At 35.3% G+C, this 72,089-nt stretch overlaps 1 protein-coding gene across 1 annotated transcript; it reads left to right on the top strand.

The window, feature by feature from the left end:
- Positions 1 to 43,825: 43,825 nt before the first annotated feature.
- LOC149575493 (U-box domain-containing protein 4-like) lies at positions 43,826 to 69,320 on the top strand. The gene is made up of 9 exons (XM_089816048.1): positions 43,826 to 44,129; positions 50,732 to 50,786; positions 50,840 to 50,907; positions 63,938 to 64,209; positions 65,273 to 65,389; positions 65,518 to 67,587; positions 67,912 to 68,191; positions 68,330 to 68,731; positions 68,918 to 69,320. Exons 1-7 carry the CDS (start codon positions 43,826 to 43,828, stop codon positions 67,990 to 67,992), a joined length of 2,967 nt encoding a protein of 988 aa, XP_089672174.1. The 3' UTR covers positions 67,993 to 68,191; positions 68,330 to 68,731; positions 68,918 to 69,320.
- Positions 69,321 to 72,089: the final 2,769 nt, after the last annotated feature.

The raw sequence follows: 72,089 nt of genomic DNA, 5'->3' as shown, positions 1-72,089 counted from the left end.
CTTCATAGTCCTCTTTGAAGTCATCTCAAAATGGTTTATCTTGAATTCTATGCCACCAGCTCATCAAGCTTATCTTCCACATAGTTCACACAATCCAAGAATTCAACTTTATTGGCTCAAATTCAATGAATCTTCAATTTTCCTCTTATTGTTGTCACTCGGCAATAACTAACCTCTGATCCTCAAAATGTACTAGGTTACTCAACATCCACTAAACTTTCACTCAACACATATAGTATTTGTATTTCCACTCGGCCCTATCTAGAAATTACTCAACACATACTACAATTTACTTCGCATACATTGTATTTCCACTTTGCTCAGCACCAATTGATTTTTTGCTCGGCTTGTACTAACATTGCTTGGCACCAACTGTTCACTCAATCAAGCTTAGCAAACACAATTCTCCTTCCTTGTTCTTCTAAACTTAGTGTATCCATCCTTTGTTTTGTCATCATTGTCTTAACTGATCATAGTACTCCTTTTATGTATCATATAACTCAACCTTTCCTCTAGGTGCTCTTGTTATCCTATTTGATCAAATCCTCTTCATCAATCAAATAAATGATAGTACTTAAATCAACTTAAGCAATTGTCTCTCCAACAAGTAGTAGGTTTGACATCAGTGACAAAATAATGATTGTAACACATTTTGATACTTGTAACAATATTTTCTCAACACATACCACAAACCAAAATGAGGTGTACCCTTCAAATATTTGAAAATCAAGTCAATCATTGTTACTTTCTAACAATTGTAGTAGTGAAGAAATCTCTTAATAGAGTTGACATCATAGTCATATTGCAAATCCTCTAACAAGGTGGCATTTCTAGATTGAAGTGTCTTAAGACCTCTAACAAGGCCACTCCTAATAGGGTGATTCAAATCCTTTAACAAGGTCACACCTAATAGTGTGTTTTTGTAACCTTTAATGTGGTTGTCTCCTAACATGGCTCACTTCATAAGAGTGAAAAGTTGTAAATAGTTGCATTGGTGATTTTTCCAAATTGGGTTTCCATGTTACATTTTGGTTTCTCTTGTGTTCATGTTATTTTCTTACTACTTTATCTTTTTGCAAATAAGTTACTAAAGGTTAAGTACACATTAATATCTTAAGATTGTTTGTTAACCAAGTTACACTAAATATCTAGTTCTAACTAAGTTGTGCAAGGATTTGAGTTAATAAGAAGTTTGTATTGACATCTAAAGGATCTTGAATTATTTTAGTGGCAACTAATTCGTCCCTCCCCTCTTAGTCACTCCTCTTATATTTCCAACAAGAATCTATGTGATTGTGGATAGGTTTGGTAAGATGGCTTACTTTGTACCTTGCAAAACTATCCATGATACATGTCAAATTTCTAAAAAAAAATTTTAAGTGGTCAAGATGCATGGACTACCTATGAGTATTATTTCAAAAATGGGCAGCAAATTTATGAGTCACTTTTGGAAGACACTATGGAGAGGGCTTGGGACTAACTTTTCTTTTTACTCTTCCTATCACCCATAGACTAATAGCCAAATGAAGGTGACAAACAGGAGTATTGGAAACCTACTAAGGTTTCTCATGAAAGAGCATGGTCAAACATAAGACCAACTCATTGGATATGCTGAGTATGCTTACAATGATATAGTTAACTGATCAATAAGTAATAGTCCTTTTGAAATAGTTTATGGTTTGCATCCTAGAGGGATTTTTGAACTCAAAGAATTTAAGGAAGGAGTACAAGGTAGTGGATATGCTGAGGAATTTTCCCAATCCATGAGGGAAGTCCATGAAAGTGTAAGAAATACATTACTTGAAAATGCTGACAAGTTGAAGCAAAAGGTGGATACCTCAAGGAGAGAAGTATAGTTTCAAATAGGATATCTTGTGATGGTGCATCTAAACAAACAAATATTGAAAAATGAGATGCCACACAAACTCCAAATGAGAAGGTTAGGGCATTGCAAATTACTTGCCAAGTATCACCATAATGTTTACAAGGTGGCACTTCCTAAAGACATTGTACTATCCCCCATTTTCAATGTTGTAGATCTAGTTTCCTACAAAGGAAATGTCCAAGATGTTGATCAAAGTCTTCAAGAGGTCACCCAAGATGTGGAAAACCTCCACCTAATCCCTCCTCCACCTCTGCAAGATGATAGGATACTAGACTCCAGGGTCTATATGAAGACTAGGAACAGTGACTACTTGGAACATCTTGTCAAATGGATGGGCCAGAATGATGTTTATGCTACTTGGATTAGGGAGACAAACTTTAAAATATTGGGCATTCCTCCCAGCCTCCTAAATCTAAGGGTGGGTTAACTCTTTTTTTTTTGGGGGAGTATGGCGCAAGGGAACCTAGAAAAGCCCTCATTTTGGTTTCTAGTTGGTGTGGATTTTTGGCATGTACTGACTCTAGCCAAGTTAGAGTTGTGAGGGAGTTTGGACCTTTTCAAGGTCATCTTTTTGGGTTGCAATTGTTCCAAGGTAGATGGTTTTGTTGTGTGTGAGAGTAGAGCTTGTGTTAGGAAGGCATAGGTATAGGACCTTGAAAGTATGAGGAAAGTGTTTTTTTAACCCATCTTTTCCTCAATTATGTGTTTTCATCCTCTTGCATAGATTTGATCTCCTAGCATGTCATTTGGGAGCTAGAAAAGGGAAAAGATGTCAAAAGATGTCAATTGTGCAAAAATTGGCAAAAGTTGTCAAGAAGGCAAAAGTGGCTTAAACCATGCAAAGTGATGCCCTAGAGTCTAAACCATGTCTAGTCATCATTTATGGGTCAACATATATAGGTTTGGAAGTTCCTAAGTGAAGGATAGAAAATTTTCTCAAAGATGCAAAAAGTTGTCTAGGTTGTGCAACTTTTTGAAAAGTTGCTTGACAACTTTTTGGCAAAAAGTTGCAAAACACAAAGAAGAGGTTGGTGGTTATGCCAACTACTTACCTCTAAGGGAAGGTATAAAATCATCAAATAAACACATCCCAAGGGTTGGGAATTGTACTTAGCAAATTTTGTGCAATTTGATTTACACTTTCCAGTTCAGTCCTAACATTTTTTGGTGTTTTTGATTGCCTATATGGAAAGATGGATTGAAAAATTCAATCTAGTATTGGATCTTTGTTGTTCACATTATTTTAGTACTTTTTTATTTAGGTTGTAAGTTTGCAGTGTTAGAAATGCTTTGGAATAATTTAGGGGGGGTGGGGGGGGGCATGAATCAGTTATTCAAAGTCCAAATGTCCTAATAAAACTTTTTCATCAAGTAAAGTGAGCCTATTAAACTGTTCATACATCCAAGCTTAAACTTTCCTACTTAGCAAGTTACTGTAAACCAACATGCAAGCATAACACATGAAGAATCAACACATAACATAATGATTTATGTGGAAACCCAATTTGGGAAAAACCACCAATAACATGCTACTCAATTCTCACTCTTTTGAAGTGATGCCCTGTGAAAGGCCTACCCTGTTAAAGGCTACAACACGCTGTTAAATGTAACCTAGTTAGAGGATTTAATCACCCTATTAGAAGTGGGCCCAGTTAGAGGACTTTAGAACATTCATTTGGAATGTCACCCTATTAAATAATTTACAAATGGTTGTTAAACCAACCTAAGTCCATAGGATTTTACCCTAGCTAACACAATTGTTAAAGAGTAACAATAAGGGGTTTTGACTTGATATAACTCACAACTTAACTTGCAGCTTTTAGATCTCTTTTTAGCTCATAACATTGCCTGGCTTTTAGTCTCTATAGCTCTAACAGCTTGTCCTCCTTTTAAGCTTTGTCTCCTTGAGTCTCCATGCTTGATATACTAGTGCAATCCTCTCTTTCTGACCACTTATCAAAATAGAGTCTCTATGCTATGTTCTTCCTTCACCTTAATGCCTTCTCCTTGACACCCTTCAACCACTTCATAATTTGGCACATCAACAACTCTTGCTTCTTGGCCTGTGACTTCTTAAATAGAACTATCAAATTTCTTTTCCCACTTGATTCTTCCCTCCTTTAATTTTAGTTTGAATGGATTAGGTAGGATTCATTGAACCTAACCCATATCTTGTTCCTTCTAGAAACATCATGAAGAATCCTCCTAAATTCACCTAAAAATAGTTTATCTAGAATTATGTGCCTCCATCTCATCATCCTTATCCTCCATTTTTTCACAAAATTCAAGGTAACAACCTTGTCGGCTCGGATCTGAAAAATCTTTGACTTTTCCAATAATGCAGTAACTTGGCACTATTGAAATTTTGGTGCTCAACACATACTGTGTTACTCAGCACCAGCTACATTTTATTGATGCTCAACACCTATTGTGGATTCACTCGGCATCTACTAAGTTTTTTGTTTGCTCGACACCTACTACTTTACTCGGCATCTAAACTTACTCAACTCCTTCTATATCACTCGGCATACACTAGATTTTGTATATGCTCTGCACAAACTAAAAATATACTCGACATGAACTAGCTTGCTCGAAACTCACTAATGAACTTAGTTAAGCTTTGTAGACAGCCTTGCTACAACTTATTCTTCCAGTGTTTCTAAGTGTGGCCAACATTTTTATCTTCAAGTATACTATCAATGCGTCATTTTACCATTGTCTTAACTAATCCTTGTACTTCATTACAAAACCATAACTCAACCTTTCCCTTAGGTACTTTTGTTACATCTTGTTGATTAAATCCTCTTCATCAATCAACTAAGTGATAGTACTTGGATCTTATAAGAAATTGTCATTCCAACAAATAGTAGTTTGACATCAGTGACAAAATAATGATTGAAAAAATTCTTTATCAACAATCTCCCTTCATTGCAACAATCTCCCTCTTTGATAGTACTCTTTTTCAATAATGATCTTTTCAATCAGATTTCCAACAATCTCCCTCTTTGGCATTGATGGCAAACCAAACTGATCAACCAAGTTATCAAAATGCTAACTGGGTTAAAACAGTAAATCAAATGCCAAAAAGAAAACTTTATTCAAAATTATTCATTTTATTAGCAATACAAACTAGCTTAAGACTCCTTATAAATTCTTTGCTAATAAACTATCTTCTCCCATTCTGTTTTGCTATTCCTCTAATTGGTTCTTGTATCTACATTGTTTTCTCTCTCTGAGCTGCTTTTTTTTTTTTCTTTCCTTTCTACTATATCTTCTTGAACATCCTTTTTCTCCTTCTTTTCTATGGCTTACCACTATTCACTTTGATCTTGTACTGTTCCTGAATTCCTCTTACATTAATTCTCCTTTTGTCCATTTGATTAGTTTCTACTCTTTGCTCTTTCTCCTCAAATTCTTAGTTTTTGCTCTTTGATCTTTCTCCTCAAATTCTATTGCTTAGTTTCTGCTCTTTCTCCCTCTTTGACAACAATGTCAAAGACATACTATTTTAGCATCTTAACATGCAAGTATAGCATCTACAGGTACTCCAATTTCTCCCTCTGTCACGTTGCTTTGTGACTGATTTAAAACTTTAGCACTTTGATTACTTTAGGCAAAATCCTAAAGTAAATATCCTCTGCATCAATTTTTAATATGCCAACAATCAACTCATTTGATGCAAGGAAATGTTTGTTGTTGCTCAAATAGCCTTGGATAGGGGTATCACCCCTAACTTACCTCTAAGATACTCAAAAGCATCTTTAGGTAGTGCTTTTGTTAAAATGTCAACAATCTATTCCTTTGAACTGACATATTCCATTTTCACTTACTTGTCTTCCACCAATTCTCTTACATAGTGATACTTAATTGCAATATGCTTTGTTTTGGCATGCATCATAGGATTCTTTGATATGTTGATGGCACTTGTGTTATCACAATAGAGTATCACAGGTTCAGTCACCTTTTCCTTCATACTTTGCAATAGATGTTTGATCCATACAATATTAGTGCAGTTGATAGCAGCTGCAACATACTCAACTTCTACTATGGATAGTGAGGTGCAACTTTTCTTTTTGCTAGTCCAAGTAACCAATGTTTTACCTAAGAAAATTGCTCCACCACTAGTGCTTTTTTTGTCATCAATATTACCTCCCCAATCTACATCAGTATAGGCTTTCAACTCAAACTTTTCACTCCTCTTTTAATACAAGCCAAAGTTATATGTTCCTTTTAAGTACCTCAGTATTCTTTTTACTACCATCAGATGATTTTCTCTTCGATTAGTAAAAAATCTTGCCACTATTCCAATAGCTAATGCAATGTCTAGTCTATTGTGCACAACATACTACAACTTTCCAATCATTGATCTATACATTGTCTAATTTACTTCAGCTGACTCATCATTCTTGGATAACTTATTTCTTGTTACCATTGGTGTACTAACTAGTTTTGAGTCTTCTAATCCAAATGTCTTGAATACCTCCTTGATGTATTTTGATTGGGTCACAAATATGCCACGCTTTAGTTGATGTACTTGCAATCCAACAAAGAATTTGATTTCTCCAAACATTGACATCTCAAACTCATGTTTCATTTGATCAAAAAAATCTTTGCATAGGGCATCTTTACCTCCAAATATTATATCATCAACAAAGATCTCAGATATCAAAATCTCTTTACCTTTTTCTGCCTTGATATACAGGTTGATGTTGTCATCTATTCTCTCAAATCCTATCTTCACAAGATATTTGTGTAGTCTCTCATACCATGCTCTATGTGCTTGCTTCAAACCATAGAGTGCTTTATGCAATTTGCAAACCATATCCTTGTTGTTGTCATCAAAAAATCCCTCTAGTTGTTCTATGTAGACTTCCTCTTCCAGTATACCTTTCAGAAAAGTAGACTTTACATCCATTTGGTAGACTTTAAAACCTTTGTAGGCAACATATGCAAGTAGTGTTCTTACTCCATCCATTCTTGAAACAAGGGCAAATTTTTCCCCATAATCCAGTCCTTCTTCTTGTGCATAACCTTTGGAGACTAGTCTAGCCTTATTTCTTGTGATATCACCATTCTCATCAAGCTTGTTCCTAAATAACCATTTTGTACCAATCACATTCTTGTCAACTAGTCTTAGAACTAAATTCTAGGTTTTGTTCTTCTTTATCTGATCTATCTCTTCTTCCATAGCTTTATACCAGTCATCATCTTGTAGTGCATCTTTCACTATTTTGGGTTTGTTCTTGCTCATCAGACATGATTCATTTCTTAGTTTGTCTCTTGTCATTGGTCTAGCTTCCTTGTCTCCAATAATTTTTTCTACAGGGTGATGTCTTCTCACATATCTAGATAGTCTTGGTTATGTCCTTCTTTCCATGGTTGGTTCTTCAACTTTAGAGTCACTTTGCACATCTCTTTCTAGTATTTCATCATCTCTCTCATGTGTACTAATTTTAGAATCAGAATGTGTATTACCTTCATTCTATAACTCAACTTCTGAATGCAACTCGACATTCATTAGCTGTGACTTGGCTGATACTGAAATTTGTTGTTGATTTCCAACTTGATTAATAGTTTCATCTTCACTAGGCATTCCTTCATAGAAGTATACAAAGGATCTATACTATTCTAGTTTCTTGATTTCATCAACCTGAGCTTCTGCTTGCTCATCAAAATTTACATTTGCACTCTCCACAATCTTGTTAGTGTTAGTATTCAAAAACTTATATGTCTTACTTCCAGTGGAGCAACCAAGGAATATGCCTTCATCACTCTTTGCATCAAACTTGCCATTTCTAGTATCTTTAAGAATATAGCATTTGCAACCAAATACTTTGAAATTTTTTACATTAGGTGAGTGACCATACCATAATTCAAAAGGTGTTGCATTTGTACCTTTCTTGACTTGAACTCGATTCAAGGTGTAAACAATAGTACTTATAGCTTCTCTCTAGTACTTCAAAGCAACATTTTTCTCCATCATTAATGTTCTAGCATAGTCTATCACTGATCTATTCCTCCTTTCTACAATGCCATTCTGTGGGGGAGTTCTTGGTGCTGATGTTTATCTCTTGATTCCTTTGTCATTGCAAAATATCTCAAATTCTTTTGATGTAAACTCTTCTCCTCTGTCTGTTCTCAAACACATCAGACTCTTTCCTATTTCTTTCTCAACCCTAGCCAAGTACCACTTAAACATTTGAAATGCATCAGATTTTTGCTTTAAGAACATGGCAGTCATCATCCTAGAGTAGTCATCCACAAATAGCATTATGTATATGTCTCCTTGGTAGCTTTGTACTTTTATTGGGCCACATAAGTCTATATGGACTAGCTTTAATACTTCTTTGGAAGTGTAGGTTTTTCTTTTGAAACTTGACTTAGTCATCTTTCCTAGTTGACATTGTTTGCACATTGTATTTTCAAGCTTCTTCAATTTTAGCAACCCTCTGACTTTCTTCATTTTGCTGATACTAATCAGATTATCAAAATTTACATGACACATCCTCTTATGCCATAACCATACATCATCAAGTTTTACAATGAGACAGGTTGCATTTTCCATATCTAGGTAAAATAGATTACTCCTAGTTTGTTCACCTTTTCCTATCAAATTTTCATCATTGTCATAAATTTTGGCAGTTTTGTTTCCAAATTTTACTTTGCAACATACATTGCATAACTATGATACACTCAAAAAATTGCAGTTTAGTCCTTCAACATAGTATACATTATCACATGAAATTTTCTCTGTAATTTTAATAGAACCTTTTCCTTTGATTTGATTTGGAGCATCATTTCCAAATCTAACACTATTTCCATCATATCGAGTAAAGGTAATAAACTTACTTTTATCTCCTGTCATGTGATGTGAGCATCTACTATTTATGATCCATTTGTCATTTTTGTTCACACAGGTTACCAGTGTTGTTACCTCTTCTTCATCTTGTTCATCTTTCATGGCTACATAGACTACCTCATCATCATTCTCATTAGAATCCTCTTCAACAATGTAGCATCTTTTGCCTTTGTCCTTGTAATCTTTGCTATCATCTTCTCTTTTATTCTTGTACTTGTTTCCTTCTTTGTAGTTCTTCTTATGTGTACACCTTGCAGCAATATGACCTACTTCATTGTAGTTAAAACATATGATAGGTAGCTTACCCTTGAATTTACCTTTGCCTCTGTGAAATCTTATGGCCAGTAATGCTTCCAATTGTTCCACATCTTCCTCATCTGTGCTATTGTCACTAGATGCATATTTTCTCTTCTTCTTCTTCTTTGATTTCACCTCCTCAGTGTCTTTCAATGTCAGCTTGGCATTGAAAGCAGATTCAAGATTCTTAGGGTTGTAGTTATCAAAGTTGGACAACTCAAATGCAATGAGTCTTCTCACTATACCTTCAAAAGTTAGTGCATTTCCTAGTACACATCTTAATTCTTGGATGGCTGAAACTCTAATAGCATAGATAGGGAGCAAGGTGGTTAAGAATTTGTTATTAATAGTGTTATCCTCTAAATGACCACCCAAACTTCTTATTGCACTTACCACTTCTTTCATTCTAGTAGCATATTGAGCAGCATTTTCACCTTCCTCTATTTTCATGTCATCAAAATTTCCTCTGAGGCTTTCTCTTTTTGCTCTTTGAACATTCTAGTCTCCTCCATAGATACCTAACAAGGCTTTCCACATCTTGAATGCAGAGTCACATCTTTTGATATCATCAAATTCAACATAGTTAAGGGTAGTGACAATCTCTAGCATTGCCTGATTATGCTCCTTCATTTTGTTCAAATCATCTACAGTAAGGGCTCTAGCTGGATCTACATGTTCCACTGTAATTGAGGTTTTTGCATAGTCACCTATTGATCCAAGGTGTAGCTTCATTAAACTTTTCCATGTAGCAAAGTTATCTCTATTGAGCTTGGGAACTTCTCTCTTGGACATCTTGATCTTCCTGCTTATAGTACCTTTAAACTAAATTAGTAGAATGCTCTGATACCAATTGTTATAAATTCTTTATAATAACTAAGAGAGGGGGGGGGAGGTGTGAATCAGTTATTCAAGGTCCAAATGTCCTAATAAAACTTTTTCATCAAGTAAAGTGAGCCTATTAAACTTTTCATATATCCAAGCTTAAACTTTCCTACTTAGCAAGTTACTGTAAATCAACATGCAAGCATAACACATGAAGAATCAACACATAACATAGTGACTTATGTGGAAACCCACTTTGGGAAAAGCTACCAGTAACATGCTACTCAATTCTCACTCTTCTGAAGTGATACCCTATTAAAGGCTACAACACACTATTAAATGTGACCTGGTCAGAGGATTTAACCACCCTCTTAGAAGTGGGCCTGGTTAGAGGACTTTAGAACATTCACTTGGAATGCCACCCTATTAAAGAATTTACAAATGGTTGTTAAACCAACCTAATTCCATAGGATTTTACCCTAGCTAACACAATTGTTAGAGTAACAACAAGGGATTTTGACCTGATACAACTCACAACTTAACTTGCAAATTTTAGATCTCTTTTCAACTCATAGCATTGCCTATCTTTTAGTCTTTGCAACTCTAATAACTTGTCCTCCTTTCAAGCTTTGTCTCCTTGAGTCTCCATGCTCAATATACTTGTGCAATCCTCTCTTTTTGACCACTTATCGAAGCAAAGTCTCTGTGCTTTTTTCTTCCTTCACCTTGATGCCTTCTCCTTGACACCCTTCAACCACTTCACAATTTGGCACACCAACAACTCTTGCTTCTTGGCCTATAACTTCTTAAATAGAAGTCTAGAATTTCTTTTCTGGCTCGATTCTTCCCTCCTTTAATTTCAATTTGAAAGGATTAGGTAGGACTCATTGAACCTAACCCATATCTTGTTCCTTCTAGAAATATCATGAAGAATCCTCTTGAATTTTCTCAAAAATGGTTTATCTAGAATTCTATGCCTCCAGCTCATCATCCTTATCCTCCATCTAGTTCACAAAATTCAAGGTAACAACCTTGTCAGCTCAGATCTGGTGAATCTTTGACTTTTCCAATAATGCAGTAGCTCAGCACTATTGAAATTTTGGTGCTTGGCACATACTATGTTACTCATCACCAACTACATTTTACTAATGATTGACACCTACTATGGATTCACTCAGAATCCTCTAAGTTTTCTGTTTGCTCAGCACCTACTACTTTACTTGACATCTGAACTTGCTCGGTTCCTTCTATATCAGTTGGCATACACTAGATTTTGCATTTGCTCGGCACAAACTGAAAATCTACTCGTCATGAACTAGCTTGCTCGACACTCACTAATGAACTTAGTTAAGCTTTGCAGACAACCTTGCTACAACTTATTCTTCTAGTGTTTCTAAGTGTGGCCAACATCTGTAGGTATACTATCAATACATCATTTTACCATTGTCTTAACTAATCCTTGCACTTCATTACAAAACCATAACTCAACCTTTCCCTTAGGTACTTTTGTTACATCTTGTTGATTAAATCCTCTTCATCAATCAACTAAGTGATAGTACTTGGATCTTATAAGCAATTGTCATTCCAACAAATAGCAAGTTTGACATCAGTGACAAAATAATGATTGAAAACATTATTTATCAACAATCTTCCTTCATTGCAACAATCTCCCTCTTTGATAGTACTCTTTTTCAATAATGATCTTTTCAATCTGATTTCCAACAGCAGGTGGTCATTTGATTAACTTTTAAAATTCTTTTGTAGATACCATGTGTTTTGGTCTAGTTTTGGTTCTTTAAGCAATAATGGCTCCCCCATGAGTTCCTACTATGAGTTCTTCATGGCTTTAGGGTACATGGGAGTAGAGCCAATGTATATATTGCATATAATTTTTGGGCCCTAGAAATCATGGCAAGCTTTTTAAATGTAATGCCCTCGGCAAGTTTGTTATACTTGGTTAGGAGATCACATTATGGGGAAAGAGTTTTTGGGGTTTGAATGTATGGGAGACTTCAAACCAAATATTTCAGAATGAGAAGGGGTGATTAATAAAAATATCTACTAGAGGAAAAGTTTTCATGAAAAGTTTTCCAAAAGGAAAGATCATACCCTAGGCATACATGTCATTCTTATTGTGAAACCCTTAAATATAGGCTTAAAAATTGCTTCCCAATGTACGAACATCTTAGAGACATAGAACCCACAAAATATTGAAGATTTTCTAAAAGGGTACTCAAATCTATATTTTTTTTCAACCTCCTTTGGAGAAAACTAAGACTAAACCCTAAAACTCAAGTTGGAGGGCTAATTCTGGTAGCACTGTTTGTGGCAATTTTGGCTTAGGAGTAAAGAACTTGATGATAGCTTTGAGATTGATGTTTAGAAGTCCAAGGAAAGTCTCACATAACTTTTAATAACCCCTCACTCTATAATGTTGAGGAAAATGGTGAAGAAAGACTAGGGAAGTACGTCAGCAAATGGGCTTGAAGAGCAATTTGGAGCAAGAAGGAACTAAAATCATTGGTGTAACTAGGTGGTGAATGGTTAGAGGATAAGAAAGATATCCTCTAAGAATTAGGGTATAGAAGGCACCCTAATAGGATGAGATTAGGCCTAAGAAATTCCTCAAGAAGACAAGGACTAAAAGAGCACATTAACCTAGCGTTACATCACTATATCTGTTCCTTCTAATCCCTTTCTAGCTAATTCAAAAACTTCACACTTCAAATTAGCACTTCCTCTATTTGATCTTCACACTATTATTCTTCTTGGTTCACCTTCTATCAATAACTTTATCAATACCTTCACCTTCAACAACAATTAGCACCAAAAAACATCTTGTTGATCCCTTTAAACAGATAATTTTTGTCATTCTAGAATCCTCCAAATTTTGTCACTTAATCATGATCATATATATTCATCAAGTTTGAATTGAATGAATCTAGGCACTCAAGAAATAGAATTCCTCCTTGAACTTTGTGCTCCATTTCAAATTGATAAATCTTCTCCACTAGATCTTCTTTGAATTACTCTAGTTGTTGATCTCATAACTAACTTTTTCCTTATCTTTTAAACTTCTCAAACATTCTTAAATTTTACCAAATTTTGGCCTCATATTAATCTTTTACAAACTTTTTCTTTATGTTCATTCTTGGTGAACATTACAACTCACTTGGTCAATACTTGACTTGGTTAATACTGAAATTGCTCGATTAATAATATACTTCAACAGTTCTTTCTTAGGTGTACAGTGACAACTGTAATAGCTTGGTTAATAGTGTATTCCTTCATTCATCAACCAAACTATATTGTACATACATCTTGCTTAAGATCATGTAAAGTAATCAAAACGACATTATACTATCAAATTCTAACTCATTCAAGTGCCCATTGAATACCATACACTTATCAACTCTCTAACTCATCATACTTTCTTCAAATCCTCTTCATCAATCAAATACTCTTTATTAATCAAATGATATGGTACTCTAGTGAATTAACATAATGTATAACTAACTAAGGCTTGACACCAATGACAACATAGCAACTGATATGATTCTTACACATACATTAATCAACATTATCAGTTGGGGCTAATAGTCTTACCGACCTTTATCCTCTAGACATTATCTGTGTGTCCAATTTTTCCATAGTGGTAACATGTAGGCTTATTTGGCTTAGATTTAAATAGACATTCCTTCATTTTTCTTTCTTTAGTGACTCTCCTTTCTTGGTTGTAGATTTCTCAATAAAGCCTAGTTGAGTAGTGTCTCTCAATCTTCTCTATTGTCTCAATTGTTCATCCAATTTTCTCATGCTTTCTTCTAATAATTTTAGCCTTTCATTTGTGTCCTTAATAATATTTAGTTCATTCCTTAAATTTTTATTTTCAGATCTCAACTCAAAAATTTCTTCCATCATTCTGCCAATCTCATGATTTGCGCAAAGAAGTTGATTTACCAAATCATAGTGGTTTTGGGTCATTCTCATGATTTCATCATTCTTTGCATCTAGTCTTGTAGTGATCTATCTCTCATCATATTCAATCATTATTTTCTCATCCTCTTCTTGTCTCTTATGTTCTAAGGTTTCCCAAATTATTGTAGATTGTGCTTCTTGTTCTCTCTTCAATTATTCCATCTACTTGGTTAGGGTTTGGTTCCATTCCATCAGAAATGATATAGGAGATTTAGATTCATCGAACATATTACCATCAGATAGTTCCTCAATTATTTCTTCCTTATATGTTATGTCATTCATTTTATGTACTATTTCTTTCCTTCTATTCAATGACTACTTTATCTTTTCTCTCATTTCATTGATCTGACGTAGGGCCATCTTTAGTTCCATTTTTTTATTCTCAATAGTCAAGTCAAGCCAATACCTTTCCATGTCTTGCATCTTTCCTCTAGAGTGGTAAAACTCCTTAATAAGAGAACTACTCCTAATACCAACTATTGGAATGTTTAGGAAAGGCAGGATGCTAAGAGGAGGGGGGTGAATTAGTATGTTGAAAAAAATTAGAATCTTTCAAATAGATGAGCCCTTATGATTTCTGAACTTGATTGATATGATTGATATGCATAATCTTAACTTCAGAACCTAAAATAAAACTAAACTAAACTAATCTACTTCATCATAAGTACATAAACATGATCCATTCAATCATCACACATTACAAAAAGATTTTGGTCATGCACAAACCCTTGGTTAGAGGGAAAAAAGTGGCGATGATGACACCCACAAATCCTTTACTGTTGCAACTAGAGGTTGCTTATCAGGGCTACAAAAAATTTCACTTTTGATGACTTACTCTGTTATGAGTAATACAATTTGATTTATCAAAATACACCTTTCTCAGGGATTTACAACACTTATACAATGTATACATTTGGTTAAGATGTTTACAAAAAGACTATTAGGTCTACCATGTTAAAGGATTTATCTGCTGCAATGGTATGAAAGAAACAATGAACTTGATTTGATTAAGTGTAACTTACTTTCCTATCTAGATCTCTCTTTTGCTCAATACTTTATCACCGCTAATGACTGGTATATCCAATCCTCTCCACTGCTTTGCATGGTACTCTTCTTTGCAATAGATTCAACTTTTCATTTCATCAACTTATCCCCTTCTCATCATAATAACAATAACAATAGCCTTAAACTGCTTCTCCATAGGTCCTTGTAAAAAAAAAAATTGCCTCTTTGATCCATGACCTAATTAGGCTTTAATAAACTTCTAGAATACGTCATTTATCAAAATCTATGATCTAGATCTATCCTTATCATCTTATTTTTCTTCCTTTATTCCTTTGGTTTATATTTTCCTTGTGATCATCATTAGTCAATTCTCTCTTCCCAACAAATATTACCAAATATTCTTCTCAATCCTTGTAAACAACTTTTCCTGATCGGTAGGATTGAAATACATTAAATTATGTGATATTTCAAACTTTTATATTCTTCTTGTATAACACAATAAACACTATGTTCATGCTCAATAGATGTGCTAATATTTAGTGATCATAATGCTTAGTTATGCTTATCTTTCTCAGTTAAGCCTTCACTCAGTAAACATATGTATGCTCAGTATATATATAGTACTCAATTATAATTATTCCATACCTATTGTTCTTATCTCCCTTGACTCGACCATAATACTATTGCTTGTTAACAATTTTCACCTTCAATATCCCCAATACTCACCAACTATCACTTTGCATTAATGAAAACATTTAATGAATATATGAGTAACAATTTTCCATGCTTCTTTTCGTGCTTCCAAATGCTAGGTGTTGTGAATGTCTCTATATTGAAAGTTCTATCACTTGTTCATTGATAAATTTTTTATGAGTTGTAATAAGTTCTTTGGCCTTCTTCACATTGTTCTATATGAGTTCCAAATGAGGTATCAAAAGTGCTTAAAATTCAATAATTCCTTTTCTCATCTTGTCCTCTTCTTTCCTCAAACCTACCTGTAAACTCATAAAGTGCTTAATCTTCTAATAATGAACCTGGAATTACCAAGGTTCCTCAATTAACTTAGAAACACTATTCTTTAAATTATCATTAATATTTTTCAATTTTTCTAGAATATCTTGTGTAAAATGTGGTACATCACATAACTATTGGAATAGTTGGATTATCTCCTTAATAATATTTTCCTCCTCAAAAGTAATAACACCAAGTTCAACTTGTTGAACTGCAATAGACTCATTTAGATTTTCTATAATCTTATGATTCACTCTATTATTTGCTAATTACATCATCTTTTCAGACGCATCAACATTAGGTGCATTTACTTTCTCTACAAGTGGCCTAATGGATCAATCATTAGAGATTTGTCATTTACTAGTGCATTAGGAATAATTTATAGTAGGATGTCCTTTACATCTGATAATACTTTTTTGTGTCTCACTTCTTGTCTGAACTTTTCCTGTGCATCTTTTCTCTTCACCAATTCTCCATACTTCATCATAGCATCTGGATCCAGTTTGGTAGGATCACATATTGGAACTATGATCTCTTCATTTAATGTTAACTAATCTCAACCGCTCTTTTTCTTCTTCTTCTTTTCTTGTGATGTAATAGAGATTGTACTCATGGATATCATTGGTTGCATTGGAGCCTTATGCCAATCATATTCTTTTGTTTCTCCTCAGTTGAAGGTTTTCCTTTCTTCCTTTAACTATCCTTTTTTTCTTAGGGGACTCAGTGGTAGCATCTTGTGCAATGTTTTCTTCTTGTTGAGGTTGTTCCTTAGAGTGTTGTGTTGGAATATCTTTTTCTTTCTCCTTTTCCTTCTATTTTTATTTCTCTTTCTCCTTTTTAGTGTCATGAGTATATGATCTTGTACTTTCAGTGGATGTGCTTGCTACACTTTTAATAGTTTCATCCTTATTATGCTCAGGGGCTACATTTTCTTTTGTCATCTTCATGGTTGCCTTTGGCTCTTCATTCTTATCTGTATCTATGGGTTTTGTGTTTGGTTGTTCAGTATTATCTGCATAAATTATAAAATTAGTGGCTAAAGAATCAATGGAATTATTTACGTTAACAGTTGTACTAGAAGGGAGTGTATATGCATGGGCTTTTTGCACTATAGATGGTTCCTTCATTAGTTGCACAATGCTTGACTTAACAAGTGGTATTTCTTCAGGAAGTTTTTCAACACTATCCATAACATATTGATCCTTATTTATAGATTCATCTAGGTCATTCTTGGTGATATCTACAATTTCAATCCTTTCTTTTGTTCCCTTCACCATTTGAGGTATGTTATAAATTACTTCATTCATTGTGTCCATAATGTCTTCACTATCCAATTGAATGAGCTGCTTTTTCTCGGTATCATCCTTTTCTTTCTCTTTATCTAATGACAAATCATCTTCCATATTTTTTGACATTTTTCTTCAACTTCTTGAGTGTTTCCCATTATCACTCTCAATGATCTAGTTTTTGTCATCAATCTTCTTTTATGTTTCTTCAATGCTTCATCAATTTTAGGTACTGTTAGATTAGGCATAGTCAATGCTAATGAACTTTCTCATAGTTTTCTTTCTGTATCTACAAAATATATCCATCTTCCAATGATTTTATTATATAACTCATTAGGAATTCTATTTGAAATTTCAATGGAGACACACCTTTTAGTATACATAATCAATCACAACTTCCTTAATCTTCATTTTGTCTCATCATTTATCTTATGAAATTTTAAAATATTCATTGACCCAAAACTTGCATAGTTTCATATTGCCTTAGCATGTTTGTCAATGGTTTGTGGCACAAAATTCTTCACAACTCTAAATTTATCTTCATATGATTTTGTTCTTTCATTATCATCACCTTTTAGAGTCTTTTGCTTCTCTAGTAGCTTAGTCATTTACTGATGAATAATTTTCCTCTTTTGATATGTCCAAGATTTCTTTTTCTCAGTTTGAGTGGCCTTTGCTTTTCCTCTCTTGACAGGGGGTGTAGATGATGTAGCAACTCTATTCCTAGTACAAGTAACCTTAGGACACTATGGTTTTTATATTTGTGCTCTCTTACCCTTCTTTTGTTTTGGTCCTCTACCTCTATTTCTTCCTCAACTTATTCTTCATTATCCTCGATTGTCTCTTCAACCAACTCATCTTTCTCTTCACTAATTTTATCCTCAAGAGTGCTTATCATTTTCTTTGACTTTTTCTACATCTTTGGAACTAGGATATCAAGTTTTATCCTTTTATTTGCTTCCTCAAAAGTTCTAAACCTTTTTTCTTTCCCATTTAATGGTGTTCAAGCAAAGCTTCTATGTTTAGTGTATCTCTAACCATGCAATCCTTGGTTCTACTTCTTTAATCAAACATGTGTTTATGTCCACTAAGAAACAATTTGTGTCCTTATAATCCTTAACTAGTTGTGGGGGAATTCTTAATCTTTGATACATCCTAGCTTTAAACTATGTAATGTACTCATTCACGACTCTTTCAAAATTTTCACCTAGAAAACTAATATAGTCATTAATCTTATAAATGACAGGTCTGTTTGTGTCTCAATCAACATAATTGATAGTAGGAAAGTAGCTCTACAAATAGAAGAAAATACATACAAACAATGAGCCATATTTTAACATGTTGGTCTTTTCTACTCAGATGGTCTTCATGTTATCTTCAAATAATTTCAGCAACAAATTAGTAAGATCAATCTTGAACCCTTCCTTCACAATCTTGTATGCCAAATCCACGGCTCCATATGGCACACTATTAGGTTTTCTTGATTGGAATATTCGGCAGGCTCTAACACAGGTGAAATTTTTTGTCTCAAGATCACTAGTAGTTGATACTCAAAGACCTCTACCATCATAGGTGGCACTTATGTGTTTCTTTTTCTCCTCTCTTGGTGTAACTCCCATAGTGTTGGCTTTCTCGATGATGGGGTAACCAATAACGATGTGCATTATTTCTTTAGTGATCTTTTTTGGACCTTCTAGCCAGTGTGATTGTTCATGAACTATTCTTAGTACAATAAAGATCCACTTATCATTGAATACCTTTAGAAATAAAAGGGCATGATTCAATCCCTTGGTTTCCACATATTTGTGCTCATACTTCAATCGCTCATTTACACATAGTGCTCCTATTAGTTTATGGTGATTGATCAGGGAAGTATACACATGCTCCATAATTTTTTGGGGCTATTTTATCAACATTTTTGGACCAATATATTGTAACTAATTTTAACCCTAAAGTGGTAAAAATACTTGTATAAAATGGCTTAGGGTTAGGGATGTCATAAGGTGTGATGAAATAATTGCTTCTTGCGGCGGTATTGAACTATAAGGGATTACAAATTGTAATTAGGTTGTAATTAGGTTGTAATCATTCGATAATAATAATATTAAACTTGTTGTTTGGTGGCTGTAGCCCAGGGATTGGGTGAACCATGTTTAATCTTTGTGTCTTGTGTTCTCTTTTGTGTGATTTATTATTTTCTGATATTGGTTATATTTGCATGTAATTGTTATTTTTTTCTGTAGTTAATCCTAATAGCTCCATGAACTTATTACAACTCATATTCACATATTTCTCTAATCTTATAGTGGATATATGACATAATTTCATGAACCAATAAAACACTTGGAGGAAAAGACAAAAATGCTTGAGTCTCATTCATTTTGGCCGTAATTTTTGGATACAACTTATAAGTTGGCTCTTTATTGTCATCATCCTTCACCACATTAGGTTTCACAACCTTGAATGCCTTCTTTTATGCAAAAGTGGATGCCATTTTCATAGATGTAGGGTTAGGGATTTTTTAAACATTTCTTACACTTCTCAGGTATGTCAAAACCTTACACCAAATTGCTTGGCTAGCTCAAATCTTTTAACAAATTCACTAGTTTTAGCTTGAGTATTTTTTTCACACAAATCACTCACAATTTCTTAGTAATACTCTCATATGCAAGGTGAATAATGAAGTGCTGAATGCAATATTTATAGGTAAAAATACTTTTAGTTATTAGGTAGGGTGCAATAAATACCACTTTTTGATCTCAGCTGCATACTGACCAACTTCATTTTCAACCTTGAGACTTATGCTCAGTTTACAATGCATTCCTACTGACTCACTAACTTTACTTGGTTGAGTTTAATGACCATAATAACTTTCAATGATAAGTGAGCTATCCCATTTCATCTTTATATATGCTAATTTGAATATCATCCCATGATTATAAGGACCTGATAAATGATCTACCAATTCAAATACAATTCACATACACACTTGTATGGTTTAGTTTGTAGTTGTAGAATCACCCAATCCTGAGGATGATGTGCCACTCACTTACCTAGTTGTTGTTCCACTATCTTCTATCTTCTTTCTCCATTTTTTCATCTAATTACAAATATCATCAACATTTTTTGTACCCTTTCCTTTGGTGTCTTCATTACTAGGTGTTGATGTTGGGTACCTTCAGCTCTTGCTCAAGTGACCAACCTAATAATAGTGAAAACATGTCAAGCTAGAATTCTTGTAAGTACGAGATCTTCCTCTCACGTGTATTCTCATGAATTTTTTTGCAATGTGACCAAATCTTCCACAAGATGTACATATAATCCTTGTGTTGTAATCCCAATTGACTGTATTTCCCTATTTGCTTGTTTTTTTTATTTTCTTTTTCTGTAATCTACAATCTTGCGAATTGTGTCCATACTTATTGCATGTGTATAAGTAACCATAAAACTTATTTTTTGTTGTGGTACTATTGACTTTTGATCTACATTCAAATGCTTAATGAGCATACATATTGCAACTATAGTAATAACCATTAAATTTAGGAATAACATAGGAATTATTGGCCTTGCTCTTGCATTCATTTTCAATGTGACCAGATTTTCCACAATGATAGCATGTTGGCTTCTTAGGTTTTGGAGTGAAATACACATTCTTATGTTCTACTTTCTTTGATGATTCTCCTTTCTCAGTTATAGAGTTCTTGGTATAGCCTAGTCCACTAGTATCTTTTGCTCTTCTCTGATTTCTTAGTCGTTCATCTAGTTTCCTTATGCTTTCCTCAAATCTCTTAATCCTTTTATTTATTTCCTTAGTTTTCAATTCATTCTTTAGTTATTCATTTTCTAATCTCAATCCAATAATCTCTTCAATTTTTCTTGCAATCTCATGATTAACACCGAGTAACTAATTTATCATTTCATAGTGGTTTTCTGTCAACCTCTAAATTTCCACATCTTTTTCATCCAATATTACACTTATTTTTCTTCTCTCATCTCTTCCCATTCTCTTATCCTCATAAAATTTTCTATTTTTTTTTCAAATGCTTCGCACATTCTCACAGATTGAGCTTCTTGATCCTTTTTAAGTAAATCTACTTGCTCAATTAGGATTTTTTTCTTTTCCATTAGATTTGATATAGTAGCTTCAAATTCATCATACAAGCTTATCTCTGATTGTTCTTAAAGTTCTTCAACCTAATCTTGAGTATCTTTTAGTTGATGAGGTAAATCCTTCCTCTTTCTTAGTGAACATTGCAGCTTCTCTATTAGTTTACTAATCTCTTCTTTTGCAATTTTTAGTTCTATGTTCAAGTTCTCAATCACCTTTTCATACCTATATCTTTCCATTTCTTTGGATCATTTCTATTTAGTGGTTAAACTTCTAAATAAGATAATGTGCTCTAATACCAATTGGTAGAATGTTGGGGGGGGGGGTGTGGGGGTGAATCAATGCCTTCTAAAAATTTAACCCTCAAAATTATTTTACCCTTTCAACATAGGCACTTTTTTTACATGCATGAACATAATATCTTATTGCTGAATGAAAGAAAATTACCAATCTACTTTAACCATAAACACATCACATGCATAAACCCTTAGTTAGAGGGAAAACTATGGTGGTGAAGGTATCCACAATCCCTCACTAGTGAAGCATGAAAGTTACTCAGTTAAAGCATACAATAATGTCACTTCTAGTGACTTACCCTATAAGGAGTAATGCTATAAGACTTGTTGAATTCTACCTCATGAAAAGACTTTACAACACTTTTTAAGGTTGTACTCGGTTAAGGGATTTTCAATGCAAGGCTTATCAAGACCTACCCTACACTTAAGGATTTAAGAATACAAAACAATACTAGAAATGTATTCAGTAATTGATTTGTAATTGCATCAACCTCAATGCTATGCCATATCCTTTATGCTCTTTGAAGTCTCATTATCCTTCTTAATTTGATATCACCAATATACATTCCTTTCATTGCTTGGTAGTACTATCTTCCTTATCTCTTCTCTTCACACATTCCTTCCATCGCTCGTGTGTCATCAATATCTTCCTTGATCCTTCCTTTTATATGTGTGTGTGTGTGTGTGTGTGTGTGTGTGTGTGTGTGTGTGTGTGTGTGTGTGTGTGTGTGTGTGTACTGCACTTGATCTAGTTTGTGTTTTAGATCCTCCTAGAATGCTCAACTAACCAGATCAATGATCTACATTCATTCTTATCTCAAAAACATTAATATTTTATTTCATTAGTTTACACTTGGCCTTAGGATCCATAGAATCAAGTACAATCCCAATACGTATCACCTAATCATCTTCTTGATCTTCGTAAATTGTTTCCTTGTTTGGTAGGATTCAATCACATAGTATTTTGCACATTTACAAACTCTAATGTTCATCCTGTGTCACTCTATAACATTTTTAATATACTCAGTTAATATGTTGTACATCGGTAATATACTTGCTCAATACTATGATATGCTTGGTTGTTATTGTCCTTGGTTATCATTTTGCTTGGTAACTATACTTTGTTCAATGTCTTCGTCTATTCAGTAATAAGGTTCACCGATCGATTTTCTTTACTCCAACATGACTTATATATTCACTAATGACAATAATTAATGCATTTAGGAGTAGTAAGGAGGGTTTCGACTCAAGATAATACTTATGTCAATTCTTTGTGTATGATGTGTGCTTATTGTTTTAATATTGCTCAAAGTTATTAAAGGTTTTTAAAAGAGGTTAAAAGTTTTAGTTTGTATATCATTAGTGATGTACCCTCCCTCTCAATAATCATTATACTCCAACACTCAAAGATACTTGGAGAAAGTTACAATGCACCACATCTTATTAATCAAGACTTTAATCCCAATTAGATATTAATGTAATTATTTTGAAGCACTTGGTCTTATCTTGTTACTACTTAGGTTGTCCCTCTCACTCGACCTTATGGGTTTCTTGGTAGGTTGGACCACTAAAAATATAGAATGAATTTGTCTTACACCTAAGATCTATGAATGAAAGGGAAGATGATACATTCATTATATCCTTTGGGATAAATAAAATGTGCCTATATTACGCCATACATATCAACAATAGATTATCCATTTTAGGAAACCAAATGAATATGTTCTAAACTACTAAAAATAAGCAAAATAGTTATGAAAAATTAAAAGAGTCTTCATCATACATTTTACATAAAACTCATTAGTAGTTTGCATATGATCTTCATCCCATGATCACCAAATGTGTATTTTAACAGCAAAGAATAGACATGGAAGACATAATAAGAGAATTAAAATATCTAAACATATCAAACCTTCTCGAATGCACAAATAACATCTCAACTATGAAGGGATAACATCCAAGTGAACATATTAGGTAGCTAATTCTGCATAATGGAGTCTAACTACACAATGAAAAGGTCCAACTACAAAAAATAGGTCCCAAGTGTGTGAAACCTAGGATAAACAAAAAAAAATTCCCCAGATATTAATTTTTTAAAAACATTTATGCTCATAATTGTGCATAATTAAAAATATTATGGCTCATTAATCCAATTTGGTTAATTTAACTAAAAAATTAATGTCAATTGAACCTTCTAATTGGGTTACGTGATGATTTGATTTGATTTGATTTTCCTAACTCAATTAGAATGTATGTAACTCTAAATTAGATTAATGCTCTTCTTATGAACCCAAATGAAAAGTAAAGTTCATTTTGACACTAGTTTGTAAAATTTGGGGTTCATTTTTAATAGATTAAAAAGTTTGATTGATATTCAAGTGTATGCATTAAGAAAACTAAGCCCTATTCCTAAATATTAAACAAGCCTTCCCACTTATGTAGATATGTACCTAAGTGTGTAGAACTAGCTCTCATTAGTTTATGTCATAACTATGCATTAGGACTTCTTGACTATATAGAATAGAAGTCCAAGTGCACGATTTCTCTCCTATCTGCACTCATATGTTCCCATTCCTAATAAACACATCAAAATAATAATAAAATCAATCAAATTTTGCATGATTCATGTTGTGTTCACCACATGTAGGATTGGAAATCAAAATCATTACATGCTAAAGAAACCAAAAATCCCTAAATTCATACCAAATAACACCCTAACCTAACATCAAATCAATTGAGACAAAATATGCAAAACATAATTAGAACTCCCTCAATTGGACTTCAATGTCCTTTCCTACTTCTCAAAATGAGTTGATGTAGCTCTCATTACAACTTGCACTCATCCATGAAATTGAAATGGAGATAATAATGAGAAGATTTGAAAGATGTTATAAAGGATTGGAGAGAAATTAAAGGCAATTTATAGACTTTTGAATCTAAATCATCAAATTGGCAAATGTGAGCATAGTAGGGAAATATGTCTTAATAGGCCAAATTATGACAATATTGATAAACAAAATAGAATGCATAAACTAAGGTAGATTAGAATGGAAAGGGATATGATAAATTAATGGGAACATGGGAAGGGGAAGGTGGGAGCTAGAAAATAAGAATTGGAAGCACAATTAGGGATGAAGGCTAATTAGTAAGAAATAAATCCCATATGGAAAACTTGGAGAATGGTTTGAATTTTGTAGATGCTTAAAATCGTCCCTAAACACTATATTAATTAATTTTAATATTGCTCGTGACATTGTAATTAATTTTAAATTAATTAATTATATTTCTCACATTCTTCTACTCATTTAATTAAACTAATTAATTAAATGAGATCGTTCTCCTAGGTATTTAAATTTAATTTAAATACTCCTAGCCTTAATGTGTTAAATTAATTTAACATATGGTCCTCCATATTCCTTTTTTTAAATAATTTTTTTTAATTTAAATTCTCCACATCCAATTAATTCCTCTAAACCCATGATTAAATTAAATTTCATTTCATTTAATCTTAAGCCTAGCCTATAACCATCATTTTCATCTTCTTAAGCCTACTTCTTCTCTAATCTCACTTAATCATTCCTAATCATCTCCCTAATCCCCCTCATTAGCCCAAGAGTGTGCTCACACATGTGTGAGATGGCATGCCTACACACTCTTGTCTCTCACTCTTCTTCTCAAGTTTGCTCACACATGTGTGAGCAAACTTTGAATTCTTGACCATTTGCATGGCTTGCATGTCACCTTATGTGGCATCTACATGGATGCCACCTCACCAAGCCCTTCCTCAAGCCTATAAATAGAGGGCTTATCTCAAGCATTTGCATCTCTCATTTTATTGCATTGTTATCATGTTGGTTTGAGATTTGAGTTTGCATTCATAGTTTGAGCTTTCATGGTAGTTTGAGCTTGCATTAGTAGAGTTCTCATAGTGATTTTGTAGGTTCATACTAATCATTTGGTAGCTGATTTAGTTTGCATCTTGCATTTTTCATTTAGTTTTTTTCATGCATTTGCATTTCCATTCCATAGCTTGCATTCTTAGTTAGTTTCCTTTATTTCATATCATCTTCATTATTGAATGCTTTCAAGAATGGCTTTCTCTATAGCCATTTCTTGAAGTGTTCTTCATCCCACATAGCTTAGGATTTAAGTGCATTCTCATTCACATTTTCATTCACACTTGCACTCACATACTCAAGAGATTCACTCCATTGTTGTGTTTGGGAGAGCACACCAAACATACCCCCCCATCTTAACACACCAACAAAGCCTCTTATGGGTGCCTTTGTTGAGCTATAGAGGTGGTTGAAAGATTGGGTTTGTTAGCTGCTTAGGGTTGCAAAATCCAAGCAAGCATTAGTTAGTGTTTGTTCCTTGCATTTTGATGAATCTTTGATATACTTTCAAGGTTTTTAACTAATGTTTGTTTGTTAACCCATGCTCCTAATAGGTCACATTTTCTAGCACACATTTTGGCACACCTGATGGGACCCACGTCCCTGGTTTCATTTCAAAAATTTGCAAACAACCTTGGTTCAGTCGTAAAACATCACATTGTCGTCTTCGCAGGAAGCAGCGTCGTCTGTGCAGACCAGCGTCTCTGTAGTAGTTTGAAACAATACTTGCATTTCCCCTTAAGTCATTTGGTCATCTACATTTTTGTTCTTTCATCTCCGAAGTGTCCTCTGTCATCTCTGAATTTTAATCTATCAAATGTGACTTTAGTTCTGTCATCTGCGAGAATAGTTCTGCTGTCTTTGAGGTTAGTTCTATCGTCTGCGAAGTTAGTTTGTCATCCACGAAGATAGGTCTGTCATCTGCGTTGTGTGCGGGACTTTGTTTTTCATCTTCGAGTTTTGGCATCTCCGCTTTTCAAATTGTTGTCTGCGTCTAAAATTATTTAGTTTGCTTCTAAGGGTCTTATACAGTCTTCAAGTTTCAGCATCTGCATAGTTTGGCATCTGTGTCTTTTGTCATCTATGCATTTTAGCATCTGCGCCTGTATTTTGGTGTCTTCACATTTTACCAGAATTGTTCAATTTTTAACAATAATTTTTGCTAACTGATTAACTTGCAGGTTTTAACTAACGGTTTTCATGCAGAGAAGTAACCTTAAAAATCTAAAAAATAAAATCAATAGTGATTTTCATCACTAAAGGAGATTTGTAGTGATTTTTATCACTTAAACCTTAAGGGCTAATGAACTTGTATGGATTAAACACTTTTATTTGAATGCATGAATGTTTAGATTAACCCACATTTGGACTTGGTGCTTAAAATGGACATGAACGTGTAGAGTAGCACACATTTGGACTTGGTGCTTAAAATAGACATGAATGTGTAGAGTAGCAAACATTTGAACTTTGGTGCTTAAAGATGGACATGAATGTTTAGGGTAGAAAACACATTTGGACTTGGTGCTTAAAAAGAATTCACACCATCTTGAATGCTTTAAAGGATAATAGACATGTATGCTTAGGCTAAACAATATTTGGAATTGGTGCTTAAAATGGACATGTATGCCTAGGCTAGATCACATTTGGGTTTGGTGCTTAAAATGAAGTCATACACTCTTGAATGCCCTAAGGTAAATTGACTTTATTTCTTGCATTTTTATTTTCAGCATTTTACTTTCATGCACTCGCTTTACTTTCTTGTTGACGAATCCACATTTTTATTTACGTTGGCACTATTTCAAATTGGAAAGAACCTTGCATGTTTTAATCACGAGTGTCTTCAAGTAGATAGAAAACTTAAAACTTTATTGGGAAAGAACAACTATCTTTTAAACCCCAAGACCACTTACGTATTCTCTCCCCTCGTGCCTTTAGGCGATCTTGGGTGGACAAGAAATAAGTGATTTTTTTTTTCTTTTTTTAAGAGGCCTGCTTGGGGATTTCATCACCCCTTGGGATGACCTCAACTCCAGTGTTCTGGCGGAGTATAAAAATTGGGAGGTGAATCGAAAGACACCTCTCTTGAAAGTGGAATATTGTCACTCTTGGCTAAGCCCCAAAGAACTGTATACCTTTGGGAAGTGAAAGAGGAGATTTGGGTTACTGTCTCCCCCTAGCTTTTTGATAGTATTTCCTTTCATCTACGAAGTTGGGCCTCACGTACCTTGTGTATATCAAAGACACCCTTTAGATAAGCCTTGTTCATCCTAGAGATAGCCTTATTAGGGTTGTTGGCATGTTCAGCATGCTTGTTCAAACATTCAAAACCAAAGCCAAAAACATAAAACAAGTTCTAAGATGAGTGAAATTGTGAGGTAACCTTTCATTGAGTGAGATAGGTTAAGTGAGGTCTTCTTGACTCAAGGTCACTTTTGGTAGTTTGCATTTTGAAATTGGTTGAGTCTAGTCACATCTTATTGCAAAGTTTTTGGGTACTTGAAATTTGGGTCTTGTTTTATTCCTGCCATGACTAATAAAGTCAACCAAGTCAAACATAAGAAAGTGAAGTTGTCCAAACCACCTGTCTACAAGGAAAGGAAGAACCTAGCATACGGTGACAAATAATTCTGATACGCTATCAAAGACATTCAAAAAGAAGAAACTACACAAGACCGTTATGGTAGAACTAAATATAATGGAAAACTTCAAAACTAGTGTGCTTTCCCAGGAGTGAACCCCAAGTTTTTATTTCCAGTGAACGAGGATTGAGTTAACTGCATTAGTTACCACAACACTCTCATCTTTTCATATCTACCTCCATCTTTCCAAACTCCTAGTCTTCCATTTTCAAATTTTCTTCTAGAGAGCTTAAACCTTAAAACATATTTTGACATTACAACACTAGACCTTTCATCTATAAGCAAACATTTATCCTAATCACACTTACTTATTTTGGATCACAAGTCTATCTCCAAATAGTAAGCAATCGACTCGGTGTCCTATATTGCCTACAAGATCACTTGGCTATCTTTGGTAGAAGAAAGATACTACTATCCCCTAATCACACTTTGTTTACTAAACCAAGGTCTTTTATTCAAACTTGGGTAGTTGACCCTTTAATCTATAAGCAAACATTTATCCTAATCACACTTACTTATTTTGGATCACAAGTCTATCTCCAAATAGTAAGCAATCGACTCGGTGCCCTATCTTGCCTACAAGATCACTTGGCTATCTTTGGTAGGAGAAAGATACTACTATCCCCTAATCACACTTTGTTTACTAAACCAAGGTCTTTTATTCAAACTTGGGTAGTTGACCCTTTAATCACATAAGGTTAATAGCTCTTATCCTCATTTTCTTTTTCTTCCACAATCTTCCATCCATTAGCTTGGTCACTCTTCTATGGTACACTCACGATCAGGAAGGTTCACGTTTAATCCCATGTCATGTTTTTGGGAATCATTGAGGCAATCAGAGATGGAGAATCCTTTTCCTCCACTCACAACTTCATTAGGGAACATAATTCCCTCTAGTTCAAACCTTGGTATGCCTAACTCAACATCCACATGAGAACCAGAAGATCCCTTCCATAACACAACTTTGGGGGATAATGACGAAAAAGTATACCAAGATGAAGATCCTATTGACCCTAACAATGTACCTGGTGATGTCAGAACATTCCTTGCAGACCCCTACAATGTTGAAATGATGGAAAAATCCATTAAGGGAAACAAAACTGAGATATTCCTAAATTTGGTCAAGGATGGTGTTAATGTCCCCCCAAGCTTTGATGAGAATGCTTTGTTTAGACAAATTACAAAAGGTGGTGCACTCGTGTTGCCCACTTCAAATGTGGCTTCGACTTCTAGCAAAGGAAAAGAAACCATGGTAATAACTAGTGCTATGCCTACATCTAGCACTTCAACGCAACCCACATTTCAATTGAGTGCAGAACATATTCAACAAATCATTAGTGTCATGCCTAATGTTACCACACATGCTAGTATTCCACAATCTACCTTGACAACTTCAACTGTGGGATGCTTAGGCATTGGACAAGTGCCTACTCAACCAATGACAATTGTGACACAACCAATGCACTCCTCTTATTTACAAGTGCCAACAACTATGGTAAAGACATCCGTGCCAATTCCAACAACTGTGTATCAATACATTGGCCAAAGTGGAGTACCTCCACCACCTCACACTACATTTGGGACTCCCTACAATTTAAGAGGTGGATTTATGAACACCCAACAATCACAAGTGCAACCTAATCAAGATTTGGCTCAACAATTCCAAGAATTGCAAAATTTGGTCCTTAACATGAACAACAAAGGGGTGGAGGATGTCTCTTTTGAGGAAATTTGTCCTTTTCCATTTGATAAATCCATTAATATGGTGCCATTTCCAACTAGTTTTGAAATACCTAAATTTGACAAGTATACGGGAGAGACATGCCCCGTCACCCATCTCAAGGAATTTTCCATTTTGTGCCAAGAAGTAGCCTATAGTGATGACTATCTTAAGAGGCTCTTTGCACGAAGTCTTGGAGGTCCCGCACTTGAGTGGTTAATGAATTTACCTAAGAGCTCCTTTAATTCTTTCAATGATTTGACAAGCAAGTTTATAACACGATACTCTTACAACATTGAACATCATGCCTCATTGACTGACTTGTGCAACACAAAACAACGAAATGGAGAAACTTTTGCCAACTTCCTACAAAGGTGGAGACATATTGTTAATTGTATGCCATATAAAATTGAAGATTCCCATCTTGTGGATATATTTATCAAGAACTTGATACCCGAAATGTCCTTCCACATGAAAATGGCTAGCCCCGAAGACTTTTCCACTTTAGTCAAAAAGGGAAAGAATATTGAAAATGGACTTTTGGAAAAAGGCACCATCAAACATTATAATTCATCATCCTCCAACAATGAGTCAAACAACAATAGCAAACCCAAATTCTGGTCCAAGAATAAGGGTGTTACACATGATGGTGTTACTGATGTCAAAAGCCTTCAAGGAGGGAACAACAACAATTACCGCAATCGAAACAACAACCATTCGAATCATGACAATCAAGGCAATCAACAATCTAGAAATCAAACACAATTATTTCCATGCAACAACAACTACAATCGTGACTATGATCAAAATAGAAAGTTCACTAACTTTTGTGAACCTTTGGAGGCCATGTTTAAAAAATTAGTGGATCACAACTTGATGGTATTTCCTAACACACGTCCTTTTGATGAAAATCAACCAAAGTCAAAGTGGTATAGGGAAAACAAATATTGTAAATACCACCGTATCAAAGGACATGACACCAACAAATGTATCAAACTCAAAGTTTTATCCAAAATCTTGTTGATGATGGGGAAATTGAAGTAGAAGGAGGTCCAACCTCTAAAAATGCTAAATTGAAGATATTTCAAAAACCATTTCCGATCAAAATAATGATAATAACAATACCAACAATGCGAATCAAGCATCCACATTAAATGCATTGCCTTATGATTATTCTACTAACCACATATCAGGGTTTGACTCCTTATGTGGCCACATTGAAGAGGTAGATGCTCATGTGAATACCCTTGTCTTACAAGCGGCTAATTATGATGCCACTACTCGACGAGGAAAACTCACTTTGCAAGTCACCACTCATAATAACACTAATCCACCAATGCCATATGTGCCTACTATGCCATCCACCTCACAAAGGCCTACATCTCGCTATGATGTGTTGTCCTAGCTAGGTAAGACTCCTGCACAAATCTCAATTCTTGAGCTTCTTACCACATCACCCATCCATAAAGAGATCTTGGAGAAGGCTCTTTTAGAGTCTCGTGTTTCTAAAAACATTAATGCTTCCCAATTCACTGATATGATTGGAAACCTTGCCACCCAACAACACCTTGTCTTCATAGATAAGGATTTCCAAGGTCCTGATCCCCACCATAATTTTTTGCTCCACATTGAAGTCCTTATACAGCACCATAAGATTAAAAGAGTCCTTATAGACAATGGATCTGGTTTGAACCTTTGTACAGTGAAAATGATTCGCTTCTTGGGACTGCCAGAGGATCTTCTAGATGTTAATAAAAGGATCACAATAAAAGCATATGATGAAAGGGAAAGAGAATCAAAAGGAGTCATCATGTTGCTTCTAAAAGTGGGACCAGACATCATAAATACTGAATGCCATGTCTTAGACTTGGATTTTCCATATAACATCTTGCTTGGTAGACTGTGGATACATATACTAAAGGCAGTCCCATCTACCTATCATCAGTGCTTGAAATTCCCCCACCAAGGAAGAGAGATCACAATCCCAGGGGATCCCACTCCTTTTGAATTTTGTAAAAGATTGGAAGGTGCACCAATGAATTTTTGTCCAATAAGTGAGTTTGCCAAAGTTGTACCTAAATCTCTCACCATAACAGAACCACCTTCCACAACAGTACCAGAATTAGCTAATGAGGATTCAAATGCCCGCAAGGGAAAAGAGAAGGTTGAAGATACTAAAATTAACACCACAGGGAAGAAGGTTACTTTTGCTGATTTAGGAATGGGAGAGTATAAGTTTGAAAATGCCTTGTGTGTTGGACAACTACCACTCTCCCCTCATTCCTTTGGAAAACCTTCTCAATTATCACCTTCTACTAATAAGGAAACCATGCAAGTTAGCAAGACAACATTTGAGCATTGGGGTTCACTTAGTGATGAGCACATGGAAGATAATATCCTAGATTGGCTATATTATGATGGAAGAAATGAACCTGTGGAGTTTCCTAAGGATAAATATGTTAAGGCACCTCCAATTATTGAAAACATGGGATATCATGGTACCAGCCTTGGACCAAAAGAAGATAGAATTAAACAACCCTTAGAAGCTAATAGCTATCCTAAAGGATGTGGATTGGGCTTCATTAAACCTAAGGTATCCTTTGCTAACAACTATTGTACGGTTGAACCTGATTTTGAGACTAAAGAGGAGGAATTCTTCGAAGTACCTTTCCAATACATTGAAGATGACCTAGATAACTATTTCCACACCATTACCGTAGATGACCTTTCATCCATTGACCTACCTCTCGCCAATCCTGACATGATAGACTGGGACCTTCAAGATACACCACCAGCTCTTGACATCTGTAAGACTGATGAAGCAATGATGGCACTTTTTGGCCTTAAGAATCTCTGAGATTACAAACATGAGATCCAATACAATGAGGAAGCCTACTTTGGTAGCCAAGTCAACTCTCTTAGTCACAAAAGTGAAAAATAAAATAAAAATAGAAAAAAAAAGAAACATCCTCTAGTGAAAACTCCTCTGGGGCACTTATGGATGAAGAAAAAGATAAAATAAAGGACACATCTTCTGGTGAAAACCTCTTAGAGGCACCAAAAGAGGGAGAGCTTGACTTGCCATTTAGATCTTTGCCACCAGAAAAGTCACCTATTTTGAATAAAGACATAATTCCAGTCAATTTGGGAACAAAGGATAATCCACGAATCACTTACATTGTTGCTACCTTAAGTCTTGAGGAACAAAAAGCCATGACTAAATTCTTGAAAAAGGGAAAAATCAATTTTGCATGAACATACAAAGACATGCCTAGCTTAGACACAGATTTGGTTGTGCATCATTTGACAGTTGATCCCAAGATTAAACCAGTAAAGCAAAAGTTGTGCAAAATGCACCCTAAGGTAGCACTCCTAGTCAAAGAAGAATTGCAAAAAATGTTAGAGGCAAATTTCATCCATCCTATTGACTATCCTGAGTGGGTCTCCAACATTGTTCTTGTAGGGAAAGCATCTAGGGGCATCTATGTTTGTTCATATTTTTGAGATTTAAATCTCACATGTCCTAAGGATGATTTTCCACTTCCTAACATAGATATCATAGTGGATTTGATTGCTGGACATGAGATGTTGTCTTTGATGGATGGATTTTTCAGTTATAACCAAATTAGAATTGCAGAAGAGGATCAACATAAAATGGCATTCACCACCCAATGGGGAACCTTTTGTTATCAAGTCATGTCTTTTGGCTTGAAAAATGCCAGTGCCCCTTATCAATGCGCAATGACTACCATATTCCATGATCTTCTACATGTCGTAATGGAGGACTATGTTGATGATATTCTAGGAAAATCCAAGACAAGAGAATCCCACATTGATGTCCTTACCACTATTTTTGATAGGTTGGCACTAATACATTTGGTACCAAATTGCAACGGTAGTGCCGTTGCAATTTTTTCGTCACAACCTTGTCGTCGTCGCAATTGCGATATGCCTCCACCTACCACATTGAAATAACTTCGCAATTTTCAAGGAAAGTTACAATCTATTAGGAGATTTGTGTCACAACTAGCAAATAAAGTCCATACACTTTAGCATTTGCTTCGCAAGGGAAACAAGTTTCAATGGGATTGCCTATGCCAAAAATCATTTGAACAAATTAAGACATATTTGGCTAATCCTCCAGTTTTAGTACCTCCAGTTGTAGGACAACCATTGATTCTATACATTTTAGCTACTTCAGTTGCCTTAGGAGCACTTTTGGCACAATTAGATGATAAGGGGAACGAGCAAACAATAATTGCATATATAGGAAGAAGTGTTCTAAGATCCTTTCTTACCATTGTATATTACCTCATTCGAACACTAGTTGACTATGAGTTAAACTACACTGCTATTAAGAGAGCATGTTTGGCTGTAGTCTTTTGTACACAAAAACTACATCATTATATGCTTAATCATACTACATGTCTCATTGTCAAGATAGATCCACTCAAGTATTTGTTATCAAAAGCCGCCCTCACTGGCCGAGCAGCAAAATGGGTCTTAATTTTGAGTGAGTTTGACATTGTTTATAAGGATCGTAAGGCCATTAAAGGACAAATAATTGCAGATCAGCTTGCTGAAGCTCCTCTTCAAGGATACCATCCCATTGTAGCCAATTTTCCAGATGACACAATTATGACCCTAGCCCCTACTACACCATGGAAATTATTTTTTGATGGATCCTTTACACAAAAGGGATCGGGGGCAGGAATTTTGTTTGTGAGACCACAAGGGGACCTCATTCCTAAGTCTTATAAAATCTCATTCCCTTGCACAAATAATATAGCTGAGTATGAAGGTTTAGTCACAGGACTACGTCAAGCTATTAGATGGAATATCAAAAACCTTCTTGTCTTTGGAGACTCACAATTGGTCATTAAACAAGTCACAAATGAATACCACACCAAGGATGAGAAATTGTTGCCCTACCGCAGAATAGTTGAGGATCTTAAGCAGCATTTTAAAGAGATTGTTTTTCAATAGATTCCAAGGGCTAATAATAAAGCAGCAGATGCCATGGCTAATATTGCCTCTATGATTGCCATGCCAAAATATAGTCCTAAATGTGAGTTTCTCATTGAGAATCTTTTTACTCATGCTTATGAGAAAACTGATTCAGAGTTGGTGTGTGAGATTGTTCGTCTTGAGTCTCCATGGTGCGCTGACATCTTTACCTATTTACGTCACAAGACCATTCCCATAGCCCTCACCCCAAACCAAAGCAAAATCTTCATCCACCAAACTGCCCGCTATACTATCCTAGGTGATACACTTTTTTCGAAAACACTTTGATGGAACCATCCTCCAATGTCTCAGTTCAGATGAAGCTTGAACGACGTTAGAAGAGGTTCACCAAGGGATTTGTGGTGCCCACTCTAGCGGCCTTACATTAGCGAAAAAGCTTCTTAGGACAAGTCGCTATTGGCCCACTATGGAAGCAGATGCATATCAGTTTGTGAAAAGATGTGTTCCATGTCAACAGCATGGTGATTTTTATACACACTCCTATCCAAGACCTTCAGCCCACCATAACTCCATGGCCCTTTTCTTGTTGGGGATTCGATCTTGTTGGTCAAGTATACCCAAATTCCTGAAATGGCCACAAGTACATTATTGCCACCACTGAGTACTTCACAAAGTGAGTTGAGGCTATTCCATTAACCTACATCACCGAAAAATAGATTTTGAAGTTCATCCTGAACTACATTATTTGTCATTTTAGTATACCTCACGATATTATGACTAATAATGGAACCCCGTTCAAAAATCAAAAAGGTTGCCACACTATGTAGGAAATTTAGAATCACCCAGCATTTTTCCACCCAATACTACCCCCAAGGCAATGGCCAAGCTGAAGCTACCAATAAAACCATCTTGAAAATACTAAAGCAAACCATTGATGCGGTTGGCCATGATTGGCACATCCAAATTGCTCTCACCCTTTGGGCCTACCGTACCTCCATCTACACCCCTACAGGAGCCACCCCATTTTCCCTTGTTTATGGTTCCAAAGCCGTCTTGCCCATCGAAATTGAGCTCCCTTCCCTCAGAATCTCTCTCAAGAATCTGATATCAGAAGAAGACTACCGAGTTGCTCGCTTGCAAGAGCTGGCACTCCTTGATGAGAGATGATTGAATGCCCTAAACCACCTCCACATGTATCAAAATTTCCTCCAGCTTTAGTATCATAAGAAAGTCAAGCCATGAGAATTTGAAGTGGGTGACTTAGTTTTGCAGCATAATATGAAGAACCTCCAGAACCGTGAAAAGAAAGGAAAGTTTGAGGCAAATTGGCTAGGTCCATTTATCATTACAGCCAGATATGGTTCTGGGGCATGTCAGATTGCTACTCTAGAGGGAGATCCACTCCCTGAGCCTATAAATATCCAGCATCTCAAGAGGTTCTATGCTTGAGCCTTCGTAGTTCCTGTACAGTGTTTATAGTCCCACAAAAAGCCAAAAAAATCAAAAAGTTAGAAAATCCAAAAACATTCATAAAATGTTCCTGAAAAAACCCTAAAAAGCAGAAAAATGTTCCTGAAAAAAAGTATGGTTTGATCCATTGTCTATAAGGCTCATTTCCCTTCACTCCATTCCACCATTCCACTTCCCTTGTGCAAAGTCTTATCTAGCCTTTTGCATTTCATGGATCCAATAAAAGACCTCTTGTTTGCGAAGCTTCATTTCACTTCCATCTTTTGAAAGACCTCTAGTCTGCGAGGCACTTTTTATCAAGTGATTGTCATTCCTATTATGCTAAGCTTTTTCACAATAGTGACCATGCTTGGACTTACACAAAATCACTATTTGAGACTTAATGCTTCAAGAAACTTGTTCGCTTCACAACCCTTGCCGAAAATGCATGATTTTATGATCATTGGCATTTTGACTTGACACACTTTTATAGGATGAATCCTTCCTACACAGGCTTAACAAATTTCACTATCAAAATCACGTTCATGGCAAGAACTAGGAACTGAATGACTACTTGGTCATAAGGTCTTTTTGTTGATTTTATCTTTGTGTGTCAGTGATAGCCTTCCCAAGTGTGCCTCGATCTTCAATATCTTGGTATCATTTGAATCGTTTAACCTAATTACACATTTCATTTTGCAATATGATCTATTTTCATGATTCTTTAGCACATCCATGCCAATTTCAAGTTATGGTTATGCATTGCTCACTAGGGGCAATGGGTTGGCACACTTTCCACCAAGATCCCCAATAAGACTTTGGGTGTGCCCAAACCTCTCCAGTGTGTATATGTCATTTGTTCCATCATGACTCTAAAACTTACATCTATTGTGTTGAGAGTCTAGTCCACGCAAAGGAATCTTGTCATCTATGCTACTATAGCATTTGATGCATAACCCCCTTTGCAAAATCAAAATAAGGTGTGCTCTCCATATGAACACAACTGAATCTCATGCATTCATGTAGTTAAGTTGCATTTAGATTAATCATTGTCCACTTCACCTCGCTTCATGTCAAGCTTACCAACAAGTCATGCAAGGTCATCTTTTAAGCCTTTTCTCTTTCCCTTTTCCTTCCCATGTCTATTTTCAAGAAAATGGGGCAAAATAGATTCATTTTCACCCCATTTCCTCGAGGGGGCACCCTCCTCCCTTGTCGTCGCTTCAGCACAACTATTTTCTTTGATATGATGTCATCCCGACATCACATCAAAGAGGGGCAAAATGTAGATGCTTAAAATCATCCCTAAAAACTATATTAATTAATTTTAATATTGCCCACGACATTGTAATTAATTATTAATTAATTAATTATATTGCTCACATTCTTCTACTCATTTAATTATACTAATTAATTAAATGAGTTCATTCTCCTAGGTATTTAAATTTAATTTAAATACTCCTAGCCTTAATGAGTTAAATTAATTTAACATATGATCCTCCATATTCCTATTTTTAAATAAATTTTATTTATTTAAATTCCCCACATCCTATTAATTCCTCTAAACCTATGATTAAATTAAATTTCATTTAATTTAATCTTAAGCCTAACCTAGAGCCTAGCCTATAACCATCATTTTCATCCTCTTAAGCCTACTTCTTCTTTAATCCCACTTAATCATTCCTAATCATCTCCATAATCCCCCTCATTAGCCCAAGAGTGTGCTCACACATGTGTGAGATGGCATGCTTACACACTCTTGTCTCCCACTCTTCTTCTCAAGTTTGCTCACACGTGTGAGAAAACTTTGAATTCTTGACCATTTGCATGGCTTGCATGTCACCTTATGTGGCATCTACATGGATGCCACCTCACCAAGCCCTCCCTCAAGCCTATAAAAAGAGGGCTTGTCTCAAGCATTTTCATCTCTCATTTTATTGCATTGTTATCATGTTGCTTTGAGATTTGAGTTTGCATTCATAGTTTGAGCTTTCATGGTAGTTTGAGCTTGCATTAGTAGAGTTCTCATAGTGATTTTGTAGGTTCATACTAATCGTTTGGTAGCTGATTTAGTTTGCATCTTGCATTGTTCATTTAGTTTTCTTCATGCATTTGCATTTCCATTCCATAGCTTGCATTCTTAGTTAGTTTCTTTTATTGCATATCAGCTTCATTATTGAATGCTTTCAAGAATGGCTTTCTCCATAGCCATTTCTTGAAGTGTTCTTCATCCCACATAGCTTAAGATCTAAGTGCATTCTCATTCACATTTGCATTCACACTTGCACTCACATATTCAAGAGATTCACTCCATTGTTGTGTTTGGGAGAGCACACCAAACATACCCCCCCATCTTAACACACCAACAAGGCCTCTTATGGGTGCCTTTGTTGAGCTGTAGAGGTGGCTGAAAGATTGAGTTTGTTAGCTGCTTAGGGTTGCAAAACCCAAGCAAGCATTAGTTAGTGTTTGTTCCTTGCATTTTGATGAATCTTTGATATACTTTCAAGGTTTTTAACTAATGTTTGTTTGTTAACCCATGCTCCTAACAGGTCACATTTTCTAGCACACAAATTTAAAATTCAATATTGCTCAAAAATTAGAAACTAAGGAATTCAAGCACTAGGAAATTCCAAAAAATAATAATTAAGCAATTAAATAATAGAAAGTATTTATTTATTTATTTTTGTTAGGTAAAAGACCATAAGGCACAAGATTTTGTTTAGATTTTAAAAAACCATCTCAATTGAGCACAAAAGATCAGAGATGGGTAGGTATCCTTGGTGTAGCTCTTACATAAATATCTTAGAGTAATTTATCCAATTTTGGCACTTGTTTTTTTATTTCCAAATCTATAACTTTTCTTTTTGTACTTCCTTGTGAATACATCTTAGAGTAATTTATCCAATTTTGGCACTTGTTTTTTATTTCCAAATCTATAACTTTTCTTTTTGTACTTCCTTGTGAATATAACCTAAAAATTAAATTTGGCTACAATCAAGTTGTTAGAATGAAAGAAGTATGCTTCATAATCAAAATTGAAACTTATCTCCTATTAACTTTAATTTTAAAATCAAATAATATATAAGGAAAAATTTTGAATAACCGAAAATATGTCACTTATTAACATTAAATTACCATAAAAAATGTGGACCTCTCATCCTGATCTTTTGAATAAAGTCATATTTTGGCGGAGTTTATATGTGGAAGGCACTGCTATGTTTAGAGTTCCCAAGAAACTGAGCAATGTTAAGAGAATGGTTAAGGTTTGGAATAAGACTGATTTTGGCCATATCTTCCATGAGAAAGATGTATTGTTTGACAACCTTATTTCTGTTCAAGCCTCTATTCAGCAAGACGGGTATGATGAGGTTAATAAGGAGGCTAAGTTGTCTATTCTTATAGACCTTCATAACATCATCAACAAAGAGGAGAAGTTCTAGAGGCAAAGATCTAGGGTTATCTGGCTCAAAGATGGTGATCAAAATTCAAAGTTCTTTCATTTAACCACCCTTAAGCAAGAGCTAATAACAAAATTGATGGTATCTTGAAAGGGCAGGATCTAAAGACTAAGGAAAAGGAAATATTGGCTGAAGTCGTCTCTTTCTTTTCCTCTCTCTTGTATTGGGACCCTCTTTTGTCTAAGGCGGACTAGGAAGACTTGGTTGTTTCTATTCCTTAGATTATCCAACCTCATCATAACTTTATGCTTCGTGCCATTCCTTTTGCTGTTGAAGTTCGTGAAGCTCTCTTTTCCTTGCCTGTGAATAAATCTCCTGGCCCTGATGGGTTCCCTACCTTCTTTTTTCAGATGTATTGGTAGGTGGTGATGGAAGATGTGGTGAAGGTGGTTCAGGAATTCTTTGGAGCTAGGTGCATCCTTAAAGAGATTAACTCCACTTTTCTAGTCCTCATCCCTAAGGTGCCTGGGGCTAACTCATTTGACAAGTTCAAACCTATTAGCTTGTACAATTCCTTTTATAAGATTATCTCAAAGGTTCTTAACTCTAGGTTTCTCAAGCTCCTCCCTTTGATCATTTTGCAGCAACAAACGGGTTTTGTCTCGGGCAGATAGATTTTAGACTCAGTCATGATGGTGCATGAAGTGATCCACTCTTTGGAAGTAGGCAAACAAGAAGGGATGCTGCTCAAACTGGACCTTTCTAAAGCCTATGATTGAGTTGACTGGACTTTTCTTGATATGGTGCTCAAGGCTTTTGGTTTTGATGACAAAGTTTGCAAACTGATTTCTCAGCTTGTCTCTACTTCCTCTCTTGTTGTGTTGATTAATGGAGCCCCTTCAGATTTTTTCAAACCCTCAAGAGGCCTGCTACAAGGGGATCCTCTCTCACCTATTCTCTTCATTATCCTAGATGAATGTATGGGGAGGCTTATTGAGAGAAAAAAGAAAGAAGGTAGTATCAAAGGGTTAAAACTTTCCTCCAAAAGTGATCCTTTTTCGCATCAGCACTTTGTTGATGATACTATCATGGGGGGAGAGGCTTCTATGTAGGAGGCAAAAGCTATGAAGGATGTCCTGGATACCTACTCTAGAGGGTCGGGTCAACTAATTAATTGGGATAAGAGCTCCTTATATTTTATTAACACTCCACAAGATAGACAGAGGAAAATCTTTAGGATTCTGGGCTGTAACATGGGAATTCTTCCCTCTACCTATCTTGGTCTTCCTTTGGGTCCATCTCCTCCTGACTCCTTCTAGAATGACATTATGGACAGGTTCAGTAAAAAGCTTGTTGGCTAGAAAGGTGCTATCCTTAGCCAAGCTGGCAAATGTTAGTTGGTTAAATCCACCCTTCAGAATTTGCTAATGTATGCCTTAAGCCTCTTTGTGATCCCAGTTAAACTCGCAGAGAGGATGGAGAAAATTCAGAGGGATTTCTTATGGTCAGGTGTCGAAGGGAAAAAATGATACCCATTAGTAGCTTGGGACAAAGTCTGCCTTCCTAAGCACTATGGAGGTCTGGCATATGGAAGCTTTCTCACCTTAATAAGGCTCTTTTGGCAAAGCAATTATGGCATATCTTCAACAGTACTGGGGAATGGAGAGACACTTTGGTCAAAAAGTACATTAAGAGGCCGTCTATCCAATTCTCCCTCTTTAGTGAGGACATTCCTAAAGGTTCTGCTATCTAGAATGGTTTACTTAAAGCTAGGGAATTGGCAAAGGCCAAAGTTTCTTGGAAATTGGGCAATGGGGAGGATATCTAGTCCTAGTCTAATAATTGGCTTTTTCAAGGCCCCCTAATGAACAATCCGGTTTATGATGTTTGAGCGAACCATTGTATCCAACTTTTTGGGCTGAAAGTCTATAATTATAGAAACGACCAGGGTTGGATAGATCTATCCATAATCTCTAAAGATCTAAGTCCAATCATGCTAATATTAAATTCTATGGTTCTCAGCAACGAGAGGGATGAATTGATTTGGGGGGACAACTCCAGTGGTAGTTACTCTGTTGCTTCTAGGTATATGGCTCTTTGGAGCTCAAAAGAGAGACCTCCTTGGTTGAAAGCTTGGATCCCATGCCTCACTCCAAAAATCAATATATTTTACTAGTTGGCCTTACAGAACAAAATTCTCACTCAGGACAACCTATTAAAAAGAGGTTAGATTCTACCAAGCAAATGTAGTTTATGTAAGAACCAGCTGGAAACTGGAAATCACTTGTTCATTCACTGTACCTTCTCTAGGGAGGTATGGGACTTCTTGACCCAAGACTTAGGGATTAGCTGCTGCATGCCAGATAACCTCTTGGATTTTTTCTATCAATGGAAATCCTTGTTCTATTCCCCTATTTTTTAGGATTTAGGTTCCTGGATCTTACCCCACTTTTGCTGGAGCATATGGAAGGAGAGAAACAATAGAATCTTCAGAGACAGAGAGGAACCAACCATTGTTCTCGAGAAAAAGATTAACAAAAATATAAAGGAAAACTACCTAGTAAGCAAGGGGGGAGATATCAAAATGAGCGGTTGGAAAATGGAGAAGGATAAAGAAAGATTGCTAAAAAGACAGGAAGCCAAGTGGCTTATCCCCCCAGAAGGATGGCATAAAGCCAATTTTGATGGGGCCTCGAAGGGAAATCCTAGCTCCTCGGGATGTGGAGGCATTATTAGGAATGAGTTTGGGGATGAAGTTGCGGCCTTCTCTCTCTCGCTTGGAATCCAAACTAATCACTTTGCGAAAGCCAGTGCGGCCTGTCATGTGATGAATCTAGCTTTGGAAGTTGGAGTTACCAATTTATGGCTTGAAGGGGACTTGAATAATATTATTAAAAGTTTAAAAGGAAAATATCATTATTCTTGGTTGATTGCAAATCTTATTAATGAGACACATGAGACTCTTGCTAAATTTGAAAGAGTCCATGTCACTAATGTTTTTTGGGAAGCTAACTCGGTGATAGATTGGTTCACAAATAATGGTGTCCAATCCAACCAAAAAATGACCTGGCAACTAGGAAAGAATTTTCCAGTGAATGTTAAGAGTTTGATCAAGCTGGATAAGATCCAAGGGAGTACAGAGGAGATCAATCTACTATTATGAATAGGAAAGGCTTATGGGGAAAGGGTACTACTCATAAAGGTTGCATTGGAAAATGCAAGAAGTGGGAATTATTTCACTTTATTCGACACGCTTCATGGGTATTTTACTACATTCATAATTTGAGCAAAGACAAGGACTACATCTTCAACCACCATCAAAAACATGGAGAACCCTATCAGGTGGTGAGGTTTCAGAGAGCTGTGCTTATGAGAATTGTGGGAGAGCCAAGTACCGACATGGTGGGGGAAAGGTGCAAAAAAGAATTGGTGGGAAAAATGGAGAAATGGAGAAGTAGGGAGAAATTTTGGGAGCAACTAGTCTAGGGTGAGATTTCAAGGTTTATCATGAAGTTGCATGGCTATGACCAAAATGTGATTGACAACATGGTTAATGTGTGGAAAGATGGTAGAGTCAAGGTGAATGGGATAGCTTTTCTGATTATAGAGGAGGTGATCTCGATTATGATGGAGATTCCAATGGTGGGCTTTAAGTTCTTTAGGGATAAAAAGCTTTCGGCCAATGCTGTGAAGGACTTTGGTGACAACCCTAAGGAGCTGAATGCCCTGAAAAAAAAGTGATACGTTTTATGATTCAGAGTCTATAATGAAGATTTGGAGGTATGTTTTGTGTGTTGTCATTGAATATATTACTCTAGAACCTAGGTTTGATCATGTTCACACCCACCATTTTGTTCTTCTGAATCATTTTCAACATAATAACAAAGTTTCCTTCCCTTTCTATTTGTTGAATTCTATGAGCAAGACGGTGTCAAGCTTCAAAAAGAAACCTACTGCTAACCCTGCTCTACATGAGGGGCTGTTACTGCTTATCTATGAGCATTTCAAGGCTCAAACAATTAGTAACATCCCGTTGTAGTCTGGGAATGAGGAAATTGAAAGCTCTAGCTATTCCTTCGACTCGAATGATATTCAGAGCATCAGTTCTAAAGAAGGAGGGATTACCTTTGTGGGTAAAAAAGCTTCACCAAATGTTAAGAAGTCTCCCTCCCCCTTTATGCCTAGACAAATTAGCCCCAGAGATCATGGTCAGAGTAAGATTGAGAAGGAGGAATAGGACACCTGTGATGAAGAGGAGGCGATGGAGTCTGAAGATGAGGAAAAGGAAAGGCAGAAGGGAAAAAATGGAATCCCAGGGTGGGAACAAATGCAAGAGGGTGGGCATAGAGGATGAGAGGCTGCAGCAGGACCTGGACTCTTCCCCGATCCCTCTCTCCCTTGTCCATCCCCAGGCCCATCCGGAGGAGCAAAATCAGGATAGTTTTTGGTGTTGGCCAAAGAAAGGAGGAAAGCATGGTGAAAATTTTAATGTGAGGACCTCGAAAATGGGTATTTTCAGGGAAGTGATGAACCCCTAGATCCTGGTGGACAATCGGGAGGAACCACGTCTTGAAGAGCTCATTAACCCTGCAATTGTGGCTATCTTTGATAATGCCAAGGAATCTGGGATGAACCTCTTGAACAATGCCCACAACAGCATGATTGATAATTTTAGGTCAATCAAGTGGCTTTTTTATGAGCTAGAGGAGGTCAAGGAGAAGGTGGTTCAAATGGAAGGGGCTAGGAATTTGAAGGGTCTGGAGAAAGGGACAAATTATGATAATAGGCAAAGCCTGGCAGAAAGGATGATCCACAACCTAGAAAATTATAATCACAATCTATCGAGCCAAACAATCTCATTGCTCAACTTGATCAATAACAACATTTTATCTTTAACTGAGTGGCTTAAAGATAGAGGCATGCAAGGGGATATGGATGGAAAAGATAGGGGTAAAGCCAAATCTGATGAAGATAATACCACTAGTATCACCTTTTCTACTCTAGACCATGAAGATCACAAGACTCACTAGCAGGAGGCTGAGGAGAACAAGATGGCACAGGAGGCTGCTTAGGTCATGCAGGAGCTGGAAAGAAAGATCAAGGAGTAGTTCCTGTCTTTTTCCTTTTTGGCAGGATTTTCATTTTGGCTTTTGTTTGTTTTGTTTTGTCTTTTCAGTTTGGTCTTGTCTTTGGCCTTTGTTTATTTGGCTAGGCCTTTTGCTTCTCCAACCTGTAGACTTGTTTATTTTGTGGATGGGCTTCTAATGCTTATTTTCAGCCTGATATGTATTAACTCTCAGGTTTCAAGATCCCTGTAAAACCTATTTATCTAATCAAAAACATTAAATTACCATGATTTTAGCTAAATTTAACATGTTTATTTTGACAGTAAATGTTCTAAACCAATTTTACTTCAAGAACAAGTGTCTAATTTGTACTCATCATATTATTTTGTCTTATTAGAATCTCTTCTCCATCTTCTCCTTTGTTAGAGAGATTATTTTCTTCTCTATTACCTTCCCTATAAATATGTTTTATGATTGTTTCTTCAAATTGATCAATGATGGCTAGGGAATATTCAAGTTTAGAATTAAGGATCCAATTTGGGCTCTTTCTTTTTCTTAACACATTTAGGATAATTTGTGAGTCTCCTTCGATAGCTAATTTGTTAATCCTATCTCTCTACTTAGAGTTAAGGCTTCTATCAGGGCCTCTAATTTGGCTAAGTTATTAGACATTAATCCTAAAGGTTTGGCATTTTAGTTAGGCATGATCCATTATCTAAAAATATATATATCTAGAGGCCCCATCAAAATTCTAAAAAAAAATATATCTAGAGGCCCCATCAAAATTTAACTTTGAACACCTTGCAGGAGGAGGTTCCCATTTACATTCTTTCATAGGGATCTTGTTGGATTTTGTCTATACCATTCATGGATTAATTGGTTTAAACCAATATTTACACATATCTGCATCCTAGTCTGAAAAGGAACCATGTAGGAAATTAATTAATCTCAAGACACAGGAAAAATGATAAATATATGAGAGTTATCTATCAAAGTTAGGACTTAGGATGAATTAAATATTTCTTACCCCTAAAGAGGACAAATTAATCATTTTAATGAAATTGATCTATGACAAAGATTGATTTTGATAAGAATCATTTGACCTAACACGATTGATCAAGTTGAATCAATAGGATAATGATGCAAATTAGGGACAAACAATTAGTGACTAATCAAACAAATTTTAATGTTTAATTAATGGAGAATGATGCAATGTTGACATGTGATAGAGACCATATGCATGATATATAGGAATAGTTAGGGTTCACAAAAGGATATTGCAATCATAATGCAAAAGTGTTAAAAAGTGGCACTATAGCTATTGACCAATTTTGAGTAACTACAACTGCAACACACCAATTTACGTGGGAAATCCTTTTGAGAGTAAAAATCCACACTCTAAAAGCCACCTAATACATTATTTAGAAACAAATAATATATTAAAATATAATTATTAAGAAATCTTCTCTTAAGAGTATTAACATCCAAAAATCTAGAGGTTATTGAATAACTATAAGACTCTCATACCTACCCTCCATTTCACATCGGTAATATGTATATGAGACATTATACATGAAATTGCTAAATGATATTACAAAACCATGAGCTAAAAACTACTCATAAAGAGATTCATATCTCATCTCCAATTTGATATATCGTATAATGTGTCAAAACATATATTAACATATGCAACACTTTTCTATAACTCATTATGTGTTCAACATATTTTTTATATTTCCTATTTTAGGAGATCCAACTTTTGGAGACCATAAGTTTTGAACTAAGTGTTTGATTTCTGAATCATTTGAAACACTAGAAAGTTCAAAATGTGCTCTATCAAGTTTTAACTCACTACACTAATTACAAATATTTGTAGGTGATTTTAGAGCTTTAGAATCAAATTAGTTAGATCTCTTCAACAATTCCAAAATAAAAACTTTAATATCTTCAAAACTATACATAATCATGCAACAAAACTTTATTGGCATATTTGTCTAGCACATTTAAGAAAGTTTAGGAAAATTCCATGCTCAAATGAAAAATGACTATAAATACTAATCGAACGTAAATACAAGGTTAAGAAACATTTTCCTAACCCACACAAAATGGTTCTTGGTCTTCATTATATTATTTGCTGATTAGAGTGGTTGTTTAGAAGGATAAGTGGTTGTTTGATTGACATGGATAAATTTTGTCAATTCCTTGTAGTTTGAGCCAACATAAAGAACTAAGCCAACATGAATAAATATAGTAACATGTTATGAAATTGTGCACACTTATACAATTCAACTTTTTAATAGAATAGTTATAGATTTCCATGTATCATTGATTTTGATTCTCTCTAAAGGTATATTCATTTAAGTTTCCTTTTGAATATCATTAAATATTAGACTCAACAAAAAATAAAGATGTCATTTTAAAGAAAAGACATGGAAAAGTTAAGAGTGAAAATTTGGAGGTGTAAAATTGATGATAATGTTTGTATTCTAGCTTAGACATTTCTAGAATACAAGCTACCTATGACGATTAAATTAAAATGGATAATGGATCAATTAGTTAAGTGCACTTTTGTAAATATAATGAAGGCTTGAGACACATTTTTAAGGATTATATTTAGTCATTTCTTTCTATTTTTTTTAACCATGTATTGTGTTGGAAAGAATCTATTTTGGGTGTTGGCCAACATGATAATGTTGTGGTTGATAGTATGAGACACAATGCTTTATTTACTTTATGAAAAATTAGATGCTTGATAGCACTCAAATCAATTTTTCTTTAAGAAACATGAAATCTAAAGATTTTACCTTGACACCCTATTTCAAAATTTCTTTATTAGTTCTCAACATTAAGGGTCTCTATAGAATATTTTATAACTAGAACTCTTTTGGACACTATCAAAATTTCCAATTCTAAATAGCTTCATCAAGATGATATACCATGTTCTAAGAAACTTAAAAGTTTGTTTACATTTAAAACATAATTATGATATTTCACTACACTATTTCCAAAGTTCTTTAGAATCCATTCTTAAGGGTTGCTATCAACTTGATTTTTGTGCAATGTTTTATTGCTTTTTCATGTCTAGGGTGTAAGGATATTTTCTTTCTTTACCATCCTTTCCAATACAAGCTATTTATTCCTCCATGTATTTTTTCAGTTAATGTATTAAATCTTTCCCTTTGTTAACCTCATACTTTAGCTTGTATAAATTATGATAAGGAGGAGCTTTTAGTTTTAGTTTTGTAGTTTACCTATGCTAGTCATTTTAAAATTTTGTCTTACTAGTTTGCATTGCATTGGTCATACTATTATTATTGACAATCTCTTGTCTATCATCTTTCTTTATATTTTTTAGCACTCTAGCAATGCAAAATATGGTGGTTGGTCTACTAATGAGAATGCCTAATTCATAAAGCAGTCTACTAAGGACCAATTCTTATCAATTGTAAATGTTAAGCACCATACAGGTTAAGGCCATAGTCTTACAAAGGTCAATTGAGATCACAATCTTAGGTGATTTCTTTTGATGAATAAAGTGTCAAATTTGTATTAATAATAAATATAATATATTATTAACAAATAAAGGAGTAAAGGACCTAAAGTCACATCTCATAAGTCAAATGAATAGTGCCTGAAGATCAAAGTTGTTGATGTTTGATAGCTTCAATCAGATAATCCAATATATAATTATGTGTGTGTTCTTTATATTTGAGATATATGATTATTGTTATATGAGAAATACACATACACACACAGAGGATTAAATTTGTTATTATTTATTATGTAATTAATGAATAGACATGTCTATTCATAGCCTATTCTCAATATAAATCTAATAGGATGTTGCATTTGGAACACATATACCAAAACATGCAATGTTATTACATTTGTAGCAATCTTGAAAACACTAACATGGTATCAGAGGAAGGTTGAAAATGTAAGATTGAATCCTATAATGCTCACATGGATGATGTTGAGAAAACGTGCTAGATCGATTAGTTAATGTCTTGCCCAACTCATAAGAAATGTTGGCCATATTGAACTTAGAATGGATAATGATCCAATATTTTGATTAGATCATTGAATGAATAATTGGTTAGATTTTTCAAGCCAAGAAGTGAAGGGTTTTGTCAGATCAGAGATCATGATGAGAAATAGTGCCTTAGATCACTGTGAGGAATGATAGAACCATAGATAGCTACAAGGTTCAATGTATTTTCTCAGATTAAGCCACTAAGGGACTGGGCCAAGTGTAAAGGGGTTCAATCCAATGCCAATGAAAGATTGGAGAAGATCATGATCACATGTCATCCACATGGATCATAAATCTACTATCACACTACTTGTCATAGTTCCTTTAGAAAATGTTGGTCGATAGTCAACCTGACTCTATCTATGTTGTGAATGTCAACAAATGTTCAATGGAGAGGTTGATGGTGGTGGAAGGTTGTGCCTACAAATTATAACTTGGTTAATAAATGAATCTCTAATCTGTTGTCACTCGGTGCCAATGAATCAAGGGTTGATAATGTTGACATGTTCGGGTGGGCTTACCTTTAAGTGTAATGAGGGTATTAAACACTGCAAGGCATAAACAAGGAAAAGTTTCTAAATAAACAAGATATCTCACATAATACAAATGTCAAGATGGATACAAGAATTGAATAAGAATTAGGAAGCACACTCGTATTGGTACAAACATGTCCCGTTGATAGGTAATTTAGTGCAAATCAGCCAGAAGACGAGTCACAATCAACGTGGGGAGACATCTGTGACTTCAACCCACCATTATATGGCCTGTAAGAAAGTTTTGCATATGGCTAAGTATAAAGGATATGAATTGTATTTAAATACAAACAAATACTATCATTTGAAATTTCACATGTCAATATGGGGGATCCAATGCTAATCAAGTGGGAAGTAAATAACTATAATATAATATAACAAGAAGACCTAAGGTACATGTGGATAGAGAAAGGTAAAATTAGGAATATATATGGGAGACTCACTAGCACTAAAGTGGATCAAGTATTGTCTAACAGACACTATCCTTTGATTATAAGAGAGATAAGTATTTTTGAGAATAACCTTATTTACTTTTGTAGTTAATCTCTTATTTATATTCCTATATGATCTATATGCTTCGATCTTCCTTTTTGAGAATGTTATTGTAGGAAGAGGGAGTTAAATGAGGAGCTATGATGATTGATATTTAGAGGGAGTTGAAAATGTCCTTTTATGTGACTATGATGGGCTTACCCCCTGTGTATATCATGAGGAAGTGACAAGTTCCAAATGATGTCACTTGTATTTGCAGAACTTATTGTAAGGTGATGATCTTACAATAACTTGTATTATGAGATCAAACAAATTGAGTATATGGTGAATGTCTTGCATCTCAACATTATGGGAGGCCATTACTTAGAGTATTTGGTGAATATCATTGATATTCTAGGAGATCAATACTGATGATATCATATGTGATATCAAACATTTTTGAGTGATTGGTGAATATCATGTATTTTAGGAAACCAATACTCATGATATCAAATGTGATATCAAAACCTTTTGAGTACTTGGTGTATATCATTGATATTCAGTGACACCAATACTCTCAAACAAAAAACATAACATCTCACCTATATTCTCCATAAAGTACTAAGAAAATTCATATCATGGATTTTTAATCTTTTCATGAACCCCAAATCCAACCTCTCCAATTTTTTTTTAAATATGTAATATCCTATGGCTGCTTTCCTTCCTCCACATTTCCAAATAACAACTATTATATATTTGAGGAAATTGCACGGTTGGTCAGAATAGCCGGCCCAGTCTTTTATTCCTCTAAAAGCATGGAAGAAATTCAAATGGCAGAAGTTATGTCCTTTAAATATCAGGCGTAGTTAATGTTTGCGACTTTTCTGAAAAACACCCTCAACCAAGTCAAAATGGAAAACGAAAGTCAAATACGTGTAAGCTAACAATAGTTATGTTGTTCGGAACATTTTTTCCCGATGTCGATGAGCCTCTGATGCATTTACACAGGATGGAACGCAGTTGGGTGTTGCTTGCAGATGAAGGAATGTTGCCAGAGATCACGGTGAGTCTCATATAGTTCTTGTTATACTTTTACCCTTATGTTTTGGTTTTAAGCTGCATAGTTTCTATTCAATGGATGAATATGCATGTTTCAGATTGGAACGAACCCTCGAATTCCAGTTGTAAGTTAATTTTCAAATATAAACTGAAGCCCAGTTTATGGAATTTCATTGAAAGCTTTTGGATAAATAGAACTATGATTAAGAAATGGGCATGTTGTATCCAGGTGTTTTAGTACAATACGTCTATAATTCACGAATTGTGTGTTTTAGATTCAGAATTTTAGAGGAATATGCTTGTAATTTTTCAATTGGGTGCTTGTAGCATCGAGTCGATCTTGTTATTATCTTAAAATTTGATGCTAGGAACTGGTCAAACCGTATTTGAGGCCTAAATCTTATTGACAGTGCCAAATCAGTAGAAGTGGATGATGCCCCATTGTACGACAGATGATTGTTCATCGAAAAATGGTTGAGTGGCTAGACTACACCCAAATTCAATCTTTTACCATGTTGCCTACCAAAATCACGCGGAAAGAATATGTATATGAGTTACCTGTGGTTAATGAGTATGGAGTCTGTTACTATTTTAGTCTTATGACAGGAAAATTCTTAAAAATTTAACCAAAAATCTATGTAGACAAGAGCTTTGTACAGAAAATCGATACATATCCTTGCCACGATGATCGGTCGTGTATTTTGATCTGAAATGCCAATGATTTTCAAATTGTGATTGGGGCTTTTTCTGAAAACTTTTTGCTATAACTTAAAAAATGGTTTGCCCTCTGCTTTTTCATATGGTAAAATTTTGAGATTATTATTCATGAATAGTTATACAAGTCAATATTTTTATTCTTCTAAAATATTCTTAGATCTGTTAGTTAAATAATTGATTTCAGGTTGAATGATGTATAAAATAATTTTCCTTTTTACATCTTAAACTGTCTGCAACGAATTAAATATGCAACTGCCTCGTCAGAGTAAAGTGTGAAGGTAGTAGCAATTTTAGGATAATAGAAAATGGCCTCTACACTGTTATGCTTATAGTTAACGTTTCATTAACCCGAGGACTTATAAGATTCTACCGTGCTGAACTTTATTTTAATATATTTTGGCTGTCAGAGTTGGATGTAAAGAAGTCCCTTTAATATTTTATTTTTAAAGATTTTCACTGTTAGGCATGATAACATGCATCTGGATCTATTCTGGAGTGTTCTTAACTTTGGCATTTTCTCTCTCCTTTGAGATATCCCTTCAGGGCAATTACAAGATTTCCAGATTTCTATGATGAAGCTCAATAAAGAAGTCAAAGAAATCTTGTTTGAAATTTAACTATAGTTAAGCTGAACATTTTTCAGCACCAATGACAAAAGTTGGACGACCCTGGAAATGCCAGTTGCACCCGTTGCACTAATGTATGGAAAGTGTCAAGCAAAAGAAACAATATGTTTTGAAAACCTGTCAGAGCAATTCAGGAGGAGATTTAGAATATTTATCAACTAGGTATTTGTAAACAAGCCAAAATTAGGGGGTTTTAAGCCCTTGACTGGGTGTTCATAATACACTATCCAACTAACTGTGTATATGGATGAAATTAAAATGCATTAACAAAGAATCCCTAAATAGGTGGCTGGCCAGATAGATTCGAGATCCAACGTTCTGCTTATCCATCTAGATTCTATCCTATGAAGGACACAATACCCTAATAATTAGATTCTGGCATCAGTAATACCCCAACATAGTTTTGAGCCTCAGATGGGTATTATCATGAAATGCTAAACTAACTGCCTAAAGATATCAATACGTGAAAAGAGAAACCCTGAATAAGAAGGCTGGCCAAACAGATTCAAGATGCCTACTACCAAGGTTCTGCCTATTCCTCTATTGCATGAAATGATGAAAGACACAGCACTATATACATCAGATTGTGGAATCAGTGACTCCTTATCAATATTATTGAGGGTACTACTTTTGGAGTAAGGTAAATCTTTCCATGTTTTGTATCTCATGATGGGTGACTTTGATAACATGCTTATTACACAGACGATCAACATATCGGCATTGAAATTTAGAGAATCATTGTTGCTTTCCTCTGCGCCATTACATTTTACTGTGTACTGTTATTGCTTCTTCAAGATCCATGATTTTGTATTTCTATAGAAGAAACTTTTATCTATCTAAACTTTTATCTGCTCAGTTTTGTATTTCTATAGAAGAAACTTAGTTTACGGTGGTAAAGTACAATCTCAACTTGAAGAAAATGGTTAACATTAAATTTATCATATACAAAATCATCCCATAGATATTGCCTTGAATTTAAGTACTTGGAACTGGATTGGAACTTTGAAATTCCTAGCCCAAGGAGAAGACAAATGTGCTACTTATTCCTGAGAGTCAAAGTAATCTATGGAAAGTGAGAAGATCAAAAATTCCATCATAAAAATCTGGTGGATGGAATTTTCTGGATAGTCTAAAGTTAGGGCTAGCATTTTCAAACTGAAAAATGCCTTGTCTTTAATATGGTAGTTTATCCAATTTGTTCTTTTGTATACATAACATGGTGTAGAAGATCCACCATTGTGTGTGTTTTTGTGTTAGTCAAATTTGTAGGTGCAACTCATCCCGGGCAAGTACATCTTTCCCTTATTGCATATTTTATTCATTCTCCTATGTGTTTCTGCATTCCCTTTTTGTGGCTTGTTTAGGAATACAACAATCTGGCGTGGAAACAAACCAATTTGGGACTTGCAGCTTGTATCTGAGATGAAAAAGGTTAGATTTTGTAGTGAGGAGCAATAGAGTATAGACAGAAATTTCAAATTCTGTTATGAGTTTGATTAAATGGTCATTTAGCTGCAAAGAAGAGTGCCAAGTTGAAATCCAAGCAAAGAGTTTGAACTTGAGAAACAAGAATGGAGTTAATCCAGCCCAAGAAGGCTGAAGCACAGAACTAATAACAACAGTCTGGCAATTACAGAGAATTGAACTTTCTAAAGATTAAAAGATTCAGTTTTGGAAAGTGCCTAACTGGAACGATTATGGATACAGGTTTAGTAGCTGTTTATTTCAATATCACAAGAAAGAAATATATAATTTTTTGATTGATAAACAGCCGACCTCGATTTGATTAATTATTATTATTATATGTTGAAATTAATTATTATTAAGTGTTAAGCTTGAGTAGGCTCGAACCCAAGACCTCCCACACGAGAGGCTCACAAGTTACCGCTGCGATGTAGGCTCTTGCCTAACAAGAAGGAAAAATGTTTTAAAAGCACAATTTCTTTCAATTTTATCAAGTGGAAAGAAGAGTATGGAAAAAATATTTAGTCTACTTTAAGTGGCAGTTTCTTTGTACGTGCTTTCAATATGAACTGGCCTTTTAAGAACTTATATGCATGTCTATTCCAAGAAGATAAAAGTCATGGGAAGTGAAGTTTCTTAATAAAAGTGCAGATGTTACAAGAATTTTTCTTTCTTTGATAGAAGATGTCTATACTTTGAATTATGATTTTTCTCTTTGTTCTTGGCCTTATGAAGAGTGTTAGCCAATACACCATCACCATACATCTAGTTTATTCATACTCATGAAGAGTCTAAAGTAACCAATTTTGGCGGTGTTTTTTCTTTATTTGGTTCACTGTTCATCTGTTTTCCCTCAGTTAATTTTGTGCTTTTGAGTGGTGACATTGTCTTGCATCCTCTATCTTCTATCACGACAGGTCTGCAGGACTGATGCAGTACAAGGCAGGAGAATCCCCAAAGGAGATGTCCTAGCCCCCAGCAAATAATCACACAGTAGAATATAAACAATAACACAGAGATTTAGATCCAAATAATGCCAACTCTTATAATAGAATCATAATATTTTCATTCAACATGCTTGACTATAAGGCCTTTTGGGTTACGGCCAAATACAATGCAATTACAATAGTTTTGCAAGATGCCTCAAGATCCAACCCAAACCTTAGCTAGTCCAGATCTGTAACACAACATTACTCTAGTAGAAACCTCCAGTGAGATCTTAACTTGTGCTCGCAAGCCACCAAGCAATCTCCTTGTTTCCCAAGCCGCAGCTACACTTCGCTCCTCTCAGCTACTCCATGTTGAATGAATTGTGATTCAAGACTCCACAAGACCCTCTACTTATACCCAACTAAGCCACAAGTCTGTTTAGCAAGTTACAAATTAAATAAACCCTTACATTAAATACATATGTGAGCCACAAGTCGGCCTACAACAGATATTAACTACAAAATGCCTTAGTCGGCTTACAACACCCATTAAATGCACCTAGCATAAAGATCCAAGGCCCAATTAAGTCCACACACATCTCCAAATCGATCCACGTCATGAGCAAACACATTAAATGCACCAAGTCGGCCGATCCAATCTGCAAGAACACCAATCAACATGCCAAACTGCCGAGCGTCAGTAAAACCTCCAAGCATGACTGAGCTCCCTCAAGCATCACCAACCTCCTTCAGTTGCCGAGCAACCAACACATTCCGAGCAATACAGTATATGCCGAGCAATGCAGTGTATGCCAAGCCCAATATACGCCGAGCTCCTTCAGAGACCAAGCCCTTTAGCCAACACTACAACCAAGAACTACTTAATAGCAACTGAGCATCAACCTCTTCTATGACCAAGTCCTCCAACTCTAAAGTCAAAACAACTCTAGCATGCAGGATAGCCAACTTCCCCAGGATGCTCCTGCATCAAGAACTCTTTTAGTTAGAATTTTATTTTGAAATGGAAGACTTGGAAATGCCTCTCTTGCCAGTCAGTATATTAAATTAGTAACTATTTGACTGTGTTGTGAATGTTTAAGAAATTGTGGCCTACAATTCAAGGATAACCCTCATTAGAAACTCAATGAACAAATCATGGCACAAAGACCTGTAGGAGATATGACAGGAATTAGCTATGTGGAAGGTGAATCATCTAAAGGATCTGAAATCATAGAAGAACAAGAGGTTGTGGAACAACCTAATCAACTTGCAGATCAAACTAATCAAGCACCTAATTAGGTTGAGCAATCTAGAGAACCAAGAAGACAATTCTGTGGAAGATGCTTTGCATGCAACCAACTTGGACACATGAAGAAAGATTGCACAAGTATTCTAAACCCTCTTTTGGTTATTGTTACAATTGCTTTGTTTATGAACATAGATCTAGTGAATGTAGAAAGCCTAATAAAAAATCTAATATAAGAATGCATGAAAGGACTAACAATGCAGCTAGTAGACCTTTGGGAATGAGTAACATCATTACCAATGGAGTTGTGTTATAAGTGCAACAATTTTGGACATATTGCAAGAGATTGCAGGTTACAGATTAATCAATTTGGACCAAGATATGGAAACAGAGTTATTGCATGTTAATTTAGCCCACACAATGAGATTTTGCAGATTTAAAGGTTTCGAAAGCAACATGAGAACACCTAACATGAGAGCATCAAATTTGAGAACTCCTAATGCAAGAAGGAATATGAACAATGTGAGTAAAGATCAGAATATGAACAAGAAGCAGGTAGAAAGCATTGATAAAATATTTGTGAAATAAGGAACACCAACAAATACTAAAGTGTGGGTAGAAAAATCAAAAGAGTCATCAAAGAATGAGATGGGAACAATATCAAGTACTGAACCCTCCACATCAACATGAGCTATTACTGTTTAAACATAAACAAGGGATATTACACCAGATATTTGACAGACCCCTGAATGATGGAATTCCTTTCCGTGCAGTTACCTACAACATGGAACATTGATAAGGAATCCAAATATAAGGTTGCAGAATTTTATATGCACATATGTGAGGTCAAGAAGGATTTGAAGAATTCTGGTATTTGGAACAGCTTTTTGGTTGTATTAATTGCAGATCAGATTTCACAAAGATTTAAGGATAAAAATCAATTGATTTCATCACCATTTGAACATTGAAGAAGAGCAGAGAGCTACTAGAAGGATTTCAAAGCGAATTTGAAATTTCGAAGACGGATTTGTTGATGCCCCAGCTGCTAACAACAAATGTATTTATCTTGTCTGTGAGGTTGTATTAAGCTTTGTATTTGAATTATGCTTGAAGCTATGACAACCCCTGTAGTGTGTGATATAAAGGAAAGACTAAGGTACAAATTTAAGAAGCATCCCTTCATATCTTTCATATCTTTGGGAGATGACCTGGCAGGAACTTTTTTGCAAATTCCTGAGGAAGTTTTTTTTGTAAACAATATCCATGCCTATATAAATTGCAAGTTTTTAACTTTAGAGGATAGAGACATCTTCTCAAACCTAGATAAAATTTACAACAATGATAAGTCTTACAAGCAAGGGTTTGAGCACTTAGGTCAGCTAAACATTATGCAATATATGTTTTACGAAGAGTTTGAACATCCTGAATGGACAAGGATCATACTTAGTAGATTTCATGATAACATGCTTTGGATTGGAGATTAACCAGTGATGATTACTGATGAACTTATTCATCAATTCGCTGGTTCAAGTAACAAAAGAATCAACCCTATTGCAGATAAACAAGTTAAGGAATTGGTTGAGATAAACACAAGAGCAGTATGGGATAAAAGAGGAACGACATTAGATATGATAAGGCAAACTGATGTCAGGGTTATTAGCAATATAATAGGCTATAAGATGAGTTATAGCTCAAGGCCAAATTCAGTATCAACTGGATTTATACATGCATCCTATAAGATGACAGTGGGTAAAGAACAAGTCAACATGTGTGAGATTTTGAGACAAGAAGAATTAAGCAAGATAAGTATACCCCCTTTCAGGATTGAATCACTACTCATTCACTTATTCTTCCAAGTAATTAATATATTTCCTAATATGCAAAATTATGAGTGGAGCACTAGAAGGTGCACAATGGATCTGATTACTAAATATTATAGAAAGCAATCTGAAAAAAGGATCGCAGAGGACATAACTAGGATGATCGACTCTTTTCAGACATGAAGCAAAGGTTCAGGATCCCTAAGTCTATTGTTGAGAAGTATAAAGATGACATTTGCTTCATGGTAGAAACTGATTTTACATGTATGGAAGCAGTGGAACCAGGAGAGATCTTCATTGAACCTATGCGATATGAAGTAACTGAAGGAATGTTGGAAGGCTATGCCAAAGTTATGTTAGAACCAAAGAGAGATATTGAATGCCCTCGATGGGTTACCTATGAGGAAAAATACAGTGAGGTTAGACAACAAATGTATGACAGTGCAACAAGAAAGAAAGTAAATAAAAAGATTGAACAAATGATCGAAGATTCAGGGATGACCAAAGAAGAGTTGCAGGAAGCAAAACAAAATGTTACAGAAATGCATAGCATTGGACAAACTAATATTCTTGTGGTGAAACCACTTGCTATTGAAACCAAATCTCTACCAGCATCATCTTTAGCAACATCAGAGGAAGTACCAGTAGATAAAGAAGTAGAAATTACTCATGCAAGAGACTTCTTAGTCTATGGGCACAAGAAGATCTACTAGGACTTCACCATCAGTATCAATCAAATTAGAGGTGAAGGTAGAAAAGAAAGAAGAGACACTGCAAAAAACCAAGAGAGTGAAGGCAATGGCACAAGGCCCTACACCTAAGAGGACAAAGACTACAATGAAGAGCAAAGAGATGAAGAGTCAAGAAGAAGAAAAAGAGGCAGAAGCAAAGATTCAAAATGTTGAGCAAGCACCACAAGAACCAAGTCAGCCAAGTGAACAAACATCTAGCAAGAAGTCACAGAAACCAGATCTTGGCAGGCTTAACACTAGAATATTGGAGGAAGGTAACACAGATCAACTAAACAAATTTTATGATAGATAATGATTGTTTGTAATTGTTTCTGGATTAGATTGTGTTGATATTTTTACCATCAACGTTTCAAATCACACTTTGTTTTTTGCAGCTCTTGCTCTCTCATTTTGATGATGAATCACGTAGTTTGATTCGAAACATTGATGGTAAAAATATCAACACAATCTAATCCAGAAGCAATTACGAACACGTTTAATGGATTGTGGAAATCTGATCTCTCTGATAGATATGATGTTAATCAGCAGAGATAGTTAGAGATCACTGAAATAAGGCATCTTTTAAAATTTAAAAGATTAGGTATAGAGTTGAAAGGAAGCATACCTGAAGATCTTTACAAGAAGTTAGAAGCTAAGAGATAGAGAGCAGTTGAAGAAGACAAGAAAATTATAGGTAATTGTGAATAAACTTTGTATGGTAGTGAATGAGGATCATTTGAAAATTCAGATAAATGGGAGGTCCGTATGAAGAAGTGCAGGATGAAACAGAGAAAAGCAGTGATCTTGATTTATTGAAGCATGAATTAGTTGGGATAACAATTGAGGAACCAAAGATTCTGACTAGTGATAAGGACACAACAATTTGTGAGCTCTTACAGAACCTGATGTGTATTGTTGGCAATTTGGCTAAGGTAGACATTGGATGTTGTCATTTATGGCAGCATATCTTCAGTATGAAGAAGGCAGATCTTGAGGAATAAGTTATGATGTTTATACTTAGAAAATTGTCTAAGTATCACTCAATTGATCTGGCAGAACATATAGAGTTTTGATTAGTGCAGTTCACAATAGTCATATTGGCATCTGCACACTTGAGGAAAGGTAGTACAGACTATGATGATGACGTATGCAAGAGTGTAGGACAGTACATACAGTATGACAAGAGTTATGGACAATTTACCAATTACTATATAGGGAGAGCAAAGCACAGCAGAGGAATGGTATTTTGGGTTAAGAAATTAATTTGTTTACGAAATAATTGCTTAACTAATTAGGAACGACATCCTAGATGTTAATCCTAAGTCAGCGAAAGATAATACTGCATTTTGTAAAGAGTGTAAAAGCATGAAGGCCGACTGGGCAGTAATATTGTAATTGTAAAGGTATAAAGGAAAGATTGGAAATGCAAAGTTTTGTGAAGTAATTGATGTGATGTGTGATATGGGAATTCTGATGTATGATCAGAGAAATACAAAGTGAGATAAAGTTTTGTGTTGAGCAGAAAAAAGCAATATCAGATATTGAAGATATCAGCAGTAGTATAAAAGAGGTTTTTGTATCTATCTCTTTGTATTAAGGAACTACATTGTATATTGCATGTTTGGGTAGTGGGTTCATCTTGCATACATTTTGTATTTGTATATAACAACTCCTAACAGGGTTGAGGCTTCTAACAAGGCCTAAGTCCTCTAACAAGAACCGAGACACTATATGAATGTAATAGATTCCTAACAGGGTCAATATCTTTCACAAGATACTTTTGATTAGTGGATCATTTTGTTGGTACCATCGCCACCAGGGTTTCCCTAGTTAACAAAATACGGTGTTATGAGTTCTCTTATTGCAGGGTTATGTTTACTGTTGAGCATAATTAGTTTACTTTCATATGCAAGGTATAAGGTTGTTAATAATATCCAGTTTTGGGCTAAAGTTTGTAAAATACTGATTCACCCCCCCCAGAGTATTTCCTATTTCTAACAGTAGCAGTCCCAATCACTCTAAACATAGTACTTAATGTAGATCCTTTTTAAGATCAAACAGTTGTTGGCAATTTAGACACAAACAATGTTGATGATGACAGTAGTGATCATGAGGATCAAATAGGACAAGACAAGGATCAAATGGATATTAGTATCAAGTCATTGATACTCAGGCAAGAATAAGTGTAGAAGTCACTGATGAGCAAGGAAAAGATGAATCACAAGCTCAATCTATTTAGCGAGGTGAGGATTCAAAGGACACTTCAGAGGTAGCAACACCTTTAGTGGAGACATTATCAGTACTAACTAGACGAGACCCTGGATAATAAGTTATGAGGGTAGATAGTGGACAAGTAATGTCAGAACAGGATAAGCAAAAAGAAATGACAGGGCAAAGGTCTGACAAAGAGCAGAGGACAGATGAAATCAGTCAAGAAACATAGATTGAGGTAAGACAATCTCCTACACAATCTGTTGATAAAGGCAAAGAAAGTGCCAGTACTTTTACTTCTGTAACTTCATTCGAGACATTGTTTGTAGGAGGCATTTCAAGACTTGTCAAAGGAAATATTGATCCTAAGAGGTACATGCAGTTGTCAGCTTTTGCTTTCATCAAGGCATTGGAGGAATCTGAAAAGAAGGCTGAAAATATGCAAAAGGTATTGGACCTTGCGTTAGAAAGACTGCACGAGCCTTTACCATTTTAGTTCCAATTTGCAGATCAACATAAGGAAAAGAAGTTGGTAAAAGTTATTGAAGAGTATGATGCACATTTCACTAGTCCTGAGGAAATAGCTAAGGCAAATGTGCAAGTAGACAATGATGCCAAGTTATATGATCAAGTATTTGAGAATGTGAAGAATGGCTTAATAGTATTAGATACTTGTATCAAAGACTTGAGGAATTGTATATCAGAAGGAAAACAAGTATATGTTGAATGTGCAAGGGCACACAAACATACTTCTGAGATCTCAAAGGTCATCATGGATAAGGAATCATAATAGAAAAGTTGGCAGAAGAAATCAAGAATAATGATGTGATGATTATTGAAGTTGATCAAAAGGTAATCAAGGCACATGAAGAGTTAAAAGCATTGGAACAGGCTAGAGATAGGTTGATAAGAAGATTCAATCTACTTAGAGACCACCTGTCACTAAGGTAGACTTAGTGCAGAAATAATTGGACACACGAGAAGTTTACATTCATGGATCTGGATGGTGCAAAAATTGCAGCATATGCACTCTGTGCAATGATCAACGTGGGCGAGACTGTCAAATCTACTTGGGACAAAGAGTTTGCAACCTTAAAGACAAATTTTGCAGACTGTATGGGATTCTGTCAAAGTAACTCAATTTAAGAAAGAAGGAAAATGACCTATGGCTATTTTTGAGTTGTACATAGAAAGTTTTGTCTCACCTTTGTCATTGATGTCAAAGCGGGAGAAGCAGACAGATTTTTTTTTGTATTTGAGGAGAAGTTAAGTATGAAAGGTATTTATAGCTTACTAAATATATAGTAAGGGGGAGCACAACAATATGCATAGATTATATGATTTAGATGGTATGAAGTATAAGATCAACGGTTTTGAAATTTTGTTTTGGCCACAAGTTTTAAAGTTTTTGAAGAGTCATAGTTAGCAATTTTTTCCCATGTTGCCATCAATGCCAAATGGGGAGATTGTTGGCAATTTGGCTAAGATAGTATGTTTAGGGTTGTCATTAATGGCAACATACTACAATATTGAGGCCGCCAAAGTCAAAGGTTAAGTTTTGTATAAGGACACTTGGGAAATTGTCTAAGGCTGGAAAACTGGTAACAGGCATACTATTTCGCTCAGCGAGCTTCACAAAAGACAAAGTTTGTTCAGCAAGCTTGAGGAAAGGTAGTACAAACTTCATAGAGGATGCTATTAAGGCCGCTAAAGTTTTGGATGATATTTGCATAAGATTTGGTTTGATTTCCAGTAACAGGTTTATCAGTGCAGAACACGGCAATTGACAGAGTATTGGCTTTTTAGTCAAGGAATTGTTTTGACAAGTCAAAACAAGATCTTGACAAGGTAGGGACGACGTCCTAGATGCGAACCCTTATGTGGCAGAATGTAATATTAAGTTTTAGAAATGTGTGAGAAAGATTAAGGGTGACAGAGTAAAGCTTTTGGTATAAAGGAAGATCTTTTAGTTTAGTGAACTTGCCAATTATGTTGTAATGATATGATTGCTATATGCACACTTTGATGATCTTGTTTTCATGCGCACTTGATGGTTTTAGCATAACAGAGCAGTGGTGTGAATGATTTGATACAATGAGCTTCAAAGGACTGATTAGATATAAAAGATATCAATGACAGTCAAGTTTTGGTATTACTCTATATAACTTGTGAAGTTGTATATGTATTGTATGAGTAGTGAGCTTACTGTTTGTATTGCAATCATAACTCCTAACAGGGTTAAGGCTTCCAATAAGGACAAATACACTATATGTGTGTAATAGACTCCTAACAAGGTCAAGGCCCAATATCTTTCACAAGATACTTTTGATTAGTGGATCATTTTGTGGGCACTATCCCCAATGGGTTTCCCTAGTTAAGAAAATATGGTGTTATGAATTTCATTGTGTTATGCTTGATATTACTTTTCAGTTTTCTCTATCATGCAAGTTCGAGGTTTTTTAATGGGCAAAAAGTTGTTTAAAGTGCATAATTGATTCACCCCCCAAGTTAAAAGATGAAAGTTATTTACATTCACTACAACTCACAAAAAACATGATAATCCTATTGACAATGGCCATACAAATTCAAAGAACTTAACCGCCATTCCATAGTTATCACAATGCAGTTTGGAACTCTATTGAATTGCATAGCAAATTAGAATTTTGTAGAGAAGAGTTATTTTTTAACTATAACTTTGTGAATAGTTCTGCAAATTGGTAAATGATAAAACCTAGATGGGATCCACCTCCAAGGATGGAGCTCACTATCTTCTTACTGGGTTTAGAAGTGGGCATTCTTACCCGAAGTGCCCGGAAAACTATTCTGTGCAGTCCCAACTGACATTAAAATTTGTTTCACTCTTATGGGTTTAATTATACAATGTAGACATGCACAGAGGCAGGCTTTTCATAACTTCAACTGAAGTTTAGATTTTTCATTATAGATAGATTGCTTTCATATTAAAGAAACAGTAGACCAATTCATTATTATGAGAACCTAATTTTTGGTTTGAAATGCAGTGCATTGAGCGCTTCTACTTCTATATGATGATTCATACTAAATGCGTGTAATTTAATTTAACTAATTTGAACTCTAAAAAATGAAATTATCAACGTGTTTGTTACCAATTATTAAAAAACTGTTCCTTTTTTGTCTGTAGAATTGAGCAGCAAGCTGAAATAACTTTCAGGTGTAGTTAATTTTTTTTTCCTACTCTGCTTGCTCTCTAACATCCTGATGATGGGTCACGGAGTGTGATCTGAAATGTTGACGCACAATATTTTTTACATGATTTTGTCCAGAAGTAGCTGTTATTAACTTATTCCTATTACGTGGATTGTGGAAACTTATTGTCTGTGATATGAATATTGTTTAATATTTTTTTTGTTGATTGATGCTTCTTTCAACCAGGCATAGGGCGCATGGAGTCTCATCCAGGGTTATTTAGCAGTATATCCCATTCAATTAAGGAGCTTAATAATGAAGCTGAGTACAGTCGTATAAACTTTCATGATCTGGTTGCTCCATTGAAGCTTCTGAAGCCTCTTCTAAATCATATTCAAGAGTCAAAATCGGCTTTTACAGAAGATGTTATAAAAACTTTTAAAGCACTGGATATAGTCTTGATCAAATCCAAGGAGCTTGTAATGAGATATGGACCAACATGCAGCAGAATTTATATGGTAAGCTGAGATAAGTGATTCATTACTTTTATGATGGCACCTTAGCATTGCTGATTCATGAAGGCATCAAGGTGCCATGATTACCATAGTTTTGGAGTTTCAATGCAACCATGGACATTCATAAGAAAAAGATATATTGAAATTTCAAATAGGCAAGCCAATTTCAATGTAGATGATCACTTCATGTTTTCTTCTTGTTACTTCACTCCAACATGTTATAATTTTGAATTTTTGATCATTAGTAAAAGTCTTCCTTATTGTCTCGCAGTCTCCTGTGTTTAAAACAGTTCTTTTGGAGCAGTCTAAAAATATTGTCTGAATGAAGGGAATCATGCCCACATCCATTTGATACCTTTATCTATATGAATACATAGTGCTTTCACTAAATATTTTCATATGTAGCTGTGTTCAATTTTCATAGGTCTTTCCTTTTTCTAACAAAGTTGTTACTCTTTACAGGCAACTCAGTATTGGTAGGTGATATATTTGTTAATGGGTCTATACTATATAGATCCTCTTTCCACCACAGGTCATCTTTGTTCTTTTGGCAAAGACTAGATTTTTTCGCTTGAATATCATGTACTATTTTTCATATTGGTGTATATTTTAGTAGTTTATTAGGGCTGTTAGACTTTTTTCTTGCCAAACCTGATTTTGTTTTTATTTGTTTAGTTCACTTTGTGTTTTTCTTTTGTGATTGATGCGTTTTGCACCTAAAGTCTGTAGTTAAATATATCCAACTTCGTTATAAGGGCTCTCATCATGGCTCCATGTGTTCCCTATGGGTTTAACTATGGCATCTAAGTTTGCTTCTGATCTGAATCAAAACTGTAGTAAACAAGTTTAAACACTACAGGTGTCACACACTCTCCTATGCTCAATTTTCTGTTTAATATTGCTATCATTGTATGGATAAATATTTAAGAAATAACGATTCACCTTTTTAGTGTTTATTTGGTTTACATTTTATTCTAATGTCCATTGCAGCAGCCTAATAGAGGAAGGGGTTTTATCATGATAATTGTATATGTTCTAATGAAATGTTTGTTATTATGATCTTCAGGCAATACATGGCCCACATTTTATTGAAAGATTTGAAGAAATATCATTAGATATCAATCGAATCTTGAGTGCTTTGCCTCTAGCTTCATTGCCTATTTTGGTTCAGTCACGCAAACAGGTATATAATAGATACTAATTATTCTCTTCTTGAGCAGTTTTCATCTGCTTTTTAATGTCTCTCATCCACAGACGCTATCACTTTTCATGCAAGGTTGAATATACACTGATTATTTGATTATTTTAAAGGTTGAACGGTGCATCAAGGACTTGCAAAGAGTAAGATACACTTTTGAGTCTTATGATGATAGAACAAAGGAGAATATTGAAAATGCTTTACAAGATATTAGAGAGGGACATACAGTTTGCCATTACAAAATAAAACTCATTGCAGACACATTAGAGTTGATGACAAACCAAGAGATACTGAGGGAACAATGTGCCCTAGAAATGGAAAAGGGCTTTGTACTTGCTGAAAAAAATGAGCAAGAAGAGGAACTTATCAATAAAGTTATTGATTTAGTCACACAAATGCGTGACTATATGTTAGAGCTTAAGCAAACACAATCACAATATGGACCTCCAATTCCTGCTGATTTTCGGTGCCCTCTATCACTAGAACTGATGGCAGATCCAGTAATAATAGCATCAGGGCAGACATATGAGAGAGCATATATCCAACGGTGGTTGGACCAAGGTATGAAAACATGTCCTAAAACTCGACAAGCTCTCAATCACAATTCCCTTATTCCCAATTTCACTGTGAAGGCACTCATTGAAAATTGGTGCAAGTCTCACAAAGTTCCACTTCCCGAGCCTAAAAAAATCATATTCCATGCTCCACTGCTACGGGAACCATCTCAGTTTGTTCCAGAAAAACAGGACTCAGATGATAGTATATCTATGAAACTAAGTGCAGATGAGCATGAAGATGATTCAGAAAAGGGAAGTGAGAGCTTTTCTACAGAGATAGCACAAGATGAAAGTACATTAAGCCCAGAAGGTGTTCTGTTAACTGATGGTGAGCAAGAAGTGGCAATGGGGAATGAAGTTAACCTCCAGAGCACTCAAGTGCCATCTCAAGCTCTATGTGCTACAAGTTTTACTTCGTCTTTAGATTGCTTGCAAAATGCTCTATCTGCGACAAGTTTTACTTCGTCTTTAGATGACATGCAACAAGCTCTATCTGCTACAAGTTTTAATTCGTCTCTATCTGCTACAAGTTTTACTTCCTCTATAGATGGCATGCAACAAATGATGACAGATAATGCTAATATTCTTGGGACAAATAGCATGGTAAGAGATTGCATGCCATCTTGCAATAATGCTTCTAGAGAGATAACATCAAATATTGCAACTATAGATTATCGATATAGCACGACAGAAATAGAAGAAATAGGATCACCCGGCAAAGATTATAGATCTTCTCAGAGTTCTCAGTTTAGTTACAGGAACTCAGTGGCTGGTGGTACATCTTCTTCAGTGTCAGTTATAGGAGACAACGAATTAGCCTTTCAGCGACAACTCAAGAAGCTTGTAGAAAACCTACAAGCTAACTCAATTGAAGTGCAAAGAGAAGCTGTAGCAGAGTTGCGGTTCATTTCAAAAAATGATTCAGGAAGCAGGACCATGATTACAGATTATGGAGCTATCAGACCTTTGGTTAAAATTTTGCATTCTCGCGATCTGACAATCCAAGAAAATGCTGTTACAACTTTGCTGAACTTGTCCCTAATTGAGAATAATCAAAAGATGATTCCTGCTGCAGGGGCTATTAATTCACTTCTACATGTGCTCAAGACTGGGAGCCCTCAGGCTAGAGAGAATGCTGCTGCAACTTTATACAGTATCTCAGCTGTGGAAGAAAATAAGAAAAAGATTGCACAATCAGGTGGAATACCACCTTTGATTGATCTTCTTGTGAATGGTTCTACTAGGGGGAAAAGGGATGCTGCCACTGCTCTTTTTAAACTTTCCACTTGTCATGAGAACAAAGTACAGATTGTACGGGCTGGTGCTGTGAAACCTCTTGTTGAGGCAATGGACCCTGCAGCTGGATTGGTAGATAAGGTTGTTGCTGCATTGTCCAACCTTGCGACTATTCGTGAAGGTCGAGTTGCAATTAATAATGAAGGAGGTATTTCTCGTTTGGTGGAGGTAGTAGAGCTAGGCTCTCAAAGAGGAAAAGAAAATGCAGCAGCAGCTCTATGGCAATTTTGTTCTAACAGCAACAAATTCCGTACAATAGTTCTCCAGGAAGGAGCCATTCCACCTTTGGTTGCACTCTCTAAATCTGGTACTCCGAGGGCGAAAGAGAAGGTGATCTTCCAACCAACAATCTTCTCATGAATTGTTTTCTAAGGCTCAAGTTGGCAAAGAGCTGCTGTTCTCTGTTACAAGAGACCTGTGCAAAATCAGTTCAAATTGACTTCTCTAGGTGTCTAAATCTATACTAGCACTTGTAACTTCAATTGGTGTGACTTCCTAGTAGCCTGTGATTTAACTTCTAGAAATTCAAATTAGTATTGAGCTAGTCTTCTTGCAAATGTGGAAAAATTTGTATATAAGTGTATAAGTGTATGTAAGTTATATAAGTGTATTTGTATGTCCTGATTGATTAATCTCTTCATGTTTTCTTTACAGGCTGAGCTGCTTCTTCGCCATTTTCGGGAGCAGCGGCATGCAGATCCAGCACGGGGTGGTGCTGACAGGAGGGCACATTGATCAACATTTTCCTTATTCATAATCAGCTGTACTCCAGTCATTCTTCAATCACTGCTTCAAGCTGATTCATCCTTTTGTACCTTCCAGAGGCACTATTTGTCACTGGAAACCTCGGGTTCAAGGATGATGTGCAGATCTTCTTTATTCGTATAAGCCTTTTTCGGAATGATTACCTGGCATTCATATCCCACATCTCCAGGTGACTATTTATTAGCAAAAAGTCAGTGCTAATTCAAGCCAGTTTTAATGATCTTGCATATTGTATGCTATTCTTTGTGAAAAATATGGTCACATATATATTTTGATTTACCTTCCAGTTTGCTTGAAATTTGGACAGGTTCAAAGTCCAGCATAGTATTTCTTTTCTTCAGAAAGGGCAGAGGCATGCACACCAAACATGGCAGGTGCCTAAATCAGTATGAGGAAAAGGAATATTTAAATCAATAAAAAGAACAGGGGATGCTTCTGATTGTTTATATCTCAACATATCATGGAGCTTTCTTTAAGGATTTACCTTCCACTTTGCATGGAAGTGGATGGATTTAAAGCGCACTGCAGTAATTTTTTCCTTCAGAAAGGACAGAGGTGTGCACATCAAACATGGGAGATGCCAAAGTCAACAGGAGAAAAAGGGATATCCAAATCAATAAAAAGAAAAGAAAGATGCTTCTGATTGTTTATATTTCAATATATCATGGAGTCTCTAAGGATATGATGCTCTATATATCTGCAATGACGTGTAAGTCGAAGTCATGTACATTACTTGATAATATCTCAGTGATTACTGCTGTTGCTATTAATTTTGAGAATGTCACTGTAGCTTCCTAGGGTAATTTCAAGATTGTAATCCATTGGAAGTGATTTTATTATTGAAGCAATTTTATGACAAATCTAAAGGGTGATTGATATATTGATTGTTGTTCAGGTATTGCAGGGGGTTCGAGCCAGCAATACCCATCATAATAACTTTTGTTCCATAAGAGATGCTATTGCTAGTTATAATACAGCATCATCTCTTGAACTACTTTTTCAAGTGCTGTGTTACCAAATTGGTAGTTTCTCCCCAACACCTTCCTAAATTCACTTCCAGTTACAGTAAATATGCAAAGATATTTGTCGGTGTCACACTTGCTAACCTCATATTGAAAGTTATGGATGACATTTCATGGTCAATACTTTCCATTTGTGTAGCCACCCTGGTTGAATACTGGAGTTCTTACCAGTTCTCATAAAAGAGATTACGCATTTATCTGTGTAAAGATTGTATTTATTTACTGAGCCAATTTATATTTTTTATGTTCTGATTGCTCTTATACTAGAGCCTTTCATACTGTTCAGTTTATCTTTTCATACTGTTCAGTTTATCCACACTAAGATCTGAATGCCCGAATTCATATGCTTTTTCTCAGTCAACTCACTAGCATTGTGCTTTGATTTTAAAGAGAATTCAGTGCTTGTGTACTCATATAGGAGTCATGCATGAATTACCACAAACATTCAATTTGGCTGGAATGATTACAGGTCGGGTTTCCACTAGCACAAATTAGTTTTTGTGCTTTGGTAAAGACAACTAGCAGATTACAGCAAGACTTCAATAGGTAAACCTCTTCCTTGAATTGAATGTGCATGTGAGAGAAATCAAGGTGAAGAACGTCTGGGTTTGTGCAAAAGATGTCAATCAAGGCATGCTAATTAAAGTATAGAAGTGGTTATTGCACAAAACTCCAATACCCCTTAGAATACATATGAATTAGGTGAATTGAACTGAAAAACAAGAAGCCCTAGAATGATCGGAGAGAATCATTTTAATTTTTGTCAGGGGTGTAAAACACCTAAGAGCCAGGAAATCAGAGTTCTTCAGACTCGCTGAATGTGAACTTGACAACTAGAATTTGATGAAATATTGTATAGAGAAGATAGGTAGAAGTAATACATATTTTCTCTCTGATAAAGAGTATCAAAGGTGTAGTGAAAAATGGTTGCCTCCACAATTTTGAGATAGTCATGAGAAACCATGGTAAGGATGGTCAGTTCTTTTACATAATGATGTGTCAGCATATACAGTATGATGGGCATTTCAACCTATTTCTGTTACAATGGCTAGCATAGTAAGGTTTGTAAACCCAACTTTATGAGAAACCGTGGCATGCAAGTTCATAACTCCCCTACTTGTGTTTGGCCCAAAGAAATTATCCTGATTTGCTATAAACAGTCCTGCACAATATGCTGAGATTATACTTTACAGGTGTTCTACATGCATTTAATCAGATGTTAGACGTCTTTGTTTGTTACCTGGTAAAATTTCTAGCCTGTAAACTATCAAGTGTACATCACTGTTATCATTATTCCCCTGACATTTCTCAGTTAGCCTACATCATCACGATTGTAGGACCTCCATATTGAATTAGTGAATTTTCCTATGCTTTGCTTGGGCTAACATTGATAAGTACTGGGGCCTATCAACTGTAACATTATGTACTTTCCATTTTAGACGCTTTCTTGAGTTGCTGCATGATTCAGCTATCATGCTTAATCTGGTGTATGCTGGGTAACTTTTCAACAGTTTTGGATTGTGCACGGATCATCCTAATGATAGATCCGAGTGATCCAAGATGTTTGCAAACATTTGTTACACGATGTAGAATGCTGTCAAAAAGATTGAGAGCATCATTGTTATAAACTATTAAAACCTAACGCTTCTAATTTTTTATTTTTATTTTTAAATTTGTTTAAAACAAGACTTTGCATTGGACCATGATGTGCACATTCACAATAGTTACACAGAAAAATAAGTTAAACAACTTAAAAGCTGACAAGTATTTAATTAAAGCCACAACATTTTGAACTCTATGTTTCATTAAAAATATTTATATATTTTCGAAATAATTATTCTCGAGAGCATTATAAAGGTGGGAATACGGAAGAATAAATTAGGTGTAGTGCAAAATATTATAGAGGAGAGAATTCAAGTAAGTTATATTTTATTATATTAAATAGTATTAATGGTTTTTGATTCTTAATTTATTTTTAAAATTTTAAATATCAGTTGATCTACAATCATACTATGAACATTAAAATTTGCTAAACAAAAATCGGCCAAATAAATAGTAACTATTTGTATAATATTTCCACTTCTCAACTCAACTCATATCTGGTCACAATGCCTTGGAGAATCGGTTGGTAGGGAACCATGAGTTGCTGCAGGTTTCCTTGAACAATAAGAAGTATCACTGTTAGAAGGAGGGCACTTTCATGCAGATCTCTTTTGACTCTTAGATTCAAGATGATCTGGAGGGTATGGATTTTGATATCTCATCTCATGAATATTTTTCAAGGAATGAGGATACCTGTTAATATAAACTATGAGCTTCTCTTGGATAATAATATGGTTATGTAGAATCCTCAACACAATAACTTTGATTTCTCCAAAATATCATCTCCTCATCAATTCCCTTCTTCTCAGTCTATCGAAAAGAAAACTCCAAACAAAGAGGTAGGAAAACCAAATGTATGAAGACTAAAGAAGAGATAGAGGTAGGTTTACAAGCTACGATTGAGGACACACTTAGAACATCAAAGATAGTTAGGAGGACTAAGTGTTCTCCTCAAGAGCAAGGAGACTCATATCATGGAATGCCAAAGGTATTCATGCCTGTGATAAAAGATGTAGAATCAAGTCCCAACTTGGTTCCTCACAAGCAGGCATAATTTTGTTACAAAAAACTAAACTCTCTTTAAATTCATATGAAAAAATAGTTGCCAAATGGACTCAATGGAAATCTGTGCATAACTCGAGCCAATGTGCTTCAGGAGGAATCGCATCACTTTGGAACCCTAAGATTATAGCAGAAGAGCTTCTTGGTCAAGGGATTGGTTGGCAACTAATTAGTTTCAAACACTTTGATTCTTCATTTCTGGTTTTAAATATATGTGGGACTTCATCAACTATTGAGGAAAAGATTTTATGGGACTGTCTCATTAACCAGATTCAACTGCATTCTACTCAGAAAATCATTTGAGGAGGAGATTGTTAATGCTATTAGATTAATGACAAAGAAAAAGGGTGGTATTATGCCACCAGTGAAAGCACTCAAAGA

This window comes from Cupressus sempervirens, chromosome 2, assembly GCF_028749045.1.
Source record: "Cupressus sempervirens isolate cs-2001-9-10 chromosome 2, ASM2874904v1, whole genome shotgun sequence".
NCBI lineage: Eukaryota > Viridiplantae > Streptophyta > Pinopsida > Cupressales > Cupressaceae > Cupressus > Cupressus sempervirens.
The sequence above is the reverse complement of the archived record's forward strand: the minus strand, read 5'-3'. Positions and strand labels throughout refer to the sequence as shown.

Bases quoted from the DNA above. Each gene is read 5' to 3' on its own strand.
- LOC149575493 (XM_089816048.1), top strand. From the start codon at position 43,826: ATGGTCAGAGTAAGATTGAGAAGGAGGAATAGGACACCTGTGATGAAG. The intron at 44,130-50,731 runs GTATTTTCAGGG...GCATTTACACAG, and splicing joins TGTGAGGACCTCGAAAATGG to GATGGAACGCAGTTGGGTGT. The intron at 50,908-63,937 runs GTAAGTTAATTT...TCTTTCAACCAG, and splicing joins CGAACCCTCGAATTCCAGTT to GCATAGGGCGCATGGAGTCT.